Here is a 63,732-nt window from a genome sequence, read left to right as displayed (position 1 = left end):
TTTTTTTTTTTTTTTTTTTTTTTTTTTTTTTTTTTTTTTTTTTTTTTTTTGAGACTGTAGTCTGGCTATGTAGGCTGGCCTTGAACTTCTGGACTCTGCCTCCCAAGTAGCTGGGACTACAAGCCCACATACCATTGCATCCCCACTATTTTTTCTACATTTAATGCTCCCACTTAATTTATTAGAGTGGGGATGAGGGAAGAAGGGAAAGGAAAATTAGTGTGGATCTTACTACCATAAAATATACCCCAGCCCTGAAATTAGATAATATCCAAACTTTAAAAGAATCACTAGACTGCAGAGACACACATATGTACACAAACTATCCCATATATGTAAATGGAGAAATTCCAAAATACTCCACCTTGCCACAATTGTGATTTTACTCGACATTTGTATCTATATGAAAAAGAAAATTAATACTTCCATTCCCTACAGAAGCTCAATCTTTCAACTGTTATATAGGCGCTCCATTTTGTTGCTTTGTTAATCTTAAAAGTAAACGAGTCATGGTCATGCCACCTTAAGAAGTCTGGCTGCCAACAGAAAGGCTGTGCTTACACCGACCTCACTATGATCTAAAGTGTTTTGTTTACAGTCAAGGCACCCGAGATCTGTACAGCAAATAATGAGAAGGCAGGCGTCTGCTGTAGTAGCGACGAAGCGTGAAAAAAATACTATGGAGTCCCTGAAGCAAAAGGGAACGTGGAGATCAGAGCGCCATCCTCCTGTAGGAAGCTGGCAGCTGCAAAAGAATAAACTCAGGGTAGAAGAGAAAAAGTTTCATGCTACATTGCTGTAAAATGGGCTCTGCTTCCCCAAGACCCCTAACCTTCTGTAATGTTTTTCTTGTCATTTTCGCTTCTGGTAGTTTCCTACTAAGAGATGAGAAGTGTCATATAGGCTACCCCAGATTTCTTTGTCTTTCACAAGATCAGGAAAGAGACAGACAAAGATGGAATAAAACTTAAAAGAAACACTAGTGTAGCAAACAAGTGTCCAAATGGGGTGGTTGGGCAAACAGTGTCAGTTCAGCTCCAAGATGCCTCCTCTCATGGAGAAATTATGTAGCCCCAATTGCTTCTACAAAGATACAGATTACCTTGCCCAGTTGTCCCTCCTACCTCAAGTACACAATTTTAATCCTTTCTCAAGGATGTTTATAGTGAGGCAGCTTTAAATAAATTTACCATTCCCCTAAACTGACATATTTTTAGAGTTTGGCAATTTCACAATCATCTGTTTCTGACACTTTTAATTCAATTTAACAAATATTTACTGAGCACCTTCTATTAATAATAAATAAGTGAAATATTATAAAAGGAGGTGATACACATTATGGAGAAGCATTAAGCAGGGAAGAAGGAAAGAGTGTTATGGTGGTCAGGGAAGGCCTCATTGACAAATGGCCTTCAAGAGAAAGTCCTGAGGATGTGAGAAATAGCCAAGCAGATATCTAGGGAATGTCCCAAAAAGGGAACAAGTGCAAAGACTCTGAGGTGGGATCTTTCTTGATGTGTTCACAGGAGGCCTGTGTGATGCACAGGGCAGAGCAAGGAGGGAGTGGTATCACGGACCATAGATCCTCTAGGACCACATAGGCCTCTATAGGGCTTTTATCCTTGACTGAGTAATAAAGATACTGGGACATTTTAAATAGGGGAATGATGTGATCTTACTATACATAAGGTATTTCCCAGAGCATTATTCCTCAGCATGGGGAGAAAAGAGATAAATAAGGCATAATCCCTGCCTGGGGGGAGTATACACCCTAGATGGTGTATACTAAAAGCCATACAGGTTAGAATATAATGCTATGGGATACAAAAGAGAAGAATGAAAAAATCTTCATGGAAGAGGTTATGTGTTAGATCTTGAAGAATAAGAGAAATTTTAAGATTATAAGCATAAGGGGCAGTAATGTGGGAAATGGGATCAGTCGTAGGCCAGTCAGGGCACTCTAAAAAAAAAAAAAAAAAAAGTCTATGAAATCTCTGTTACTTAGTCAGCAGTGGGAACCAATGGAGCTTTTGGTGAAGAGAGTGACATGGTCACTGCCCAAACTTGTCTCCTGAACAGAAGCAAGCCTGAGTCCTGGGCCTGGGTTGGAGTTCTGGGGTTTGGATTTGTGAGATGAAATGATCTGAAGAAAGTTTGGCTGAGGGTGTTCTGAGAAACAATGCCTAGGGGCAGAGCTAAATGAAAAGCTGGGCAGATAGTTCCACTGTGATTTAGCCAGAAAGGAGCTAGGATATGGGCAGAGTACAGGTGGGAGGCAGAAAGGCCAAGAGACAAGGTTTGAAGCAGAGAGTAGGAAGCCATCTGGCATCACCTCCTGACTTTCAAAGGCATAGCTGCAGATGCTTTGGGGTGCTTACACCCTTGACAGTGAGTGGGGAGGTAACTGTTAAGGGGGCTTAAGCTGCCTCAGACAATCAGATCTTTGTATTTGGAAGTGGTCTGAGAGCAAGGTAAAGAATGGGTGTGATGAGCCTGGAGAGGTTACACGTTACACAGGGAGGTAATTTGGGAGACTGCTGCATGCTGAATCAACAGATATAACAGCCTGAAGTAGTGCTGTGGAAGCAGGAATGGAAATCTAGGAGCACATGCAGATTACCTAGGTAGTTGAAGGAAGACTGGACAGGAAGACTGGGAGTGAAAGAGAAATGAAGGATTGATTTCCATTCTCAACTTTGGGTATAATCATGCAATTAGCTAAAGATGTGATACAGAGGCAGAATGTAATACAGACTGTTAGCACTTCATCAAAATCCACCCTCACTTTTTCCCTTAATGTCAGAATTGTACTGGGCTTACAGTTCCCCAGCTACTTGAAATTTCCCAGTTTCCTTTGCTGTAAGTGTGGTCTTATTGCAATGAAGTATAGTCCAATAGAATATAAACAAAAATGAAATGTGTCTTCCAGGCCTAACAAAACCTGCCACATGAGTCCTCTGATTCTGCCACTCTCTTCCCCACCCACCCCTCCACCCATAGGTTAGAAAAGCAAAAACTAGTGCAACATTGGAACATAATAGAATACCATCAACCTGGGTCCCTAACCTGATCCAAGAGAAAAATACATTTTTATTTTGGTGAACCATTATTTTTAGTTTATTTGTTTTAGCATATTCCACTCAATCCTAACTAATACAAAGAGGAAAATTTGGGAGGTAGAGGATAGGGAAGATTAAGAATTTGGTTTGTGCCAGAAGTGGTGGTGTATGCTTGTAATCCCAGTGGCTTGGGAGACTGAGGCAGGAGGATCTCAAGTTCAAAGCCAGTCTCAGCAATTTAGAAAGGTTCTAAGCAACTTAGGAAGATCCTGTCTCAAAATAAAAAATAAAAAGGGCTAGAGATGTGTCTCAGTGGTAAAGCATCCCTGGGTTCCATCCCTAGTATCAATAATAATAATAATAATAATAATAATAATAATAATTTGTAGCTGACATGGTGGCTTCTTGGAAGCAAAGCAAAAGGATTAAAAATTAAGACAAGGTGAGTGTAGTGGCATACCTGTAATCCCAGCAACTCGGAAGATTAAGATAGGAGAATCACAAGTTTGAGACCAACCTCAGAAATTTAGCAAGGCCCTCAGTTACTCAGCAAGACTCTATCTCAAAATTAAAAATAAAGAGGGCTGGGATGTGACTCAGTGGTAAAGCATCCCTGGGTTCAATGCTCAGTACCAAAAAATAAAATTTAAAGTCAGCCTTGGCAATTTAGTAAGACCCTGTCTCAAAATTAAAATTTTAAAAATGTCTGGAATGTAGCTCAGTGGCAGAGCGTAAGGCTCTAGGTTCAACCCTCAGTGACCACTGCCAATACATACAAGAATTTGGCTTATTATAGTTCATATATGCATTGAAATTAATTTCATTACCAGAGAAAAGAATAAAGGGTATGTTCTTAAGAGGACAAGAGAGACAATACTGAGATATTAATCTGACGTAAAATGTGAGAGGATGCCATGGTTAATGGCACTCTCTGAGATCTACCCATATTTACAAATGTGCCAAGTCAGATCCTAAGTAGATTAAAGATTGCATGGGTATGGGACTAAGGATGCATGTGGTATCCTCAATTCTTTATGTCACTTTTAAGGTGGGTACACTCATTGTTAACTCACAGTCCCACATGTCCTACTCTCAGAGTCAGCAGATTGTGACCCTATTTCTTTCCTGAAATTGACCAGATAAGGGGAGAGAGGAGGTGGCTATCTGACCTAAACTTGGCTAACTAAATTATTCCTCCAGGAAATTTGGAATCAGGTCTCAGAAATTTCAATTAGTAAGTTGCAAGTTAGAGACTAATAAGGTAATGTAGACTTGGGATTGGAAGTGCCCTTTTAAGAACATTATCTTCAGCCCATGTGTGATGGAGATGCAGATAAAGTCTGTCTGCAGAGTGTCAGAAGAGAGAAAAGGACATGCAAAGAGGGTCAGAGAAGAGAGATGAGTTTTTAGAAAGGCAGATTAACCTTCAGTAACCAAAGCCTCCTCAATTTCTGAATCTTGCAGCCCATAAGGTCCCACTCCCTGCATTTAAGTTAAAGGAAACAGTCCTTGTACTTAAAGAACAATTTCCCTCTTCTGCTCCAAGCTAGTTTGTTATGGGTTTCTGTTAGTTTAACCCAAGGTATCCCTGATTAACACAATACTTTACATATTTGAAAGTAGCTTCCTCTTGAGTCATCACATTTGATCCTCCTAAGAACCCAGTCCTAAGGCAAAGGCTACTATCTTCTCCTGCAGATAAAACCCTGAGATAGAGGACTGAGTGTTCCAAAGCCACAAAAGAGTAGAGTTGGCCTAAAACTAGGGTTGCTGCTCTTACAATGTCCATTTTGTTTTGTTTTTTGCTATTCTTATTTGGTTTTTTGTTTGTTTGTTTTGTTTTGTTTTGTTTTTAGAAAGGGGTGCTGGGGGTTGAACTCAGGACCTCACACATTTTAGACAAGCACTCTACCAGTGAGTTACATCCCCACCCCCTTTGGAAGCCCATTTTAGAAGATAAAATGACTTGGTGAGTTTGCAAATCATCACTGATTGGCTTAATTTATTTATAATGAACTATTCACAAAAAGAAGGTTCTGGGGGAAATCTGATTCAAAATCCTGGAAAGAGAAAGGTAGCATATTGGGACAGGGGTCTAGATTCAATCCAAGTGCTTTGATGCACACCTATAACCCTAGCTACTTGGGACGCTGATAAAGGAAGATTACGGGTTTAGCCAGCCTCAGCAATTTAGCAAGACCCTGTTTCAAAATTTTAAAAAGGGCTGGGGATGTAGCTTAATGGTAAAGCATCCCCAGGTTCAAAAGAAAGAAATAGAAAAAAATAAAAAACTAGATTCAAGAAAGTTTTAAATCTGGTAAGTTTAGAATTTAAAGAAAAAAATGCATTGGCAATTTTTAGCAAAAGAAAATTTTTCATCTTCAAGGAAAGTATAGTAAACAAATGTAAATTTACCAATATTTCCAGTGTCATAAGAATAGGAAATAAATAACAAAACATGAATTCATGACCATATACATAATTTAATTTCCAAAACTGAAATGTAAGTGGACAACTTCTATGACAAAAATATAGAAATTAGTAACAAATAAATAAGTCTGCCACAAATACACCATTTTTAACTATAATTCTGTTCTTCACATTGAGAAAACATGAAGAATATTGTCCTTAATTCTAATCTCAGTCTTTTGGCCCACTTTTTGCTTCTGATTGCTCTCTCTTTCTCTCTCTCTCTCTCTCTCTCTCTCTCTCTCTCTCATGATTCACATGGATATTTGTTTATTTCTTCATTCATTAAATTTTTAATGAGCTTTTAGCAGTTGCCAGACTCTCTGGGGACACAGCAGAAAACAAAGATAGCCAAAGTTCCTGCTGTCATGGAATGGAGCTTATACTCAAGTGTGAAAGGCACACAATGCACAAATACATAAGCATAATATGTCATATTATTATAAATGCCACAAAAGACAAACACACTATTTAAGGGTATGGAGACACAGTTATGAAGGAAAATGTTATATTAACAGGAAAGGACTTTTCAACAAAGGGACATTTTAGTATAGACCTGAATAAAATGAAAGCATGAACCCTGTAATTTTCTGTGTCTGAGGAAGAGCAGATAGCAAATCCAAAAACTCAAAGGTAACAATGTACCTGGGATGATTGAGGGACAATAAGATAACTAGTAAACCAGAAACAAAGTGACTAGTGGGTGGGAGGTAGATGGAATCAGAGAAGAATTGAGAGCCCAGATGATGTAAACTTTATACCATGGTAAAGATTTTGGGGGCTGGGGTTGTGGCTCAGCAGTAGAGCGCTTGCCTAGTGAATGAGAGGCCCTGGGTTTGATCCTCAGTACCACGTACAATAAATAAATAAATAAAACAAAAGTATTGGGTCCAACTACAGCTAGAAAATAAATATTTTTTAAAAAGATTGGATTTTGTTCCAATGGAAGTAAATTATCTTTGAGCAGAGGTTTGATCTGACTTTGGCCAACTTCATTCACTTCAACTGTTGAGTAAAAAGAACTTCAAAGAGGAAAAGAAGAAGTAAGGAGACCAGTTTATAGACTGCAGTAATCTAGATAAGAAGTCATAGTATAGCAGTAGGTAAAAAGAAGGGTAGAGTTGATACATGTGTTTTTTGAAGATATAGTCAATGGGACTTGCTAAAGATTTGGAAACAGACTGTTCCATGAGAAAGAGAAGAGACCATAATGAGTAGGGCTTTTTATCCTCAGTAACTAAAGAAATGTGTGGCTGTTTGATGAGATGGGGGTTGACAGAGAGATGAAAAAAATTTGCTATGAATATGTTAAATTTGAGATGTCCATGGACATCCAAATGCAGATGCCAAGTAAGGAGTTGATGGAATCCAGGGGTGAGAGGTCTGTGTTGGAGATATGAATTTGAAATTTTTCAACACTTAGGTAGTATGATACTAGAAAGCTATGATACTAGAAAAAAATCACCAAAGGGGTGGGTTTAGACAGAGAAAAAGCTAAGCACTAGGCCTTAGGGGGCACTACAACCTCAGAAGTGATCCACAGACCAAGATTAAGCCTTTCTAGGAGAGAGAGATCTATAGATGGAACAAAGCTATTAGATCAAGTGAAACAAGGACTACAAATTGACCACTGCATTTGGCTACTAGAGTCACTGCTGATCTTGATAAGAGTAGTTTTGGGGCTGGGTGAGGTAGTTCATACCTGTAATCTCAGCAATTTGAGAGACTAAGGCAGGAGGAACACAAGTTCAAGTCTAGTTTCAGCAAATTAGTGGGACTGTCTTAAAATAAAAAATAAAAACGAGCTGGGGGCCAGGGATGTAGCTCAGTGGTACAGAGTACTCTGGTTCCAATCCCCAATACCAGGGGGTGTGGTGGGTGAAGTAGTTTTGATACAGCATGTGCTGTATATACACATGAATAAAATATTTACACATGTACTTAGTCTGAGCACAAAAGAGTTAGGTTTTAATAACAGGAAAACAGGCTTGGAGCAGGCCAGGTATGGGCCAGGGTAAGATACAGATGGGCTTTATATTAAAAATGTGCCACAGGGCTAGGGTTATAGCTCAGTGGTAGAGTGCTTGCCTAGCATGTGTGAGACACTGGGTTCCATTTTCAGTACCATATATAAATAAAAAATTAAAACAAAGGTTAAAAAATATTTTTAAAAAATGTGCAACATATTAACTACCCTCTCTTCTGTTTCCCTGGTTTCACACTTCTTCCTTCTATGTCTTAACTTTCATTTTAAAATTGTCAGGCTGATGAATGATCTTCAGCCTCTTTGCAAGTAACCACTTTGGGAGAATATGCTAAGAAAAATAGCGCAGAATTAACCTGGCTTGTGTGTCTTACATTTCAACCAGCTAATGTTCTGCTTAGCAAATCACTGCAGAACAAAATCTTCTGAACCCACCACAATAGACTATCTTGTTTATCAAACAAACCAGGTAAATCTTTATTATAAATTATTAGAATATTTAAAGGGCAATAAGTTTACTTCTGTTTATTCTTTATTTTAAGTATTTTTTTTAGTTGTAGTTGACACAATACCTTTATTTTATTTATTTATTTTTTTATGTGGTGCTGAGGATTGAACCCAGGGCTTCCTATGTGCTAGGCAAGCACTCTACTGCTGTTATGTATCTATTGATTACCTACAATGTGTCTCCCACTGAGCTACAACCCCAGCCCTTTCTGTTTATTCTTAACAAAAAGTCCTTTCCAGTGTTGCAATGATGGTTCTCCAAATCTCAGTAATCTGATTAGGATCTTCCTGTTTCAGTGGATCAACTGTATCTCCAATGTCAAGTACAATTTTGCCATTTGCAGTTTACTGCTGGGCATGGTGGCGCATACCTGTAATTCTAGTGGCTTGGGAGGCTGAGGCAGGAAGATTGCAAGTTCAAAGCCAGCTTCAGCAACTTAGCAAGGCCCTAAGCAACTTAGCAAGACCTTGTCTCAAAGTGAAATATAAAAAGAGCTTGGGATGTGGCTCAGTGGTTAAGTGCCCCTGGGTTCAATCCCCCCATAAAAAACCAGCTTACTGTCTTTTTCCTGAACTCAGAATTATACTTTTCAGAGTAGTTTTCTTCCTTTACTGACAAAACAGAAACATCCAAAATAGTTAGACCCTCTGTAGCCACATGAGGACAGAACAGGGTCAGTAATAAGACAGAATATTCCCTCCAACCCAACCATATAGTATTCAGAAAGCAGGGAGGTAATTGATCTGCTGCACTGTGCAAACAGCACAGGAAGACTGCACAATGCTAGGATCGGCTCGGATCTAATCTTGCAAATACTCCGAAGCACTACCATATTTATAATCTACTTTTCTAAATGTATATACAAAAGTTTTAATCCCACAAAATGTAACTGAACTCTAAATTTGCAGAGTCTACTTATTAAACATTTTCAGAAAATTTTCATACATTACCCACATAGTAATCTAAATTTAACATTTATTTCACGGTGGAGTGTATTAATGATTATCTGTGCCATTGGTATTATAATACTTATTAAGTGAAGTAGAACAAAGTATAAAAGGTGACTTGTCTATAGTCACAAACAATTTGTCAAAAAGTCAAGATCACTACTAGAACCTGATCCTTTTTCACTAAATCTAGTTCCTTTTCTTCAGAAAGCTCTCCACTTTGATACATGCATTGCTCTCATGACAATATTAACCATGATTTCAGATATAAATCCATAGTCCCTAATGTTTTTAGTATCCTCCAAAGAGGCCAATTCTAATGTTCAACATAAAATAAATGCAAGTTGGTAGCTAGGACCTGGAAGATATGATTCACAAGTGAAGATCCCAGTGAGAACTTCCACTGTATTCTATTAGGAGTTCTAGAACAACAGTCATGGAAACTAGCACATCTGCCTATCCAGAGAAAGTGCCCCAACCCCAGGTTGTGGCATGGGTTCTTGATCAAGAGCTATGGGGCCTACTACAGACTACTTTGCCAAAAGAAGGAAGATGGTTATAAGCTAAGCCAATCTTACATTTTCACTCAAGAATTAGAACTGGGAAGTACAGAAAAACCAGAAGACTGTAGTAAGAAGATAACAGATAGATGCAAAGTAAAGATGTATAGAGATCAGCAGAGTCACCACGTGCTAGGTTGATTAATCATGGACTTCAATGGCAAAGGTGTTTAGATCACTCAACTTTCCAATGACTTTCAATTCCTATTTACATGTGACTCTTTCAAGTTCCCATAGTTTGGCTTTTCATGTTTTGAGGACTTGGTTGGAGAGTTAAGATTCCTGTCACAAATGAACACACATGTACACACACTTCATGGTAATAAGTAAGATTGTTCCTCACAATCAAAACTTACCCAACCATCACCTCACAGACATAGAGCAGGTCCAAATTGTGCAAAGGAAACCCTCCATAGAATCAGATGCAAGTTCAAACTACCCATAACAGTTACTTTCCATATCCAATACAAGTACAAAATTTACCCCAACCAAGCTCACATGAAATATGTGGTGGTTTGATCAAAGGTATATTTCATTCACTTATTATGTATCTATTGTTTACCTACAATGTGTCAGGCAGTATGTCGGGAGCTGGAGTCATATACATAAACAAGCAAGAAAGACAAGACAAAAGGGCTCTCAATTCAGTGGAAAAAGTACAGAAACATCACATATAAAAAGGGAAACAAATTTTAGAAAATTTAGAGAAACTCTATACAGTTATGATTGCTTAAATGGTAGATTCTCTTTTGCATCTAAGTCATTCTAAATACAGCTCTTCTATCTAAGCCCAGCTTGTGAGACCTGATGAGAATACTGTTTAACCAAGTGAAAAGACAAGAACAAAATTAAATCATTCTTCAGTGCCTAGATCACTGGAGTATAGTTGGCATAATTAGATGGCCAGGGATAATAACTACTAAGTTCAATATTATTATTTAATTATGACACAGACTTCTCAGGATTTTAAATGTGGTTATGATATTTTAGACTTAAAAGTTAAACATCCCTTACTGCTTTCCTGTTTTGAGTGATTATCAAAACACAGAAGCAAAGCAAACAGAAGTTTAAAATAGAGGAGGAAAGGGAGAAGGCCCTGAGTAAAGAGAGAAAGGGATCTAGAAAACAAGAGTCTTAAAAACATGAGTCATCACTATTTGGATCCAGATTTATCACAGGTCTATATTTACCACAGTTTTAGTCATAATCACTTAAAATAAAAATTTAAAAATCTACCAGTACTACTCTATCTTGTTTAGTCTAACATTCTAATACTATTCTATACTGAGAGTTCTGTTGTACTTTCTTAAGCACTGGAGATGTGCTTCAAATACCAACTCATGTAGCTAGGAGTGTAGCTCAATAGCAGAGTATGTTCACAAGGCCCTGGATTCAACCCACATCACCAACAATGACAACAAAAACCTTTACACTTTTCACAACATTGAGTTATGTGGTAACTGCTGAAAGTATTACTGAAGGTGTGAAACCATTTTCTCCTGGGTAGTGGTGGTGGCTAGGGACCATTTGAGAAAGACAGCAAAATCCTGGATCAAATTTTAAATTTTGATAAATCTGTTTTTTTAAATCAATTAATTAATTTATTTGTTCTAATTTGTTATACATGACAGCAGAATGCATTTCAATTCATAGTACACATATGGAACACAATTTTTCATTTCTCTGGTTATTCACAAAGCAGAGTCACACCATTTGTGTCTCATACAGGTACTTAGGGTAATGATGTCCATCTCATTCTACCATCTTTCCTACCCCCAAACCCCCTCCCTTTTCCTCCCTCCTCTTTGCCATATCCGAAGTTGTGAATCTGCTTTTAATTGCACCAAATGTCCTTGATTGCATATATGTCCAAGAAAGAAGCACATGCTCCATAATTAAAGATTCTAAAGCAGCACTGTTTGATAGAAATATGAATATACAATTTAGGTTTTCTAGAAGCCATATTTTTTAAGAGAGAGAGAATCTTTAATATTTATTTTTTAGTTTTCGGCGGACACAACATCTTTGTTGGTATGTGGTGCTGAGGATCGAACCCGGGCCGCACGCATGCCAGGCGAGCGCGCTACCACTTGAGCCACACCCCAGCCCTTAGAAGCCATATTTTTTAAAAAGTCAAAGTAGACAGATGAAATGACATTTAAACATTGTTATTAATATAAAAATTAAGATTTTTTCATTTTTTCAAAATAATTTCTTGAAATCTAGTGTTTATTTTATACTTACAGCACATCTTAATTTGGATTAGCACATTTAAGTGTTCAATAACTATATGTAGCTAGTCACCACCATTTTGAACAGCACAGCCATAAAGAATGACTGAGATATTGAGTACAAATGCCAGTGGAAATATAATTGTTCTAATATTTTTTTATGGAAACAATACCTTTATTTTATTTCATTTATTTATTTTTATATGGTGCTGAGGATTGAACCTAGTGCCTCACACATGCCAGATGAGTGTGCTTCCATTGAGCCACAACCCCAGCCCCTGTTCTAGTATTTAAAAAAAAATTTTTTTTTAGTTATACATGGACACAATATCTCTATTTTTGTTTATTTATTTTTATGTGGTGCTGAGGATTGAACCCAATGCCTCACATGTGCCCTGGCAAGCACTCTGCCACTGAGTCATAACCTCAGCCCCTGTTTTAGTATTTTTTAACATAGTAATTTTTATAGTCCTTATGTAAAGTTTTAGTGGTCTATTCTTAACTTTGTTATTTTTGGTGTATCACTTTAAAGAACATAATTGTTTTCCCTGTACATAGTTTCTTAGCTTCCCTTGCAGCTAGGGGTAGTCATATGATACAGGTCCTGGCACTGAGATGTAAAGGGAAGTCCATTAAGTCCTTTGGAAAAGATTTTTTTTTGCCCTGAAAGGAAGACAGATGCCTCAAGTGAAACCCTACCCTACCCCATGCATTTTCCTTTCTGTTTGGAACATTTCATATGGAAACATGATGTTTAGAGGTGTGGCAACTATCTTGGGATGATACAAGTATCTTTAACACATTGAAGATAACGAAAAAGAAAGGTATCCTTCCTTATCAGAAACATATATGGAATGAAGAAGCTGGCCATGCAAACAGGAGACAGAAGAAGGCAAAGGCAGAGTTCTTTAGCAGAAGGGAGAGTATGTCAGCAGCAGAGTTGTCCTCAGTGGGCTTTGCTTCAGTAGGTACAACCAGTGTGCCCTTCTTTCTCCCATTTCCCTCCTTTGCTGAAGATTCTCTTTCCTCTGATATTCTTTCTTTAGGTATGACAAGAGTACAGAATTACCCCCCAATACTTAAGAGAGGGTAGAGCTAAAAGTAACAGCAGAATTTCTTTGATGTCCCATGTTTATTAATACTTATTCTTATACAAGCACTGCAATTTGGTCCTAATCTGTGTGCTTCGATTTTTTTAATGCTTTATCTACCATGAAAAAAGAATGTCCTATTACTCAGTAAGTGAGGTTATGTTGTATTGATTCAACTAAGTTTGGGTAATTAAGAGTGCATATCAGATTCATTGTTGAGCAATTCTCTTATTTGTTTGGGGGTCATAATAATTCAAGAACCCAGATTTATTTACCTAAATATGTAAATACATATGGAGTCATTTTTCACTACTTTACAATGTCAGGGTAATCACAGGGGACCAGCCCAGAATGCTGGCTAAAGAAATGATATGGTTAACATTTTCAGCTACTGATTGTGAAAATTTTGGTAAGCATATTTCTTGAGTTTTACAGTAAATGGGTATCCAATCAACTAGTTAGCTTCTTTTATTCATCAAAGGAGTATTTTTTTCAGTAAAGAAATATGCTTCATTTGACCACTTACCAGTCTTACACTATAATTCGTCATGTAAATAAAATAGGAATCTCAAAGGACTCTCAGTTTTTTATCAATTCTTTATTCAACCCCCATACCTAATTTTCATTAGAACTATTTAATCATGTGCAATAAAAGTATTCAGCTTGTCTTAAGATAGTTGTTTGTCTTGACTAAGTAAGCCCTCTGAGTCAGTCTTAATCATTGAAGGTAAACTAGAAATTCATTAGCCTTAATTGCACTTCTCCTTCATGAAGAAAATGTCAGTTCAATACTGGCTTGAAAAACTGGTTATCATTTTACCTCAACCAAGTCAGCCATTCTAGAAAATGGAGCAGAATTTTAAAGTTACTTTCCATTTGGATACAAATGTTTGTTAAAAGTTAGGTTTTAAAACGAGTAGATTTACTAAATTTTCCTATCATATCAAACATAATAGGAAAATCCAGAGAATAACTTTCTGAGATCATAGCTTCTCTGTGACTGCTCCTGGAAACATGCAGTCTTCTAAATTTGTCCCCATCTACTCACATGTGCATACATTTTCTCTACTTACTTTCATGTTACTGAAAAACTCACTTTCCTTGTAGCAAACGTCTTGTTACAAATTAAAATCTTCAAATTTGTCTTTGAAAACATAACAGAATCTAATAAACTTGCCAAGTTATTAACATCCATGTTTTTATCCAATTCTTAAGATCCAGGTTTAGCTGAAGCTACTAGTTATTTAATATTTTTTTGAGCATATTAAAATTCATCATTAGAAATCCTTTCATAAAGTACTTTCCTGTCTCTTTGTTTTCAAATGGAGCCAGTCACATCTAAAACAGTTTCACCAGATCTCATTTTAAAAGCATCATTGTGTTCTAAGCCCTCCGAAACTGACTTTGAAGGGAACTTCAAACCATTTTTAAAATTAGCTTGTTGGTTTGTGCTTTTTTTGGCTAATGTTTCTAGAGTCACCTCTTTTTGGTTTCAAAATTTGCATGATCGCCTTCTTGATTTTGCTTGAATCCGTCTTAATCATGCAGGAATCATGCTCAAGGTCTGTTTGAACAACTTGGCCTTAGCTTTAGGCTTACTTGCATTTTTACCATTGCAGAGCCCATATTTTAAATAGATAGCTAAATGCTACCCTATGCATTTGGTTTTCTGTTGCTGCTTAATTCTTGGTTATGATTAAAGTGGCTATCATGTTACGTTCATTATAAACATCTTCCACGACAGCTCTGACATGGCACCGATTTCTGGGTGTTCAGTTTCCATGACCATTCTTATTTTCACTACTTTCGAGCTGTTACACTTCAACTGCCCTGTTTTAAGCCTCCGGTCCGCGTTTCCAGATGAAAACATGATTTTCATTACGTATTACACGTCACGGCAGCAAACGAAGGTGCTCCCGGCGGCGGGAAGCGCGACCAAGCTCTTTGCTGGTTGGTAAACACATCGCCGCGCAGGCGCAGTGGTACGTGCTTGGTAGCTAAAGGGATTTTCGGTATAGTGAGAAAAAGCTAAACAAATCCTTGCGTCTTAGGGCGATAAGTTATCCAGTTTTTTTGTATTTTTCACTTTTTTTTTTTTTTTTTAGCTCTTATTTCTAAAAAACTGGTTGTGCGGCTTCCAGAGCGTCACAGAGAGGTTGTGCGCAGAATTCCTCAGCCGCTGAGGAAGTGCCGCTAGCCTCCGGGGTAGTCACAGCAGCCTCAACGGTTCCCTCGCTGACTTTGTTGACCACCGCACTACAGCTCTGGGGATGTGGGAGGCGGGGCAGGGTGGGGCGGGCCTCGAAGCGCCACATAGAACTTCTCCGCGCTCTGGCCTACGCCAAACAACGCGAGATCTGCTGCGGGGAAGCGGACGTTTCTCCCCCACACACCCCGCCCACACAGTCGGTGGCAGTTTGCGCATGCGTTTGGCTTTTAGCGCGCAAACATTTCAAAACTTTCTGCCTGGTAATTGGCAGCCAAACTAGACGCTTGAGAATATCCGTCACGTTGATACCGTGGATTCAAGTACACAACACTACATTGTTCGAAAATTTTAGCTAAAACTCTATTTGGTTGTATGGTGGTCCCTTCTTTCTATTTGTGTGTTGGCCGTGAATTCAGAGGTTTCAGCAAACCCAGTGCCAAAGGAGCGGGAGTGGGACAGAGCCTGTCAAGGTTTTTAAATAAGAGCGAGGAGTTTATGTGTTTGGAAACATAACTCTGGGAGCGCCATAAAGGAATGATTCCGAGGGACGAAAGAATTTTTTCCCCCTGAAGATTGTGATAAAGATGTGTGAACTAAGGTAATGCAGTGGGAAGAACCAGAGAATTTTTGAGGTAAATAAAGAGAGTAAATAGCATACCTGAGAGGTGAGGCTAGAAAGAACTGCTGGCAGTAGAGGAAGTTTTTCTTAAAATGTTTATGCATGTTTATAAATAAAAAAGGCAGAAATGCCACACATTTAGTCCATGAGATATCAAGTAGAAATGGGAATGTCCCTAAGAGAGTGAAGCAAGGGAGACTCTAAAAGCCCTAAATCCTGAGCAAGGACTGAGATTGGGACTGAGTAGAACAGTTGAGATACCAACAGGAGTAGGAATTTAGGAACTGTTGTGAGACTTCTCACTAATCTGGCCTCTTTCTCTCTCAGGATACTTGGAACACCTGTGCAAGCACTGGATTTTGCCCAGCGACATCTTAAAGGTAACACCCAAAGTGCCTTCCTCTTTCTAATGGAGTCCCCTGGCCCTGCTACCTCCCACTAACTCTACCCTTCAGCCAGAATGAAGTGTAGATTTCGTGTAATGAGAGGTGGAATTTAAGTCGAGCACAGTGGCTCATGCTTCTATCGCAGTGGCTTGGAAGGCTGAGGCAGGAGGATCACAAGTTCAAAGCCAGCCTTAGCAAAAGGGAGGGACTGAGCAACTCAGTGAGACTCTGTCTCTAAATAAAATGAAAAAATAGGGTTGGGGATGTGGCTCAGTGAACGTGTCCATGAATTCAACCCTCCCCATCTCCCTGCCCCTCGCCCCCCCCCCCCCAAAAAAAGATGGAATTTAGCTACCAACTTACTCAGATGTGTAGCTGGCACATTACAGAATTATATACGTCTAGCCAATAACTTCCCAGAGGTCCACCTTGCTATTGGGAACAGTTCTATGCAGCTTAGCCTGGAGAGTCATCCTCAGTATCCCAGGGTATTGCTTCCAGGACCACTCAGGAATGCTGAAATCCACATTGCTCAAGTCCCTCACATAATATGACAAAATTATTTGCATATAATCTATGCATGACTTCCTGTAAACTTTAAATCATCTCTAAATTACTTATAATACTAAATCAGCCTGAATGCTATGTAAATAGATGTTATACTGTATTGTTCAAGGAATAATGAATGACAAGACTACTGTCTGTACATTTGCTACTGTCAGCACAGATGCAAATTTTTTTCAAATATTTTCAATCTGTTGGTTCAGTCTGAGGATGTGGAATCCATGGATGCAGAGAGCTGACTTCGTGTGTGTGTATGTGTATACAAACATAAATGTGTATCTCTGCAAATCTATATATTGTGATGGGGTCTCAGTATGTTGCTCAGGCTGGCCCCAAAATCATAGTCTCAAGCAATGCTCCTGCCTGAGACTCCTGAGTAGCTGGGATTACAGATGTGTGCCACCTCACCCAGCATGACTATCTTTTCATTCCTTGTGTACTGTCTGGAGTATAAGGCAAAAGAATGCTTATGGAATTCATAATTTTTCTAGGCCCAACAAAGGAATGGCTGATAGGTAAGCAATATGACTTCATCTGTAAGAACACTAAATATGATAAACTACAGGACTGAAGCTAACTGTGATGGAGAAGAATGTAGGTATGAATATATAAAATGGAAGTATTTAATAAAAAGCCAGATATGGAATCTAAGCCTGGTGGTACATGCCTTTAGTTCTAGCTACTCAGAAGGCTGAAATAGGAGGATCTGTTTATCCCAGGAATTTGAGGCCATTCTGGGCAGCATATTGAGACTCTGTATCAAAAGACTTAAAAAAAAAAGAAAAGAAAAAAGAAGCAGCAGCTGCAGCCAGAGTAGTTTCCTACCAAGCAGTTCTCCTAGAGCACTTCACTTTATTTTGGCAGCTTAGAGTATATCCTGGTAGCTGGGTTAAATATGTGAAATTCATAGGAAAATGCTGCAGAAAGAAAACCCATGGGGCTGAGGATGTGGCTCAAGCGGTAGCGCGCTCGTCTGGCATGCGTGCGGCCCGGGTTCGATCCTCAGCACCACATACAAACAAAGATGTTGTGTCCGCCGAAAAGCTAAAAAATAAATATTAAAAAAATTCTCTCTCTCTCTCTCTCTCTCTCTCCACTCTCTCTTTAAAAAAAAGAAAAAAGAAAAAAGAAAACCCATGGATGTAATAGAATAGTATTTCTGGACTTTATTGATTAGGATTATCCATCTCTGAGGCATGATATCTAAGTATGATGTCTTAGGAAGTGTGTAGACTGGGAGCCAAATGGGGTTTTATTTTTTTAAATTTTATTTTTAGTACTAGGGATTGAACCCAGGGCACCTAACCACTGAGCCACATCCATAGCCCTTTTACTATTATTATTTTAAATTTTCAGCAGGGTCTCGCTAAATTGCTTAGGGCTTCACTAAGTTACTGAGGCTGGCTTCAAACTTACGATCCTCCTGCCTTAACCTTCTGAGCCACTGGGATGATAGGCATGCATCACTGTGCCCAGCCTGGGGTTTGATTTTTGAGTCTGCCAGTCATTCTTTGTGACCTCTCAGAGCCTCAGTTTCCCTGTTTGTAAAATAAGGATAACAGTCCTTATCACATATTATTATTATTATGACATTTAAAATAAGGTACTATTAGAAAGAGAACATGAGTTTCTCACATAGAACTTGGTATATAGTATATGATAAAAAATTAGTTTCTTGGGGCTGGTGTTGTGGCTCAGTGGTAAAGTACTTGCCTCGCACACATGAGGCACTGGGTTCGATCCTCAGCATCACATAAAAATAAATAAACAAAGATATTGTGTCCATCTACAACTAAAAAATATTTTTTTTAAAAAATGAGTTTCTTCTCTCAGCCTCCTGCCACATTTATGCACTTCACCTACCCAATGAATTGTGGATGCTCTATGGATATAGGTCCATCTTTATTTAGAGAGCCTTAAGACAAGTTCTCTACCTTTCTTGCATGTTAGAATAACGAGAGAGCCTGGCTGGGAGCACCCTGGTGGAGCAGTAGAACTAGGGTCCATGGTTAGCATCCAGCTTACCATGGAACGTGTTGGCCTAGGCCACCAGTGCCATAGGTTAGGACTCCATCTGGGGCTCCACTGACCATTCCAAACCCTACAGAGACAAAGAGAACCCTTCCGGCTAGGGCAGCTGCTTGTTGAAAGTCATGGTCCAGCTGCTGCTCTTTCTGATGGCTGTTTTCGAGAAAGGTGCCTGTCTGTTATGGCCCAGGAGCAAGGGCATTGCAGCCTCCACAGATGGGGAAGTGGGCCCTTGACGTGATCTTTGTATGGAAGGCAGTGTTGACTCTGGGGCTGGTCCTTCTCTACTACTGCTCCTCATTGGCATCACCTTCTGCAACAAATGGCTGACAAAGAGCTTTCACTTCCCCCTCTTTATGACAATGATCCCCCTGGCTGTGATCTTCTTTTCTGCCCTGTCCAGGGCACTGGTTCAGTGCTCCAGCCATAGGGCCTGTGTAGTGTTGAGCTGGACCAACTACCTCAGAATAGTGGCCCCTATAGCACTGGCAACAGCACTTGATGCGGGGTCGTCCAACTGGAGCTTCCTCTGTCACCAACTCACTGTGAGTACCGACTACACCCTGCTGCTTCCCTGAAGGCCAAGCTTTTTGTCTGTCCAGCTGCTGTCTGTGCACCTGACCAATGGGCCAGTTACTCCATCACTTTCTGGGACCAGCCCTTGCTCTCAGCTCCTCCCTGGCTCCCAGAAGCTTTCCAAGAAGTCTCAAGCCTCTTCTATACACCATGACCGAGTCCTCCGCTGTGCTATTCATCTTGAACTTCTCTTTGATCTTCAAGATGGAGAAGGGAGCTGAGTGCAGCACTGGTCCTGGTGGTTCTCCTCATTGTTGGGGGGCCTTTTCATGTTCATCTACAAGTCCACCCAGTTTCAACATGGAAAACTTCGCCCTGGTACTGGGGACCTCATTCATCAGTGGAATTCACTGGACCTTCACCCAGATGCTCCTACAGAAGGCTGAGCTGGGCCTACATAACCCCATCAATACCATGTTCCACCAGCAGCCATCATGTTTCTGATGCTTTTTCCCTCTTTTTGCTATATTTGAAGGATATAGGGCTGCTCCTATGGGTACTTGGGAGTCTCTTCCTTGGTAGGATTCTCACCTTCAGTTTGGGTTTCTCTGAGTTCCCCTGGCTTCCAGAACCTCCAGCCTCACTCTTTCCATTGCTGGCATTTTTAAGGAAATCTGCACTTTGCTGCTGACAGCACACCTGCTGGGTGATCAGACTAGCCTCTTGAATTGGCTGGGCTTTGCCCTCTGCCTCTTGGGAATATCCCTTCATGTTGCCCTCAAAGCAATACACTCCAGAGGTGATGGTGGATATAAACCCCTGAAGGGCCTGGACCCCAGCCCTGACCTGGAGCTGCTGCTCTGAAGCAGCCAGCAGGAGGATGAGGACAATGAGGAGGCAGAGCACTTTATGCTCAGAGGCATCAGTGAACAGCCAGGGGAGCAACTTGGATGCAGGCTGCACTGTGATGACCACTTGGCAGCAGCTTGGGGCCCTAGTGGCTCTTTACACCATCTGGGAGAGGTGGCTTGGGAGTCACCTGTGGTGGGGCTAGGTCAGGGGCTTGTGGCTCCTACTCTTCCCTTCTTTTTGGAGCTTAGTCAACTGGATAAGCACCAGGCCAGCCTTGGACCTGGTTGGAGCTAGGCCCACACTGTCTTGGGTTCATGATGGAAAAGGAAATGGGCGGGTCTTTCTCAATTGTTGACCAGGCTCTGAGCCCAAGATTAAGTTTAGAGGCATAGCAGCTTTCTAAGGGGACTGACTTTGGACTGCAGGGCAGTTGGGGTGTGAACAGGTTGGGATCTCATCACCTGGACAGTATCTTTCTCAGTAGATTTGGAAATAAATGGTTTATGGTAAAAAAAAAAAAAAATCACAAGGGAGCGTCAAAATATCCTAATACCAAGATTTCCCCCTAGACCATTCAATCAGAATCTCTGGACATAAGTATGTTTTAAAAAGTTCTCCATTTTGGAACTCAGGCTGAGAACCACCATTGCTTTAAGAGTTTCCTCCGGAGCCAAGCACAGTGGCATACTCTTGTAATTGAGCAACCTTGGAGACTGAGGAGGAAAATTGCAAGTTTGAGGCCAGTCTCAGCAACTTAGCAAGGCCTTAAGCAACTGAGACCCTGTTTCAAAATAAAAAATAAAAAGCTCAGTGGTAAAGTGCCCCAGGGTTCAATCTCCATTATCAAACAAACAAAAACTCAGTTCCCTCCAGAAGGAGAAAAGAAATTAGACCTTTGATTTAGACCTTTGGATCTGAATACTTGTACATTTGAAAACTTTCTAGAGGGACAAAGGCTAACACTTGATATGGATGGATGAGTAGGATACCGTGAGATATATTCTGGAGGGAAGACCCTGTGATAAGACAGGAGTAAGCATGCTGATTTGGGGAAGATTTGTAATGAAGTCATTAATATAGATGCCAGGAATATGCAGGATTTGCTGTAGAGATGGAAGGATTTGAGGCTGGTCCTTTAATCTAGCACTGGCAACACAGATGATGATGTCTTCATTGCTTTTCTACATCTGTTCCATGAGTTGGGAAGGGCCTCAGGCATGATTAAAGTGCATGCAAGTGGGTGTCCTTCTTCAGTGGAAGGGGACTGGTGGGAAAGCTTGTGCAGCAGGGCTTTGATTATGAATCTCTTCCCATAGCCTATCAGAGTTGATGAGACAATGCTGACCAGACAGGTGGTTTTGTTGGTATTGACATACAAGAAAATTAAGATCTAAGCCTGTCTTTGTAACATTTCAGTGACTAGAGAATCATTTAGGAAAGGTGGTATTTCTGGGAGAGGAATTTCAGCTTCTAAGAGACTACTTTCTAGTAGGACAATTTTGATTTCTAGAGATATGAGTAATTCAGATATTGAAACCACCGTAGTACTTCATACCATGACCCAGTGTTATAATGGTCAGGAATATCTTTTGCTATGTTGGTTACTGTCTTTATGTGGGTCCCTTTGCTTGAGAAACAAGCATACAGTTAATGAAAGACACCATATGGGATTGGCAGGCATGCTAGACAGATTGGTCTTTGTCTCAGATTTTTTTTCTCCTCCTCCTCCTTATCCTCCTCCTCTTCTTCCTCCTTCCTATTCCGCCTCTTCCTCTTCTTCTACTTCCTCCTCCCCCCCCCTTCTTCCTTCTTCCTAGAGATAGAAACCAGGAAGTTTCTACCTCTGAGCAATATCCCTAGCCTTTTTACTTATTTTAACACAGGGTCTCACTAAGTTGCCCAAACAGGCCTTGAACTTGCCATCCTCCCACCTCAGACATCAGAGTTGCTGGGTTACAAGTGTGTGCCACTGCATCAGGCTTCAGATGGTTCTTACGAGTTAGAGTGAGCCCATGACAAATGATGCTTCAGGTTCTTGAGAGCTCTTCCAGCTGCTGTAGGCCACCAGTACTTTCATACAGGAAAAAGCTTAGGCCCAACTGGAAGAAAACTGTAGTTAGGTCTTTTTTGCTTTGTGGATATCAAATGCCTGTTGACCTTGTTCAAAAAAAGTTTCATATTATACCAATATGGTGTTCTCGTCCTACATAGAAGGGTATGGACTCCATCTTTCTTCCTCTTTGAGTACTGTTAGACATAAAATTCTATACAATTGATACAGTTCAAGACTTGGATACAGATATAAGACTTGAAAGCAAGCAAACATATACTGGGAAGAGGGGGAAAAAAGCTTAAGCTTTAAGTTGGTTGCCAAATTTTGACTATTCCACAAGACTGGATATTTTTAAGTATTAACATATCTTAACTACAGATGAACAAAAATAGTAATGGGACCACTGAAGTTTTAATTCAGAGATAGAGGAGCAACCAACCCCTACAAGGTGTTTTCTTTTTCTTTCTTTCCTTTTTTTTTTTTTTTTTTTGGGTACCAGGAATTTAACCCAGGGCGCTTTACCACTGAACCACATCCCCAGCCATTTTTACTAAATTGCTGAGGCTGGCCTCAAACTGGCCTCAAACTGCCTCAGTCTCCCAAGTTATGGGATTACAGGCATGCCCCATGTCCAACCCTACAAGGTGTTTTTTTTTTTTTGGACTGGGGATTGAACTCAGGGGCATTCAACCATTGAGCCTCATCCCCAGCCCTGTTTTGTATTTTATTTCCAGACAGGGTCTCACTGAGTTGCTCAGCACCTTGCCGTTGCTGAGGTTGGCTTTGAACGCTCAATCCTCCTGCCTCACTGGGATCACAGGCGTGTGTCACTGCCTGTAATGTTGTTGCACATGCCTGTATTTTCAAAGGACAGTGGAAAATAAAAATTAAGTTTCTTTAGGTTAACTCCAAAAGTCATGCTAGTTCAGTGTGCTAGGAACTATTATTGAGTTGAGTGCCTACTTGGTTTTTTGAATCCTAGAGGTAAAAAGATAGATTGGATGATTTTCCTCTTTACACAATCTGTGAACATAGTGTAATGTGATGTATTCAGTAATAGAAGTAATGTGTGAAAATTAAGAAGAAAGATGTGGCTGAGGTTATAGCTCAGTGGTAGAGTGAATGCTTAGCATGTTCAAGATCCTGGTTCAATCCTCAGCACCAAAAATAAATAAAGAAAGATGTGAGTATACTTTGGAGTGGAGAGGAGTGAATGAGACACAGCCATAGAGGAGATGAAACCCAGCAGACATTGAGAGAGTAGTAGATGTGCCGGGTGTGGTAGCACATGCCTGTAATCCCAGTGACTCGGGAGGACAAGGTAGGAGGATTGCAATTTCGAGGCCAGCCTCAATAACTTAGCAAGACCCTATCTCAATAAAAAGGACTGGGGATGTAGCTCAGTGGTAAAGCACCCTGGTTTAATGCACCCCCTCCCCCTTACACATACACACACATACACACATAAACCAGGGAGGGAGGGGCACTGAGAAGATAATAGAATTCTTCTCTATCTTGGTACCCACAACTGATTGGACATAGCTCTCTATATATGACAAGCTGGGTCAGACAGACCCTGCCTCCTAAGAATTTAGAATCAGAACATGAGTGGCTAGGTTATTTAGATAGGAACATTGACTTTGTAAAGGCACATATATTTCAGATCCAAGGCTGGCCTTCGTGAGCAACTATTTAGGGGCAAGTAATGCAGTGTGGAACAAGCAAAACTAGCTGATCTCCCAAGAGAAGCAAATGAATGCAGCTAATGAAGAGAGAGATGTGGGGGAGGGAATCAGAGACAATAGGCCATGTGACCCCAAAGAGAAAGAAATAGTTATCTTGGCTTTGACAGCTTTCTGGGCCCCTGTTTCTGTTCCATCTAAGGTCTGGCTGCCACTTCTTTAAGTTTCCTGAAATTCCTGAGTCGTGACAAATCCATCTCCACCTAAGTGGCCTTCTTTTTTTCACTGGACAATAGAGTTATGTACCTAATGTGTTCTCCCCTTGATGTTCATGTATAATGAAACCAGATAGCCTTCCACATCAGAGACACACATGCGTATAGCAAGGACACTTATTTAACTCATTACATCTCAGATATCTCACAAAATGAGGTCTCTTATTTTGTCAAGTTTTCTCTGTGTATTAGTCATTTATTACCACATAAAAAAATACCCACCATATAGTATCTTAAAGCAATAGTAAACATTATCTTGTAGTTTCTGTGGATCAGGAATTTGGGAGCAACTCAGCTGGGCTTTCTAATTTAGGGTTTCACAAAGCCATAGTCAAGTTGTTGGCTAGGCTGCAGTCACTTGATGGGCTAGAGGATCTGCTTCCAAGGCAGAGCACTAACATGTTTAGCTAGTTGGTACTGGTTGTGAGAAGCCTCTGTTTTCTACATATGGGTCTCTTCATAAGGCAATAGGATTGTTCTTATAATGGCTGACTTGCTCCAGAATAATTCAAGAGGAAGAGAGTCAACTAGAAACTATCCTTATTCTGATCTTGCCTCAGAATTACATAGAATTAGTTCTGGAACATTCTATTATTAGAAACAAGTAACTAAGTTTGGTCTACATTCAAGGTGAAACACTAGGTTTTATCACCTTTTTTTTTTTTTTTTTTTTTTGGTTCCAGGGATTGGGATTGAACTCAGGGGCACTTAACCACTGAGCCACATCCACAGCCCCTTTCTATATTTTACTTAGAGACAAGGTCTCACTGAATTGCTTAGTGCCTCGCTAATTTGCTAAGGCTGGCTTTGAACTTGAGATACTCCTGCCTCAGCCTCCCAGGCTGCTGGGATTACAGGCATGTGCCACTGTGCCTAGCTAGACTAGATTTTATCACTTGAAAGGAGGCATATCAGAGAATTTATGGACATATTTTAATACCACCACAACCTGTTAGAACCAGAAAACAAAACAAAAAAATCAAACAAACAAATGGGGAGAAAAGGACAAGAGGGCTAAATAAGGATGGAAATGATCAAAATATGTTATATACATATATGAATATGCTACAACAAAATTCATTATTCTGTGTAATTAATATGCACTAAGAAGGAATTCATTAAATACCTTTAGACAATGATAAGTCTCCTATGGATAAAAATGTTTCATCTTTCATAGTGCTTCCCCAGGAGAGTCCGTCATCTTTTCTGAAGTTGACGTCCATTTGTACAGAGGTTGAGGGATAACGTTCACAATCTTTGTCACTGATGAGACAGAAAGGGTACCCCTGGCCTCATTCTCAGCCTACAGTGTGCACTGGTTGGTACCTACAGGTTCCCAGCATGATTGCCCTTATCTTCCTAATCACTGGGGAATCTGCTGGTCTGTGATGCTGAAGATTCAACTGGTGAACTCACATCCAGTCTCTGGTTTCGGGTAAATCTCCTAGGGAGCACAAACCACCTCCTTCTGCAGACTTGTTTCCCACTGGCCACTGGTATGGAGTCACCTAGCTTTAGCTTTTATAGTCTCCTGGCTGTTAATTCAGCATCCATGTTTCAAAGGAACAGGGAAGGCTTGGGATAATTGACTACCCTATCTCTTTTTGATCATGCTGTTGTGGAACTTGCCGTTGGCCCAAATGACCATAAAAAATTCAGGGATGAAGTATGAGGGAATTGGACAGTAGTCCCGAAAGGAAGAGATCCTTTGCCTCAAACACTCCTCTCAGCATGGAGGTAACTCATTGTGGTAGGCAACCTTATTCATGATGTTGGCTTTTAGATGATTCTAGGCTAGCTCTCTTATATATTCTATATTCTCAATTTGACTAATTATTTCCTTGTGGTGTCTTTTAACTTGTCTGTCTACTCCTTGCCTTTAAAAAAAAGATAAGATATTATGTATCAGTATTTGATCAGATTCAGGGTAAACATTTTTAAAAGAGTACTTCATCAGTAATGTTGAATAGATCACATCCTTTCACATCAGGCTTAAGTTTACATTATTCCATTATTAGTGATGTGAAATTTGGTCACTTGTTTAAGATGGTAACCCCCCACCCAACAATCTTTCCATGGAAAACAATACATTTCCCTTTGTACTTTCTAAATAATTTGTAAACAACCTGCTCCCCAATAACTTTTTGATATATAATAATTATACATATTAGTGGGGAAGAGTATTATAATTTAATATATGTATACTATGTGCAATAATCACATCAGGATAATTAGCATTTGCGTCTCCATAAATATTTATCATTTCTTGGGCTGGGGTTGTGGCTCGGAGGTAGAGTACTCGCCTAGCATGTGTGAGGCACTGGGTTCGATCCTCAGCAACACATTAAGTAAAATAAACACATTGTGTCCATCTATAACTAAAAAATAAATATTAAAAAATATTTCTCATTTCTTCAGGCAGTTACTTTTCACTAATGATTTGATTACCCATCATGATCTTTACCTGAATCAGTTATTTTATAGGAGGCTATAAAAATGGTGTTCTGATTATAAAATTGCATTTATTAGCTGACATTCTTCTGTTAAGAAAAAAAAAGAGCTTTTCAAAAAGAAAACCATTTTAATGAATTTCTCAGTGGACAGTTGAATAGAAGTTGGTTTTCAATTTTGTTTAAAGCAACTGGAAATTTCCTTACTTCTAAAAGGATTTGTTACCCAATTATTGGAGCCATTTACTTTCTCAAAACCATCCCCAATATTTCCAGTTGTTCTTTTGTTGGGTCCTCAAGAGGTTTGCAAGTTCAAAGAATGCACCATTGTGGGGCTTGAGGTAACAGTGGTGAGAGGTTTGACATTCTATGGCAAAATGGAAGAAAAACTACTGAGTGGAGACTTAGAGCAGCATGGTGTCCTGACTGCACCAGTTCTCAGGAAAAGCAGTTCCAGAAGGCGTGCTTGTGGACACTGAGGATCTTGAAATTAGTTCCCATAAGACTGTCTGTACTCTTTGGACACCCTTTGGAAAGTTTTGCATGAAGATGTAGCTTTACTATACAAAAAACTGAGGCGGGGATGGGGTTGGAGCTCAGTGGTAGAGTACTCCTCCGGCACACGTGAGGCACTGGGTTAGATCCTCAGCACCACATAAAAATAATAAACACCTTTATTTTTAAAGGTATTGTGTCCATCTACAACTAAAAAAGTACATATTTTTTTTTAAAAAAAAACTGTGAGCAACATCTAGATTTGGTTGATGACAAGCCAAGGGCAGAATAAAGGAATTTAGTCAAGACTAGATTTCAAGTCTATTTTGCTCCTATTTTAAATTTCAGAAGGCAAATATTAATTCCTTTTCCCTCTATTCCTTTTGTAACTTTCAAACAGTGCCACACTATTCAAAGGCAACTAGACTCCCTAGGCCAAGGAGGGAAAAACACACACACATATACACACACACATTCTTTTTTTTTTTTTAGAGATACCTCAATTCTTCAAGTGTCATGGGGTTTTGTGGGTTTGGATAGAAGACAACTATCTACAAATTAAACATTTAAAAATAGAATTAGGGGCTGGGGATGTGGCTCGACTGGTAGCGCGCTCGCCTGGCATGCGTGCGGCCCGGGTTCGATCCTCAGCACCACATACAAACAAAGATGTTGTGTCTGCCGAAAACTAAACAATAAACATTAAAAAATTCTCTCTCTCTCTCTCCCCCTCCCTCTCCTCTCTCTCTTTAAAAAAAAAAAATAGAATTAGTGGGGCTGGGGCTGGGGCTCAGCGGTAGAGCACTCGTCTTGCATGTGTGAGGCCTTGGGTTCCATCCTCAGCACCACAAAAATAAAATAAGGTAAAATATATATATGTGTGTGTATATATATATATATATATACACACACACACACACACACACACACAGAATTAGTACATTATATAACATGTTTTATAGCCATCCTTACAGTATTTTAGATTATGACACCCTGTAAATTATTTTTATTATTCTGTCATTAAACCATTATGGATATACGCAATCATCTTAAAAGAGAGAAATAATTTTTTTTTCTTATTTTCTTTCTTTTTTTTTCTTCTTTGGTCTCAAATAATTTCAAAAGATATTTGAGATTTCTCCTATCAAAAGCCTGTAGTAGTGGATCATATTGCATTAATTTGACCCATTATTTTAGTCTAATTTATTCATGATAAAGAATAGTATAGTACACTGTGCCTCCTCTGTAGTAGGTGAGATGTTTCCAAGTCCTAGCTTTCACCCTAAAACTATGCAGCTTCTTAGCTTTCTTGAGCCTCAGTTTCTTCATTTGTAAAACAGAAATATTTATAATAATTCCTCTCATTGAGTTGATAGGACAATTAGGGACACCATGTATGTAAATACCTGGCACGTGTTAAAATATTAGTTGTTCTTATTGTTATTATTATTTGACCAAGTGAGGAGGTGATATTCAAGTCACCAGCCTGCTGACTTTTAAGATTCTTTTTTAAGGAGTAGGATTTATTCAAGTGAGAAGAAAAGAGGCAGGGCAAGAGGGGACCCAATAGGGGTTGCCCTAAGAATTTCTTAACATTTGTATCTAGCTTTCTTTCTTTTCTTCTTTTTTTTTTTTTTTTTCTGGTGGTACTAGGTAATTGAACCTGGAGTGTTCTACCATCTGAATTAAGCCCCATCCCTTTTTATTCTTTATTTGAAACAAACTTTCACTAAATTGCCCAGGCTGGCCTTGAACTATCAATTCTCCTGCCTTAGGCTCCTGAGTAGCTGGGATTACAGGTATGTGCCACTGTGCCCAGATCATTAAATTTTGCATTCCTGTAATAGTTTTCTGTTTATTCTAAAACAACTCTGTCTTTAATGTATGAACTGTGTATACCTGTATTTACTTTAATACGTGCTAGAATAAGCAGTTTAGTTTTAAGTAGCTGAAAAACTTACTTAATGGTCAGATGTCACATGCAAATATTTAATTATGTCTCTATGCTCTTCTGGAAGGAAATAAGCTCACATGAGTTCTCAAATTATTCCAGACTCCTATTGATGCAATAGCATTTGTGTGGCATCTCCTGTGACTGAGATTACAGCAAATTATCTAGGTTTTGAAGGACTCAATATGGCAAACAATTCTTCATCTCGTAATTGTAATGAACTCTGGTCTCAGTANTTTTTTTTTTTTTTTTTTTTTTTTTGGTGGTACTAGGAATTGAACCTGGAGTGTTCTACCACTGAATTAAGCCCCATCCCTTTTTATTCTTTATTTTGAAACAAACTTTCACTAAATTGCCCAGGCTGGCCTTGAACTATCAATTCTCCTGCCTTAGGCTCCTGAGTAGCTGGGATTACAGGTGTGTGCCACCAGGCCTGGCTGTGCATATAGCTTTCTTGATAAGTGGATTTTCTGAAAGTGGCAAATGTCAGAATTAAGACTTAAATTTCTTTGAGTCTTATATAGAAAAACTAGAATTAACTTGACTCTTCTAAAATAAAAATAAGAAATATCAATATCTTAAACCATGGATGTTGAGTCAAGGTCTTAAAATTACACTCCAGCTCCTCTCTGCCACCTTTCTTTTAACAAAGTTTGCATTTATGCACATTGTATGTTAGCATTTCTCCTCCAAAACATCAATAGTCATAATTGCCTTTATTTGGAATCTCAGAAGCAGTTAGTTATATGCCAACCTTATGAAACAAGTTTTTACCTAGTTTAAATTCCTGATTTGGGGTCATCCAAATGCTGTGCAATTATTGAATTTATATTTATTTAAAATAACTTAACAATTTATATTCAAAACTATTTTTCATTTTCTCCTAAAATTGTAAAGCATTTGCAAACTGTTTCAAGTATCAATAATTAGGAGGTTTGATTCTAATGTATTTGTCAATTAAGACTGTTTGGACTCAGATGAATGGCTCCCCAAAAGTCAGAAGTCCCAACCTAAAGAGAAGTACCTCTCTTGTGTTCTTCCCACCACTCTATGATGACACTCCACAATCATTCTACAAGGCTGGCATTTTCATTCAGTTGCACCTAGATGGAAGCAACAGGAGGATGGGAGGAGTTAACATTTCAGTGTTCATACTGATTCCCAGAATCCTTTCAATATTTAGGGTCAGCAACAATTCAGTAAGGAAAGGTCCCATTAGGTAAATTTGGTTCTGAAAATACTAATTGAACGCCCTCTCAGCAATTCAGTCTTTTCCTTGTTCCTTTCTTTAGTCATCAGGGTCCCATGGTGACTGGTTTTGAAAGAAATCATCCCCTTCAGCAGTTACCTAGCACCATGGCAACCAGGACGTCAGCAAAGCAGGATAGACCCACACAAAACAGCTCAAGCCAGGCTTGCATCCTGCCTCTATTCAGCCTTGCCTGAGGCCTAGGGATGGGGCTAAAGATATCTGGGCTTTTACACCCAAGAATTCCTCTGTTGTTATGGGTTTTCCCATAAGCATAGAGATATGGACATATAGTAAAACGGTTATGAAAATCCACCTTCTATCCTCCTCCAAAATGAAAAAGAAAACAAAAACAGTATATCTAAAGGGTAGGGTTTAAAGAAATAAAAATTATGTTTATAAGGTAAGTTTATAAGTAAGTTGACAGTAGAGGAAGTCAGAATCCCAAATATATGGTATAATTTATATTTACATAGAAGACCTCAGGGAAATATTTTGAAATATTTTTATTTACCTGAGAAAGAAATGGACAAATGACTTTAACAAGTGCTGAATGGGTTGTAATGCTGTCCGTGGTGCTGAACACTCGATTGTCCCAGCTGTGCTAAGGGGGCTCCATAGGGGAGTTAAGGAACACCTTGCCATGTCAGGACACTGATGATGATAGAGAAAAAGAAAGATTGGCGAGAAAGCATCATTTCCCTCCCAGACCAAGCAGCTCTGCATGCTCAAGATGAAATTGTCGGATGAAAAAAAAAAAAAAGAAAGTAGAGAAAGCTGGAGGTTTGGGTAGTTGAATCTTCCCCTTTTCATATGGAGATTTTTGGTAGGAGCCAATCAGGTCAGAGATTTCCGCAGCTGAAAGGAAAAGTGGGGGAAGGGAAGGAGAAGATGGCCACATTCTCCCCTTGAGCCACATGATCCATTTCCCATGTGACACATTCCAGAGCCTTGGAAAGGAGAAGGGAGGGGCGCCCAGAGAGTGGGGCTGGGGGCGGGAAGATGGTTTAACAGTCTACCCAGCACAGCGTCATCTTGTCTCCCTACCAGGAAGCAGGCTGTGAGCCAAGGGGAAGGCAGAGGACAGATATGAGCGTGTCCCCAAGATTTCCTGGTGGTTTATGGCATTCTCCAAACTCCTATGCAAGGTCTGTGCCTGACCAAGAAGACCCAAGGAGACCTTCTCAGAAATCAAGTCCGGATGAAGGTATGTAATAGAGATCGCTCGGTTATCACAGCTAAAATTTTGCTCAGAGGACATAATATTTTCTCTTCTTTTGCAGGGAATTTGGAGATTTTGTCCTGGCTTAGATGCTCCTTAGGAGCTTTAGATTTGTTACGGGTCTAGAAAAGATGCTTAGCTAGTTCTGTAAAATGAATAATCCTCCAGAGTAAGTGCCTGGATGGAAATTGTGTATAGTAATTTATAATAAAACGAAGCACTCATTGATGAAAATAATTTTTTTTCTCTTGAATCCTGGAAAGAAACCAACTAGATTTCATTGTCACTACAATAAAATCCTGTCTCATCCCCTTTTCAGCTGCTTATTCTCTGCCCATGTTCCCAGAGGTTATTGGCAGTAGCTTAGGGAGCCTGAGTGGGCAGTCGTGCTGTTCCTTTGTGCTGTGCCATCATCTGCTTTCTGATGTTCTTGATACAGGAGCACTTGTGATTGTTCCCAGCTCTGGATGAGGACAGAATTCTATACCTTATAGAATTACTATCAAGAAAGCCCTGAGGAAGTTCTCAAATGAATCTACCACAGTTGTAGGCTAAAATTATCTGCCGTGAACGCAAATCTTGGTATCTGATTATTTCTACCCAGCATAGAGAGCTGAAGTAGGAAATTTAATTTTTATTTTGTTTATTTAAAAATACTTATAAACTTCTTGCTATGGGCAAAGTACCATTCTAAACACCATAATCAATCATTTAATTTTTACAGCACACATTTTAGAGATGAAGAAACTGAGGCACAGAATAGTTAGGGAATTTTTGCAAGATCACACAGCTAAGTAAATAGTAAAACTAGAATTTGGGTCCAAGAAACTTGACCGCCAAACCTATACTCTTAACCACTGAGCTATGTTGCTTGCCTGTTTGTATTATCTCAAATGATGTCAGTAGTCTATTTGGCTACAAATTTTGTTCAGCTGATGCTACTAGAAGATTAAATCATTTTGCCTGGCTAAAACAGATCCCCAGTGAAATTCATATTTCATCTTGAATTATCCCAGTAGTCACATTCTGTGCCCCCAAATAACCCAGTAAGTAATTGCCTGTTCTTTCCCTTGTGTTGTATAGATATCTGGTAGTAAAACACTATGTTACTATGGTGACCAAGTGATGTCTAAAGAGGGGGGAAAAAAAAGAAATCTGAAATTACATCAAGGTTGATTTTTAAAAAATTGAACCTAGAAGCAGTCTTTCATTCTCAGAACACAGTAACAAGCCCAGCCTAAGAATATTATCTTTAAAACACTTACCTAGTTCTTAAAACAGATTTAAACTTCCAAAATTATGCACATAAGCTATGATGTCAAACTCACTGGATTTATTGCTTTAAAATAATTGCATACTTTGAGGGGATGGAGCTCTCTTTGGAAATTAATTTAGATTTTTAAGGATAAAAAGAAGAAATTTGTTAATTTCTTAATGTTGGAGATTTCTGACATTAAAAAAATTTTTTCTCCCTTTGGTCTTTGTAAATTTCCTTCTCGCCCTTGGTAATAACAGATGACTAATCTCATTCCTATAAGCTATGGGAAAATTACAAAAGTTGCTACATCTAAGATTCAAAGAGGATGAAAAGGCACAGGAATCTTAAATTTGTGAAATTCTTCAATGAGTGAGGTGTTTCTCTTCAGGTTTGTGTCCCCTATGATATTGACTTTTTTTTTTAGGTAACACTTTCATGCTATGGTAGCGCAGCCTGAAGTATGATAAGCTTCAGTATAACTTGTGAAAGAAGAATGTTCTACTACAGCCAGTTTGGTGATCACGTCTATTCTATTTGCATATGTTTATAGGAAGGACAGTGAACGGGCAAATGTATAGTTAAGAACTTGGCAACAGTCTCAATTATGCTTGAAGTTTATATATGTTAGCTAGGTTGGCCCTGGAGCAGCAAACTAGAGGTCAAGATGTGTCCATAAATTTTGTCCTGGGGATCCTTATCTTCCTGAAATTTTTATTTGTACTTTTGCACTTAGAATGATGTTCTTAAATTTTTATTATATTTAGATGGAGGCACCCTCCCAAAGTCCCATTTTCCTCTGATGTGTGTTGCCTGGCACAATTTCCCAACATTGAAACAGTTCACCTTGGGTTGAGTGTGAATGTCTTGAGAGGTCCTGCCCCATATCATCCTCTCTTAATGCAGTCTGGCTTCCAGTCCCCAGATTTCTGCCCAGAGAAATGGCAGAACTCAGGAATTCTCTCTAGGATCCTACATGTCAGCATGGATTAGGACCATACTACCTTTCCCAAACTATGGCAGATAGGACCTGAATGGAAGGTATTGTCTCAGGACATTCTAAAAGCTTGCTTAGGATTTGAATTCAAGCTAACTAGGATTAAAATAGTCACCCTTCTGATAACATACCAAAAATAGCCTTTGTTCTGTTATTTTTCCCATTTAATTAAATCCTTAAGGAGAGGGGTGTATGTGACTTTAGGCAGGTTAGTGAATCTCTCTGACCTTCAGTTTCCTCATTGGAAATCAAAAATCAGGGCTAACAATGCACATCAGAGAGGGTTACTATAAGGATTAAACATGACAGACATCAAGTGCCCCAAGGGGTGTGGATGTATGACCACTCATCCTCTTCACCTCCAGTGTTGCCTACTGAATGTGCTGCACATAATAAGAAGCAACAGCCCTGATGGGAGCACAGACCAGCTGGGCAAGAGCCACGTGCCCACTGAACACATGTAGGACCTCTCAAGTGAACAGGGCTAGTGCACACCAGGGCTTCCTGCTCAACCCTTTTGAATCTAAATGGGGGCAACCTATTCAGCCAGCTGGCCAGAAGATAGAAGAGAGAGAGAGAAAAAAAAAATAGTGGAGAGACTTCTCCTTGAGGAGGCCTTTGCCAAGTGTGCTTTGGTTTGGAGGCCAGGTGTGTAAGAGGAGATAAGGGGGGTGGTGAGCCGGGGTGAAGGATGTGAGAAAGTGATGGCTAGGTTCTGCCTTTCAGAGATAGTAACTTGCTGGCTGATACACCCTGCCAAATGAGTCAGGCCCTGCCAGTGGAACAATCAAATCCCTTCCTAATGTGTAAATGTCAGGAGAGGAGGGAGTAGAGAAAAGGACCAGAAAGGGTGGGTGTAGTTTCTCTTCTGTGAGCCATGGCAAAAAAATGGAATGAAATGGGAGTTGTCCTCTCACAGAGGATAGTTTAAAAGGGGAGTTGCAGTGATGAATCTTTCCCCCTATTTGTAGGGTAATTTTCCCTTGAAAAGAACATCTCCTGGAGCCTTTCAGTCAACAAACTCTCCCCAGCACCTGATGTCTATCATGTTTCCTGCTCATAGGTTCTGTCTATGTATTATTGGCTCTGATTTCTGATGAGGAAGCTGAAGCTCAGAGAGGTTAACTAACCTGCCTAAAATCACACAGCTAGTAGAACCATAATCTAAATTTAGTTCTTTTAGTCTGTGTTCTACCTACTAGGTCACAAATAAAATTATTTCTTCTGCTTTTTTTTTTTTTTTTTAAAGGACACATGTTTTACGAGCACAATGGCGCATGCCTGTAATCCCAGCAGCTTGGGAGGCTGACTAAGGAGGATCAAGTATTCAAAGCCAGCCTCAGCAAAAGCAAGGTGCTAAGCAACTCAGTGAGACCCTGTCTTTATTTTTATTATTATTATTTTTAATTTTTGTTATAGTTGTAGATGGATAGAATGCCTTCATTTTATTTGTTAATTTTTATGTGGTGCTGAGGATCAAACCCAGTGCTTCACACATGCTAGGCAAGCGCTTTGCCACTGAGCTACAGTCCCAGCTCAAGACCCTGTCTTTAAATAAAATACAAAATAGGGCTAGAGATGTGGCTTAGTGGCCAAGTGCCCCTGAGTTCAATCCCTGGTACCAAAAAAAAAAAAAAAAAATTTAGGGCTGGGTATATAGTTCAGTGTTAGAGTGTTTACCAAGCATGTATGAGGCCCTGGATTTGAGCCCCAGCACTGAAAAAAAAAAAAAAATTAAAAAAAGAGCCGGGAAAGGTGATGCATACCTCTAATCCTAGGGGCTCCGGAGGCTAAAGCAGGAAGATTGCAAATTCAAAGTCAACCTCAGCAAGCAATTTAGAAAGGGCTGGGGCTGGGGGCTGGGGCTGGGGCTCAGCAGTTGCACACTTGCCTGGCATGTGTGAGGCACTGGGTTTGATTCTCAGCAATACATATAAATAAATAAAGTAAAGGTCTATCAACAACTAAAAAAAAAATTTTTTAAAGGGAGGGGGTGCTGGAAATGTAGTTCAGTGGCAAAGCACCCTGTGTTCAAATTCCCAGTACCAAAAAAACAAAACTGAGAAAGAGTACATTTTTTTCATATCAAATACAAATATAGTACTCAAAACTTTGGAAAATATAGAGCAGTATAAAAGTATAATGAAAATAAAAATTTGTTATCACTTTGTCACCTAGGAACAACTACTACTAAAATTTTAGCGTATTTCTTCTCAGCGTTTTTCAATGCATATAATGATAACAAAACCAAACATTTGGTGTATACCTGTTTTAGACGTTTTTCTTAGCTCCTTTATTGCTAATTTATTTTATTCTTACAGAAAATCAATAAGGTGAATACTGTAATTTTATTGGTGAAGACACTCAGTAAGCGCAAAGACGTTAAGTAACTTGCCAAACGCTACCCAGATTATAAGTAGCTTGAAGCCAAGACAGGCTGGCTCTAAATCAGTGTCTCATCTTCAGCACTGTTGGCATTATGGGCAAGGTAATTCTTATTATTGGGAGTCTGTCTTGTTCATTGTAGAACATTTAGCAGCTTCCCTGGCTTCTACCTAACAGATGTCAGCAACTTGCCCCTTCCAACCAAAAATGTCTCCAGATGTTGCTAAATGTCCCCTGGGAGGCAGTTAGTTATTCCAGTTAAGAACCACTAGTGTAGATCCCATGTTCTCAGGTACTATACAACAGTTTCATAATTAAAATGCACATAAATTTATTTTCTTCTGCATCAAACTAAATCTTCCAGTTTGGGTGCAGGCTATGAGACCTTGTTGGAATGTCAGTGGCTTTATAGATCATAGGTGGGAGATCAGTTACCTCTAGGATAAGCTCATTAGTAGACTCCTGCATCAGAAGCTGGTCTGGATTATTCCATAGTTTTCCAGTGGGGAGAATAGCTAAGTTTCTACTTTTATTACCTTTCCCTTGTTCTCTGTGCTAAGCACCTTAGCTTTCAAGAATTCAAATTTCAGGGACATAGTTATATTATACCATCCAAAGTGTCAAAATGCATTGCTTACCATCCAAAAGTGTCAAAATGCATTGCTATGTCCAGTAGATATCTATTGCAAATAATTGCTTGATAATAACTAAAGTACTAAAGATTATTAATGATGTCTTCCTTTTTTTCTCCCTAGTACTAAAGATCAAACCACAGCTTTGTGCATGCTAGACAAGCCCCCTTCAGCCCTTTTTAAATTTTGTTTTGAGACAGGGTCTTGATAACTTATCCAGGCTGGCCTCAAACTTGCAATCCTCCTCTCTCAGTCTCCCTAATAGCTAGGATTACAGGTATGTACCACCATGCCCAGCTAATGATTTATTTTTTCTTAAATCAATTAGAATACATTTAAGAATATCTACATAACAATTTTATTTTATTTTTAATTTAATTTTATTTTTTACACAAATTGAGTACAACTTTTCATTTCTCTGCTTGTACATGATATAGAGTTGCACCATTTGTGCATTCATATCCATAGAGGGTAATAATATCTGTCTCATTCCACCATCTCCCACCACCCCAACAATTTTACTTTTCACATGATTTCTTTTTTTTTTTTTTTTTTAGAGAGATTTTTTTTTTTTTTAATATTTATTTTTTAGTTATCGGCGGACACAACATCTTTGTTTGTATGTGGTGTTGAGGATCGAACCTGGGCCACATGCATGCCAGGCGAGCGCGCTACCGCTTGAGCCACATCCCCAGCCCTCACATGATTTCTTAAGTGGAAAATTAAAGGGTCAGAGTTATAGGTCAAGCTCTTGGAGTTGCATGTAATTCTGGATATATCTGTGAGTGTGTATCCCTCTTCTGAACACACTTGTCATGTGAATTTCTGAAAAAGAAAGGTTAGCAATTGCTGATTTGGGTGAACCATTAATGATATGCAAAAACAATTGAAATAAGCACTGAAAGATGATAATAGTAACATATTAACTTATACAATGTATAAAAGTAGGCAGCATAAAATATATATTTTCCATGTGACATATATGCAAATACATGGTCAACCATATTTTCAGGGACATCTGATTGCATATGGTTGCATCATTTGTCCATGGAAAATACTTAATACAAAATTAAATCTTGAATTTCAGTTTCATGAACTTGAAGACAGTTTTCTGGAAAACCCTGATTCAGGACAGTGGTGCAGATAAAAATTTACACAGAGTGCTGATGTTAATATGATGTGAAGCAAGTGCTTAGTAGCTTTCTGTTCAGTGCTTATACTTGTTTCTTAATGAATCCTTTACCTTCTTTGTAAAATACCATTGCCTTTTCATGTCCTCGGTTTGTATATCCTTGCATTCAACCAACTGCAGATTGAAAGTACTTCCCCCAAACTAGGCCTGGTGGTACATGCTTGTAATACCAGCTCCTGCAAAGGATCATAAGTTCAAGGACAGCCTGAGCAACTTAGTGAGACCTTGCCTCAAAATAAAAAATGGGGGCTAGGAATGTGCTCAGTGGTAGAGTGCCCCAGAGTTAAATCCCCACTACTGCAAAAAAAGAAAAAAAAAACAAGGAAAATAGTCCCCTTCCTACCAAAATTGTGTCTGTATGAATATATGCAGACTTTTAATTGTCATTATTCCCTAAATTATACATTATAACAACTATTTACATAGCATTTACATTGTATCAGGTATGTAAGTAATCTAGAGATGGTTTAAAGTACGAGAAGATGTGCGGAGGTTATGTGTAAATACTACATCATTTTGTATAATGGACTTGAGCTTCCATACATTTTGGTGTCTGAGTGGATCCTGGAACCAATTCTTTCCCCTTAATGTTGAGGGACAAGTGCAGCTGTAAATCATCTACCAGATAGCTCTTTGTTTTGAGTGTAATGAGACTGGTCTTTGCTTCGCTATCTCCTTCAATTTAAGTTGTACTAGTTGAGATGTTGATATTAAAATCAGAGTTTGGAAATGAAACCAAACATTACCTCCAAAGAATCTGGTTGCCTCTCTTAACTGAATGAGCATGCAACAGCTGTTCAAAAAAATGTTATGATGAATTAAATTATTTTTTGGTGAGGTGTAAATTCCTTGTCCAAATTTTCTCCTTTGGAATTTAAAAGACTCCATGCTGGGACGAGAGGCATGGAATATTGATAGAGGACAGACAGGTGTTGCAGTAAATGTTTCCTCTTCTGAGAGGTTTGGTATTAGATGGAATGAAAGCAAACATGGATCTTCTAGGACCAGACCACGTCTTACAGGAATATTCAGTAGAGATTGTTGACACATCTAGGATAATTATTGAGGAAGGTTGGGCTGGACTCTAGGTAGGAGTCATCTTTCCCTTTGAGATCCATGCTATCAATCTTGGGTATTGAAAGAGCCCAGCTTCCCATCTCCTGTCATCAAATTGTACTCACATAATGAGCTCTCTGCTGGATGCTTGTGGTAGGTTATAAAGTAAAGAGTGTATGTTGCTTATTCCAGGTAGCATTGAGCCTAGAGCTGAAATGACCTTAGAAATTATCTAGGCCAACTCAATTCATATTTTAGACATGGCAGTGAAGATTTAGAGAGATTGATTTACTTAATGGTCCTTATGCTGATATGAAAGTCGGAGTAGAATGTCCTGACTTGTGTAGTGCTTGTGGTCAGAATTAGAACCCAGGGTTCTTAGCCTCCAATCCAACATGCAAGGTGAAGTAGAAAACATTATCTATACTCTTTAAGGTTTTCAGGTTTCTAATACCATTCCAGATGCTGGTGGGGTAATTGAAAGTAATAGAATAGCTGGAATGAATTTTAATTTTTACACTCAATTATATATTAAGAAATGCTACATTGAATTAGGTTCTATTGCTGTTATAACAAATGAATACAAATCTGGTGGTTTAGAATGATACCCCTTTATTATTTCTCAGTTCCATAGGTCCAGAGTCTGGGTGGGCTTGGTTGGTTGCTCTGCTTAGAATCTCAAAGGACTAAAATCAAGATGATAGAAGAATTGTGATCCTTTTTAGACATTCTAGGAATGACTTCCCTTTCAAGCTCATTCAGGTTGTTGTCGGAATCTAATGACATGTGGGCCCTATCCGACACCCCCCGACTCTTCACCCCCCACCCTATGGATGTCAGTTGGAAGCCACCCACAGTTCCTAGAGACTCCCCCTTGTCTTTGATGAGGACTCCTGAATCTCAGAGTCAGCATTATGTCAATTCCTTCTCCTGCTTGGAATCTCTTTCTGACTTCTGCTTGTACTACATCTCTCTGTTACTAGTCAGAAACTAAATTCTCAGCATTTAAGGGCTCATGTGATTAATTATAATTTAGGATAATCTCATTTTAAGGTCCATAACCTTAATTATATATACAGAGTCCCTTTAGCTATTTAACATAGCAAATACACATACATGTTCCAGAGATTGGAGCATGGACACCTTTAAGGGGGCCATTTCAACCTACTATACACATGATTTCCTTTAAAATTAATGACAAGGTTCCATTCTACCAGACTAATAGGAAAGTTCAGTGATGAACTTTACTAGGATTCCTTTCTCTTCCTAGGTCCTGGGCTGCTTACACAGGACAAAATATATGGAGTGATCCATTGGATACCCTCTGATTATGATAGAGAAGTGATTGTGGTCTGAGCTAATGTGGGACCTTGAAGGCTCTGGATCTGTTGCTTCGAGATTGCCTTTGTGGGCAGGTAGACTGTTCCCAGCCAAGAAACTCCATGTCTTGGATCAACCTTCAGAGCTGTACTCCTCCGTTATCTTCTGCACTGGCCTGGTGCACAGTGAGGAGGTGAAGCATGGGTCCCAGGCCTCTCCTTAAAAAACAACAACCACTACCTTTAGCAAGATATGATTTACATACCATAAGATTCACTTATTTTATTATTTTTTCTTAATATTTATTTAGTTGTAGATGAACACACAGTATCTTTATTTATTTTTATGAGGTGCTGAGGATGGAACCAGTGCCTTACACATGCGAGGCAAACACTTTACCAATGAGCTACAGCCCCAGCCCCAGATTCACTTATTTTAAATGTTATAGGTCAATGATTTTTGCTAATCATGCAGAGTTATATAACTATCACCACAACTCAATTTCAGAACATTTCCATTATTTCCAAAAGATCCCTTGTGCCCATTCAGGTCTACCTTTCCCATGAGTCCCAGGAGCACAGTCACATTGCTCATTCAGAAGTACACATTTCCTTTCCCCTCCTCCAAGAAAACTCTCAGAGAATTTAGCTTCCAGAAAATAAAAGCCAAGGAAGCTGATTGTCTCAAATCCAGTGATAAAACTCTCCTATAAGGAAAGGCAGGGCTTAGAATCCAGGTTTATTCTCAGAGTGGGATGGGAGTTGAAGCCCAGCAAGGAACACAGCACACCTCAATATCTCAGTGATTTATCCATCCTCTAGGATGACAGAATCCTCACAGTGCACCTAGTAGGTAACCTCTGACTTCACTGAGCAGTGATCTACGAGTGAGAAAGTCAGACTTCCCTGCTTTTCTTGCTTCTTTCCTCTTCTAAGAAAAAACTAAGATATTCTTCTCTTTCACATACATGATCTAAAGGGGACATAGTGTGGCATGGGATGGGAGGTTCAGGGAACCACTTGTCCAGGGTCAGCCATGCACCAGGGCTTTGCATCCATTGTTCCTTCTGCCTAGAATGCTATGACTGACTTGTCACCTATTCAGAGAACCTGCCTTTGACCTCCATATCTAAAATAAAACCTTGTTTTAGAGGCAAGTAACAGAAAACTCTTAAGCCTTAGTGACATGTGCTGGTTATTTAATAAAAAAATCTGGAGGTACCACAATGTCAGTCCACTGTGTGATATTTCTGGGACTCTCAGGAACTGAACTCATAAGATACCACCCAGAGCCCTTACAACTTCATGCAAAGGTTTATAAAGCATGAGTGGAGCAGCCAGTCCCAGGAAAACACTCCCCACATGCCTCTTTCCTTTCACAAAGAAAAAACATTTTCCCAAGACCCTCTCAAGACCCTTCCAAGAGACTTTCTCTAGTTTCTGGCTGATGTTGATGTGACCATACCTAGCTGCAAAAGATGGTGGAGAAGATTTTGTCTTGTCTTGTCAGTCTCAACAGTGAGAGACAGTCAAGGCAGAACTTGGAAATGGCCACTAGGCAACCAGACAACCATGTGCTATTTCCTTTCTCATCAGTTCTTGGTTTTTCATTCTGCTTTATTTTTATCCATAGCACTAACCAGTTCTGAGTTAGTAATTTTTAAATTTAAATTTATTTTTAAGTATACATAAAAACAGAATTTTTGCATATTAATGGAGTACTTTGATATTTTAATACACGTATACATTTGTGTAATGTTTCAATCAGGTTGCACATAATCTGTCTCCTCAGACATTTATCATTTCTCTTTGATGAAAACATTCAAATTTCTTTCTTCTAGCTTTTCAAAATATGTGGTATGTTTTCGTTATCTATAGTCACCCTATCAGAATTTCTTACTCCTATCTAACTGTAACTTAGTACCTACTGATCAACCTCTGGTCCCTACTCATCTCAGCCTCTGGTAACTTCTGTGAGATAAATTTTTTGGGGGGGTATCAGGGATTGAACTCAGAGGTCTTTATCCATGAGCCACATCCCCAAACCTTTTTTATGTTTTATTTAGAGACAGGTTTCACTGCGTTGCTTAGGGACTCACTAAGTTGCTGAGGCTGGCTTTGAACTCTTGATCCTCCTGCCTCAGCTTCCTGAGCCACTGGGATTACAGGTGTATGCCAACACACCTGGCTGAGATAAACTTTTTGAGTGATGTTTTAGTCAACTTTTCAGCTGCTGACTAAAGGACCCGCCAAAACAATTGTAGAGCAGGAAAGGTTTATTTAGGGGCTCAGACATCCTAGTCCATAGAAGGCTGATTCCATTACCTGGGGCTCAAGGTGAGGCTGATCGTCATGGTGGAAAAGTGTGGTGGAGGGAAGCAGCTCACATGATGATCAGAAAGCAGAGAGAGAGAGAGAGAGAGCGAGAGAGCCCTTCACTTGCCAGATACAAATATATACCCCAAAGCCATGCCCTCAATGTTCTACCTTCTCCAGCCATACCCTACCTGCCTTCAGGTGATTAATTGATTGATAGAGTTAAATTTTATTTTTTATTTTTTGGTACCAGGGATTGAACCTAGTGGCACTTAACTACTGAGCCACATCCGCAGCCCTTTTTATTTTTTTATTTTGAGACAGGGTCTGGCTAAGTTGCTTAGGCCTCATTAAATCGCTGAGGCTGGTTTTGAACTTGGATCCTCTTGCCTCAGCCTCCCAAGTTGCTGCTGCTCTGTTTCTCCTCCTCCTCCTGCCCCTCCTATTCCTCTACCTCCTTATTCTCCTTCTTTTCTTTCTTCCTCTCCTTCTTCTTCTCCTCCTTCTCCTCCTCCTCCTCCTCCTCCTTCCCCGCCCTCTTCCTTCTTCATGATTCAGTCTTACTTAGCAAGGTGTATGTGTCAAGGAATTACCCATTTCTTCTAGGTTATAAAATTTGTTGGCATATAGTTGCTCAGAATAAGCTGTAACGAACCTTTGCATTTCTATACTGTCAGTTGTATTGTCTCCCTTTTCATCCTTGATTTTATTTATATATGTCTTCTCTTACTTTTGCTTAGTCTAGCTAAGGGTTTGTTGATTTTGTTTCTAAAGATCCAGCTTTTTGTTTTGCTGAACTTTTGTAAATTTTTTATTTTATTGTTATTATTATTTTAGTCTCTATTTACTTTTGCTCTGATCTTTATTGTTCCTTTTCTTCTACTAATTTGGGGTCTGGTTTGTTTTTGTTTTTCTCTTTTCTTAAGATGCAGTGATCGGGTTTTTGTTTTTCTTTTTTCCAATATTGGGGATTGAATCCAGGGCCTTAAGCATACTAGGTAAGCACTATATCACTGAGTTACATCCCAGGGCAAGTTTTTATTTTATTATATTTTTATTTGTACATGACAGTGGAATGTATTTTGACATATCAGACATACTTGGAGTATAACTTCCCATTTTTGTGGTTGTACATGATGTGGTTACACTGGTCATATATCCATATAAGAACATAGGAAAGTTATGTTTGGTTCATTCTACTGTCTTTCCTATTCTTATCCCCCTCCCTTCCCTTTATTCCCCTTTGTTTAATTCAATAACTTTTCTCTCTCTCTCTCTCTCTCTCTCTCTCTCTCTTACACACACACACACACACACACACACAGCTTATTGTGAGTTAGCTTCCGCATATCAGAGAATTTTTGCATTCTTCCTTGGCCCATTATTTTTTCAAGAACAAGATAATTTCCATGGAGGAAGAAAGGAAAGAAATAAATACAAATTAAAAGACAAACAAAAAATCCTCTGTACTTGCACTCTATCCTTCCCCACACTTTGAATTTTCGATGGCCCACTTTATATCTTATTATATTGTCTATCTCATAACATTACTGTAGTTATTCTAATCATTTTGGGTTTTTTCCTTCATTATTAAAATGTACATGGTTACATACCATATTTACAATATGAGAACATTCTGAATTTGTCTATATAGTTATTCATATTAGTAAGTTTTGTATCATCCAGAATTTTCTTCTTAGTCATTAATATCTCTTTCAGTTCAAAGAACTTCCTTTAGCATTTCTTGTTAAAACGGTCTGGTGGAGTTACAGTCTCTCCATTTTGTTTGTCTAGGAAAGTCCTTATCTCTCTTCATTTCTAAAGGATATCTTTAGATATGGTATTTTTTTGGGGGTACCTTGGTTGGCAGGATTTTTTCCTTCAATCTGTGAAATAATTTTGCCACTCTATCTTGCCCTACAAAGCAGGTGAATTGGGAAATCCTTAAGTGTTGCTTATTTCTTTTCTCTTGCTGCCTTGAGAATCTTTTCTTTGCCTTTAACCTTTAAGAGCTTGGTTATAATATGTCTTGGGGTAGACATGGTACAGTTGAATCTGACTGGTGATCTTTGACTTCCCTGTACTAAGATATTTGTATTCTTCTTTAGATTTGAGGATTTTTTCTGTTAGATCTCTTTGAACTAGCTTTCTATCCCTTTGACATTCTCCTGTCACACATGAACCCCAATAACCTGAATATTTGCTCTTAATGCTGTCCCAAATTTCCATAAGCTTTCTCCATTCCTCTCATTTTTTTCCCTTCAGCTTTGTATTTTCAAATAGCCTGTCTTCAAGGTCACTAATCTTATATTTGATCTGTCCTGCTATTGTTTTAAATTTCTCTTAGTATATTTTTCAACTCAAGGATTCCTGTTTAGTTTTTTAAAAAATTGCTTCTATCTCTCTGTGAAGTTTGTCTATAAGTGTATTGACTCTGGACTAGGTTTGTGGCTTAGTGATAGAACACTTGCCTAACACATGTGAGGCACTGGGTTCGATCCTCAGCACCACATAAAAATAAGTAAATAAAATAAAGATATTGTGTTCATCTATAATTAAGAAAATTAAAAATAGAAAAGTACTGAATCATTTCTCTGTATTCTCTTGAAGCTCTTTGAGGTGCCTTAAAATAGCAGTTTTATTTTATTTTTTATTATTATTTCTGGTATGGGGAATTGAACCTAGGAATGCTTTACCACTGGGGTACCTCCAAGCCCTTTTTTACTTTTTATTTTGAGACAGGGTCTTGCTATTGCTTTGGGTTTTGCTCAATTGCTGAGACTGGTCTTGAACTTGACATCTTCTTGCCTCAGCCTCTCAAATCGCTGAGATTATAGTCATGCACTACCACTGACCCAGCCAAAACAGCAATTTTCAATTCCCCATTTAAGAGATTGTCTATCCTGGTTACCATTTGTTCAGTTCCTAGCCTTATTTTGATCATTAGGTGAGGTCATGGTTCCCAGAAAGAATTTTCCCCCCTGAAAGTTCTTGATGCTTATTAGTGTGTAATATTGTCCACACCGGACATAGTAGGTATTTATTTAAATCTTTATAATCTGGCTTTGTGTTTAGCCTGTCTTTCGGAAATTTGTGCAAAATGCTATATTCTCTAAGCCTGCAGTGGCTTCCTCTGTTTCAGCACCAGATGGTGCTCTACATCCAGGTTTATCACAGCCCAGTGTTGGTGTGTTGCCACTGTTTTAGCACTAGAGGGCAATCCAAGGTGAGGTTTGCCCCAAATCTGCAATTGGTATTATTCAACATAAATTGGGGGAAAGGTAGTCAGTCCATCCCTATAAGCCTCTCTCTGGGGCTAGGATAGGCCCAAACGCCTCATCACGGTCACCAGCCTATGGTCTTGCACCAAGGAATTCTGCCCAGTTCTGGACAGAATCAATGTGGATGGACCAGCCCCAGGCTCCTGTGACCACCAATGCCACAGTGCTATCAGACCCTGAGTCCACAACCTGCTGAGACCAGCCTATCACTAGACAGGTTAGTGTATTTGTCCCTGTGTATTTCAGGGAAAAAATGGGCCTCAGAGATCACTATTGATAAAATGTAAAAATGTTTGCTCTTTAAGAAGCATTACATAAAGGGACCTTGACTTCAAAAGAATGGTGCTGTAATTATGACAGGTTGGAGGAATAGGATTTTCCTAGCTACGTGAAATCATGCCATGGATGCTGACCTTGTTTATTTCTGATATTTTAAGATCTTGTGAAAGACAAAGAAGTAAAGGTGGTAGAAAGAGTACTAGTTCCTTAAATCTAGATATCCAGAATTTCTTACCCAGGAATGTCCATTGGTTGTTGTGCCTATCTTGGAAATTAGAAGAGGCTCATTTGAAAATCCTTCTCTGTTCAAAAAATCATGTTCTCCTTGAAAGTGTAACCATTATCCAAACAAGGAAATGTACCCAGACTCATTTAGGGAAACTGCTTGATCTTAATTGGGAAACTGAATGCCAGGTGTGGTGGCATACACCTGCAATTCCAGCAGCTTGGAGCTGAGAAAAGAGGATCATAAGTTTGAAGCCAGCCTCGGCAACTTGGCGAGGCTGTAAGCAACCTAGCAAGACTCTGTCTGTCTAAAAAATAAAAAGGGCTGAGGATGTGGCTCAGTGGTTAAGCACCCTTAATACATTTAACTTGGCATTCTGTATTTTATCTGGCACATGCATCTGGGTAGCACATGGTAAGAACATGTCTTTGCCTCACGGGTCTTCTGTTTCCCTGCTATAGTTAAGCTGGTGGAGTTCAATCCCTGGTATGAGGGAAAAAAAAAACTCAATTGGGAAGCTGATTAAAAAACACAAAGCCAGAAATATTATGGAGGAATACTTACAGTTATATTACATAAAAGGAGGAAAGAGAAAAGAGCATCCAAGAAAATTCCAGGTATATAAGCCTGTGACACTAGGAGTATCAGGTGGTGGAGGGAAGCTCTGTTTTCAAAGCACTGAGGTATTCTTTTGCAATTATTCAAAATTATATAGTGAAAAGAATTTAAGCTGAATAAATTCTATATACTTTTGAAAAAGATATTCAATCCAGATATATTACAAACTTTAGCATATAATGCAAAGAAAGTTTGATCTAGCTAATATGTCACTATAACATCAACTCTACCTTTGACAAAGTTAGCATTTATATATTTGGGCCTCAGTGAATTTTTTCTGCTTAAAAATATTGTAATTAATTATTAAGTACTCAGATCTCTTCACAAAAGACAGTTACCCTTAATAAATCTAAATTATGTGATTTAGCATTGTCACAAAGTGTTAATTTTTAACACTTTGAAGCACTTTCTATGTGCTATCACAGAGCGAGGTGATTCAAAGCCTATACAAGCATAATACTTATTATTTTCCTCATACCAGGCAGATTTATATATTATAACTTGCTTAACTCTTGAGCATATTCTCTCATTTAGTTCACATAGTAATCAAATGAAGCAGGAACCAATTATCCTCATCTTATAGCTAAGAAAACTGAAGTTCAAGAGGGGTAAGTGACTTTCCCACAGTCACATAGTGAGTAAGTGACACAGTATAATTTGTACTTCAGCCATCTTGATTTTGAAGTCTGCATACACAGCCACTTTGCAATATGCCTGTTGTTCAGCAGAAGATTATGTTCTGGGTGTATAAATAAAAATACAGGATAGCTATTAAATATTCTACGGGACATGCGTAGCTAGAAAATGCTATGAAGTTCACATTTAACTTGGCATTCTGTATTTTATCTGGCACATGCATCTGGGTAGCACATGGTAAGAACATGTCTTGGCCTCAGGGGTCTCCTGTTTCCCTGCTATAGTTAAGCTGGTGGATACTTGGTCTTTAAGTAGTTCTATAAAACATTTAGCTCAGTATCCCACACCAAAGCTTAGCTCTTGACCAGAAAGTAAGACAGCATCAGGAAGCTTCTGAAGAGCCTGTGTGGCCTCCCAAGCCATGTTAATTTCATGGGTGCATATAAGTTCAGAACTGCAGGATTGGTTGCCCTATAAACCCTGATCCCCTGGAAGTGGTGTGTTGATAGATGTTTAATAACTGGCTCTACAAAGAGAAGACCCCTGCTTTGTGGTGTTTTGTCTATTTCCCTGCTCTGAACATTCCTATCATAGCTGATTCATGATACCAACATGATGTCATTGAACCTGAGTTGGAAAGAAGTGTGTACAGGAAAGAAGTGTTTGTGAATCTTCACAATTTCAGGAGGGTAAAAATCAGTTGTTAGGGTTTTTGAGTCTTTAAAACAAATAAACAAAACCCTAACCAGGCTCAGGGGAACCCCATGTAAACCAAAGGCAGCCTACTACTGCTACAGGCATGTTTCTCTTTTTATGTGCAGGCAAGCCAAGCCTAGGTAACAAGGAAAGGTTTAATAAAAAATATCTACCACCATATAATTTTTAAACAAAACAATTAAGTTATAAAAAGACAGTTTCCTATGTAGGTAGCATCATTGATCAAACCTTTTCCTCATTTCAATTCAAACTAAAGTCTGGAGCTCTGCTTTCATTCTGTGTTTAAAAGACAAATTAATCATCAGTCATGTTGCATTTCCAACGCTCTCACACCCTTTATTCTGAAGAAAGGCTGTATCTCCAGACCAGCGTGTCTGTTGCACTCTTGATGCTAAGCCTCTATGCTGTACGTGGTGGGAGTGACTTTTTTTTTAAGTGTTTGCTGTGTCACATATTTCTGAGCTGGCATATTGAACAGATGTATCTGTGGGTAGGAAGAGGCTGTGGGGAATAGCTTCATATTCCTATGTTTGGATGAAGAGTCCAGAAGGACCTACCCCTGTATGGCCCATTTAACCTTCTGAATTCGGATCAAGCCCTTTGTGGTCTCAGTGGATATGAAGCCCTGATGACAGTGAAGGACAAGGCAGTCTTTCCAACATATGACCTGAGAGGAAGAACTTCAGGCTTTTAAACTTGTAAAACAGAGTAATAATATTACCTACATTGAAGCATTATGCATAAGAAATGCCTGATCATAGTAATATTAACTCTGGGTGATACCAACACTATACCTACCGTCATCACTGTAATTAATCTTTCTGTTCTGCTCTATAGTAAATAGCATTATGTATCTGCTTAGGTCTAGTAAATACTTCCCATTCTATAGAAAATGTTTCTTTTTTAGCCAATCCCTACAAAACAAATGCCGAATGTCTTCTCTGATATAAGGGGGGTGACTCAAAATAGAGTAGGGAGGAAGAGCATGAGAAGAAGATTACCACTAGAGAAGAGAGGTGGGAGGGAATGGCAGGGAGAAGGGGAATTGCACGGAAGATGGAAGGAGACCCTCATCAGTATACAAAATACATGTATGATGATGTGAGGGGGAAGAAAAAAAAAGAGAGAAATGTGTCACATTAGATTGGGTAGAGAGAGGTGATGGGAGGGGAGGGGAGGGGGTATAGGAAGGGCAGCAGAATAAAATAGACACTAGTATTGATGTATGTATATACGTGGCCGTATAACCAATGTGATTCTGCAACATGTACACTAGGAAAAATGAGAATTCATACCCCATTTGATTCAAATGTATGATATGTCAAGATCATTGTATTGTCATGTGCAACTAATAAAAAAGAAAATGCTTCTTTTTTAAAACTGTAAAAATTTTAACATAAAAATTTTATGTATGGGGCTGGGGTTGTGGCTCAGTGGTGGAGTACTTGCCTAGCAAGTGCGAGGTGCTTAGTTCAATCCTCAGCACCACATAAAAATAAATAAATAAAATAAAGGTATTGTGTCCAACTACACCTAATTTTTTTTTTAAATTCTATGTATGTATGTATATATTACTAGATTGGGAATGGACCCCAGGGGTGCTCCACCACTGACCTACATCCCCAACCCTTATTTTATTTTGAGACAGGGTCTTGCTAAGTTGCCCAGACTGGCCTCAAACTTCTTATCCTCCTTCCTCAACCCCTCCAGTAGCTGGAATCATAGGCATGTGCCACCATGCCTGAATGATATTAAATTTTTAAGCAAATCTCAGAGATAAGAATGGTCTTCCAAAATGGTGAGAATGTTTGTGAATCTTCACAACTTCAGGAGGATAAAAATCAGTTGTTAGGGTTTTTGAGTCTTTAAAACAAACAAACAAAACCCTAACCAGCAATTGGTACACAAAGTCAGGAATAGCCCTTAGCAGAGCACAGTTTGTCATCTGTGCCTCTCTTTTCCTTTTTCCTCCCCTCCCTCTTATATTAGCTTCCACTCATCCATTCATTCTGCCAGCTAGCCATAAAAAGTATGAATTTCAAAAAGTTAAAATTGTGACTTTTTAACAAATACAGAATGAACATATATCAAAGATTTATTAACTTACTACTGAAAGAATCAATGAAATGATAAAGCTGGTTCCAAGAACCTTTTAAGAGATATTTATAGTCATTTTTTAAAAAACATTGTTAGTATAAAAACAGTGTCAGCTAAGTAGACATAAGTTGGTTAATGTCCTACAAGGCAATAAGTTCATTAACTTTGGAGTCATTTTTTATGCAAAAATCTACAAGTTGACATGTAATTTTCATAGTGTCTATGTGCTGGTCGAATAGTAAATAGCAAAACAAGCACAAGCTCATTTTTTCCAGAGAATTAATAATCCTGAGGAAGGCCCATTTAAGAATGTCTCATAGAGCTGAGGGTGTGGCTCAGTGGTAGAGTGCTTGTGCAGCATATGGAAGTCCTAGGTTTGCCAGGGAACTGTGTGGGGTGTGCGTCCCAGCACAACAATACCTTTGCCACCTTTTCAAGTATTGGATAATTTTTGTTAACATATGTGCCCATTCATATGTTTAGTGAATCTTTATTAGTATCTAAATATCCCAGGGATATAGAGATAAGACATAATCCCTGAGAGACTTGTAACCTAATGGAGGAGACAAACGTACAAAATAAAAATTATAATATCAAGTGATGAGGCCTAGTAACATCTCAGGCTCCCCAAGTTACCTGATTGCAGAGGCCTACCTAGCCCCTAGTTCTGTACCCATCACCATTTTCTCCACCCATATATTAAATACATCTCTTAGAGTATGGATAGATAGTAATATAATTTAATAAGTGATTGCACTTTTAGATAATATATAGAGATTTAAAAAGGCCTTCAGTCCTCTACCTAATGGAGTATGATATATTGGCAGTCTCAAAACTGGCTGTGATTCTTCATCTCTTTCCTGCTCTGACTTAAGTCAGAGCAGGAAAGAGATGAAGAATTCTTGTCACTCCTGAAATGACCATATATGGGTGGCTCTGTGATATAATTGCTAAAGAGCCCTTGTATTTCAGAAACACTCCCTGGAAGAATGTTTGTTTCCAAATTGATGGAGCAGAGGAGGCTTTTCTGAAATTTTACTTTGGAGCCTTAGAATTTAATATAGCAGACAAGTTTCCCTGGGAGTGGGGAACTCCCAGAACCTGTCTGAGGATACCTGTCTACCTTTCTTCTCCTTTAGATGAGGCTTTGGCTTCATGTAGCTGCTGACCTGGGTTACTTAGATCACATCTGCCCTGCTCTTATCAGGAGTCATATTTTCCCATATCACTGTGGTCACCAATGTTTCAGCTTCCTGAGAATGCACAATGATTTTCTATCCGGTTTTTAATTATCCTAGCAGAGCCACAGAGAATAAGGAGTCATTTATTTTAGTTCTCTGTCCTTAAGAATCCAATTTACTAAATATTTAAAAGCAATTACTAATGTAAAGAACTTCAGTAGAAGCTGTAGAGAATAGAGGAAGAATAACACCTCCTCCCCCATGAGCCAATAGTTCAGTGGGGCAGACAGAAACATGGAAATAATTGTAAATCAGTGATTCTCTTTGTTTGTTTTGTGGTACTGAGGATTGAACCCAGTGGTGCTCTATCACTGAGCTACACCCCCAGCCCTTTTAATTTTTTTTATCTTGAGACAGGGTCTTGCTAAATTGCTAAGTCTGACCTTGAACTTGAGACCCTCCTTCCTCAGCCTCCCAAATAGCTGGGATTACAGGCATGGGCCACTGTGCCCAGCCCCTAAAGCAAAGATTCTAAACTGTGGCTGCACATTAGGATCACCTGGGGAACTTTGGAACATCCTGTAGTCCAGGTTGCATATGATACCAGTTAAATTAGAACCCTGGAGGATGGAATCCAAGCATCAGTATTTTTTAAGGCTCCCTGGTAAATATCAGTTTATTGCTAAGCTAGAGTGAAACGAACTTGTAAAATGTTGCAGTAAGGCTCAAATCTCAGCTCCTTTGTGAAACCTTTCCTTTCCTACCCCAAAATTGAGTCTATTTTTCTGTTTCTTAGCTCCTTTTAAATATTTCTGTTTTTAGCAGTTAATTATAATTATTTTCAAATTGTTATAATATGACAGACATTATTTTATTTTAAAATATTTTTTAGTTGTTGATAGACTTTATTTTATGTATTTATATGTGGTGCTGAGAATAGAACCCAGTGCCTCATACATGTCAGGCAGGTGTGCTACAACTGAGCCACACCCCAGCCCCCACAGACTGATTATTTTATAATGCCTTCCTAATCTTTGTTTCTCTAGTACCAAGCAGTTTCTTAGTTTATTGAATAAATAAACAGAGCTGCAGCAATTTAGGTAGAGTCAGAGTTCACTGATTTAAAATATGTATGTTCTTTCATGAAGCAATAACAACACCATGACATCAAAGTAACGTCATTGGTAGGTAGCACACTGTTAGTACATGAACTGCATCATCTTCTGGAAAAGGAAGCTGTTTACAGATGTCATTAAATTAAGAGCTGTGCTGACTGTTTCATGTGTTACCATAATGTTTTTCTAATAGAAGGTCTGCAGTCAGTAAGGGCTCTTCCATAGCCAGACAGTCTGTTTTCACAGACTCCTATTTGCCTTTTCCACAGCCAGAGTCTGTGTTTCCTTCTGCCCAAGCTTTCCTCTCTTGCAGCTTCATTGTGTGTATGACATCTAGGAACTTGTCACATGGTTGGCCAGACTTCCAACACTTCTTCAGCTAGTGGTAACAAACTTACCATGAGCCAGATTTGAGCTCCCCAACCCTCTGTGAACCCTCAGTGGGTGAAGGAGACAATGACATGTGCAGGGATGGGGTGTGACATGAGTTCTACCACATCTGATTAAGGGTCAGAATGGTGAGTCCAGAGAGAGCCTGAGCTCTTTCTAAAATGAAAAAGAAATGGAGGGGGAGCAGAAATTCTTCAGGTAGTAATTATGTTTTCCTGCTAGTGCAGAAGCCCCGCTCATTGACAGATGACAACCAATCTGTCATAAAACTGTTAGTTTTAGTAGTCAGTCTATATTGACACCATTTTAACAGGAGCCCTCATTCTTCTTTTCTTATCCAGAACTAAGAGAAAAAAAGTGAATATGGTTTTTGCTCACAGAATGGATCACAGCAAGCCACCTTTGGTTATTCCTACACCTCTGGTGTCCCTCCAGAACCACAGCTGCACTGAAACAGCCACGCCTCTGCCAAGCCATGACCTGATGGATTTATATGAGGAGCCCAACTGGATGAGCAACAGAACAGACCTTCAATATGGACTGAAACCGGGGGAAGTGGCCACAGCCAGCATTTTCTTTGGGGCTCTGTGGTTGTTTTCTATCTTTGGCAACTCCCTGGTTTGTTTGGTTATCCATAGGAGCAGGAGGACTCAGTCTACCACCAACTACTTTGTGGTCTCCATGGCCTGTGCTGACCTTCTCATAAGCGTGGCCAGCACTCCATTTGTCCTGCTCCAGTTCACCACCGGAAGGTGGACATTGGGTACCGCAATGTGCAAGATGGTGCGATACTTTCAATATCTCACTCCAGGTGTCCAGATCTACGTTCTCCTCTCCATCTGCATTGACCGGTTCTACACCATTGTCTACCCACTGAGCTTCAAGGTGTCCAGAGAAAAAGCCAAGAAAATGATTGCAGCATCATGGATCTTTGATGCAGCCTTTGTGACCCCCGTGTTCTTTTTCTATGGCTCCAACTGGGACAGTCACTGTAACTATTTCCTCCCTTCCTCTTGGGAAGGAACTGCTTACACTGTCATCCACTTCTTGGTGGGCTTTGTGATTCCATCTGTCCTCATAATCTTATTTTACCAGAAGGTCATAAAGTATATTTGGAGGATAGGCACTGATGGCCGAACAGTGAGGAGGACAATGAACATTGTCCCAAGGACAAAAGTGAAAACAGTCAAGATGTTCCTCATTTTAAATCTGTTGTTCTTGTTTTCTTGGCTGCCTTTTCATGTAGTTCAGCTGTGGCACCCCCATGAACATGATTATAAGAAAAGTTCCCTTGTTTTCACAGCTGTCACATGGATATCCTTTAGTTCTTCAGCCTCTAAACCTACTCTGTATTCAATTTATAATGCCAACTTTAGGAGAGGAATGAAAGAGACTTTTTGCATGTCCTCAATGAAATGTTACCGAAGCAATGCCTATACTATCACAACAAGTTCAAGGATGGCCAAAAAGAACTATGTTGGCATTTCAGAAATCCCTCCCATAGCCAAAACTGTAACCAAAGACTCAATCTATGATTCATTTGACAGAGAAGCCAAGGAAAAGAAGCTTGCTTGGCCCATTAACTCAAATCCACCAAATACTTTTGTCTGATTTCTCAGAATTCTTTCAATTATTGTTATGTGTCAGAGATTAAAAAGCTTTAACTATAAAAACAAAATTTTTACATTTTTTTCACTCAGCTGAGTTATTTTGTAAAATGTACCCATTTATTGGTAATACTTGTGGTTTTTATTCTAGTTGCTTTTTTAAAAAATTATTTATTTATTGTAATTAGGTATATAAGATGGCAGAATGCATTTTGATTCATTGTACACAATTGCAGCACAACTTTTCATTTCTGATTGTACATGATGTAATGTCGCACCTTATATGCAGTCATACACGTACCTAGGGTAATAATGTCCATCTCATTCCACCATCTTTCCTGCCCCCATACCTCCTCCTCCCTCCTCTTTACCCAATCAAAGTTCCTCCATTTTTCCATGCCTGCCCTTCCTTATGGATCAGCACCCACTTATCAGAAAGAACATTTGGCCTTTGGATTTTTGGGATTGGCTTACTTCACTTAGCATGATATTTTCTAACCCTATCCATTTACCTGCCAATGCCATAATTTTATTCTCTTTTAATGTTGAGTAATATTCCATTGTGTATATATACCAGTTTCTTTATCCATTTGTCTACTGAAGGTTGGTTCCACAATTTAGCTATTGTGAATTATACTACTATAAACACTGATGTGGCTGCATTACTATAGTATGCTGATTTTAAGTCCTTTGGATATAGCCTGAGGAATGGGATAGCTGGGTCAAATGGTGGTTCCATTCTAAGTTTTCTAAGGAATCTCCATACTGTTTTCCAAAGTGGTTGCACCAATTTGCAGTCCCACCAGCAATGTATGAGTGTACCTTTCCCCCCACATCCTTGCCAACACTTATTGTTGTTTCTATTTCTTTCTATTTCTATTCTGTTGTGAGATGAAATCTTAAGAGTAGTTTTGATTTGCATTTCTCTAATAACTAAAGATGTTAAACAACATTTTTTCATATATTTGTTGATCAATTGTATATCTTCTTCTGAGAAGTATCTGTCTAGTTGCTTTATGTTTTAGGAAAAGTACTCAACTTCAAATGATAGTCAGCTGTTCTTTTACTATATTAGGTGTATAAAAAATTCTTACCTATTTTTTATTATTATTAGGTCCAAAAAAGCATAAATCATACACACTCTTTGGTTAATGATTCCACTTCATCCTGTTTGTTCATTTTTTTCTTCTTCCTACTGAATATTTATAACTATTGGCTTATATTCTATGAAACCCTCCATGACATTCATTTGAGCTACTTGCATTTCTTCTACTGTGCAGCATTTAGAAAGAGTTAACACTGTATGTATTTTCACATTACCTTCTTCCAAGTAATCACTGGCTAAATCCCCTACAAAAAAGTGCTCCATATATTGGAACTTGCTGGGAGGTGTACTGCAGCGAGGTGATTAGGATTCTCAGGGGAAGAATGCTTATAGGGTTGCCTAAATTTCTGTCTCCTTTACATCCTTCCTTAATCCAAGTAGCTGATGAAAGCCTTGAAAACTTAAAGTCAATGTGATTCTTTCCTCATACCTTTGTTGAATTTAGACTGTTTCTAGGACATTTACCTCCCTTTTTTAATTTATTTTTTATTTTTTTATTGGTTATTCAAAACATTACAAAGCTCATGATATATCATCTTTCATACATTTGACTCAATTGGGTTATGAACTCCCATTTTTACCCCAAATACAAATTGCAGAATCACATCGGTTACACACTCACATTTTTACATAATGGCATATTAGTGACTGTTGTATTCTGCTACCTTTCCTTTCCCCTACTATCCCCCCTCCCCTCCCCTCCCATCNTTGTAATTTTGTGGATTGGTTTCTGTGTCCTCTATTCTGTACCATTGGTCTACCTGCCTGTTTTGGTACCAGTACCACGCTGTTTTTGTTACTGTTGCTTTGTAGTATAGTTTGAACTCTGGTATCGCTATACCTTCAGATTCACACTTCCTGCTTAGAATTGCTTTTGCTATTCTGGGTCTTTTACCTCCCTTTTTTAAGTTATACGCAAGCAAATGAGCAGGTTCCCTGTTAGGCATGCCGGGGGAAACCTTCAACTGCCTGGCCCTAGTACTGTCTACCAGGACATCCAGGTAGGATCCACCCTTTCCCTTTCTCCCAGAAACTCAGACACGAGGCCATTACCAGCCACAGCTTCCCTCCCTTCATCTCTCTCCAGCTGACCACAATATATCTAGCCAAACTCACACTATTCTTTGCCTGTGATAACTTAGGATTTTTTCCTCTGGTTCCCAGGTCTCCATTATTTCAAATCTAGAACTATCATATTCAGAACTTTTTTTAAAAAATTAAACAATAAAGGGCTTACAGTCAAGACTAGTATACACCTTCATACTCTACAGGAGCTGCAAATAATAACTCCAGTTGTTCAGCAATTTTACAGGTGTTGTCTCAATTTATCCTCAATAATTCTGTGACATGTTTATCATCATTATCATCTGTTTTATAGCTGTGAAAACTGCACTTGAAATTATGTGACTTCCACAAATTGGAATGTGACAGGGCTGGCAGTCAGACTCCGATTCTCTGACTGCAAGTCTGTGGCTCTTTCCTTGACATTTCAGATGTCTTCTTAGAAAATAAAAATGGCCACCCCAAGTCTACTGTTGATGGCTCTCCTGACCACTATGCTGAAATTGTAAGGTCTAAAAAATCTGGCTATTCTTAAAAGTATAGACAGAATTTAATGAGCTGGCCCTCACTTTTCCCTTGCCTGTGGTTTGGTTCTTGAACTTGGCCTGCTTAGTGTCAAGACAGAGAGGGAAGCTGTCCATTCCCACTTCATAGACACCAGGAAATAACACAAAACTAGGTTTGGTATTTTGGGCAAAGAATAACAACAAAACATTGGATCTATAAAACATCTATAGAGTTGAAAATTTTAAGTTGAGATGCTTCCTTCAACCAACAAATTCAAAATATAGTATATGTATTTTTTTTCTTTCTCCCTTTTCCTCCACTTCAAATTCTTTGTTGGCAAATGGTACTCTAAATAACAAAACGAACCAGATATATTTATCTCATTTGGACTTGTTAAAAGTAGAAAAGACCCCTGCAATAGATTTTGGTTTTTGTCTTTTTTAATGGAATGTTATTTTTTAAAGTTATATTATAAAAAGTGTAATTTGTTTCAATTTTATTTTTACTAATCTTTAGGTCTGGGTTTAAACTAAAGAGTTATATTAGATGATTTTGTTTGTGTGTGGAGGTGGTAATGGGAATGGAACCCAGGAGTGTTCTACCACTTAGTTACACCCCCGGATTTTTAATTTTTTTTTTTTTTTTTTTTGAGACAGAGTTTCTCTAAGTTGCTGAGGCCCACTTTGAACTTGCAATCCTCCACATCAGCTTCCTGAGTCACTGGGATTACAAATGTGCACCACATGACTGGGCTATTCTAAGTGATTTTGAAACTCCATTCTGTCTTCAGTGTTCTGTGAGATAACCAATAGGTAGAAATTCAGTGAGACAGCCTGATACTGCTGTTGTAGAGTTGTTTTTTCAAATCCCCCCCAAATGACAAAAGTGTTAATAAAGTCATAAGCAAGCCTCAAAGTATTATGAAATTCAGCTATGTTCTCTAAGGATGTAATAAAGTGTATTTTTTTGTTTAGTTTACTATTCAGGATTTCTGGCATTTTACTTGATCCTGAGGTTGAAGGAAACTGGATATAATGCACTGACTGACAATTTGCTTAAGTTTCAGTGACAAAAGAACAACATTCACCACACCTCACATTTATTTGAAAAGAATTAGAATTAAGCCACAAAGATACAGTCAATTGGAGAGAATAAGAAAATGACCCCAGTCTTACCACGTACACAATGAGGTGCACTGTGCATCCAGTCACATAGGCCCCAAATAGGCATCCATGGTGGGTGACCATAGAAAGCAGGATGCAGAGCAGAATAGTGCTCCCACCTGGCTCTGGGATCCCATAACCATTAGGGAGGCAGAAAGAATGAGGTGGAATTCTAATACTGCTTTCTTCTAATCCTCAGTGAAAGCATTAATCCCACCAACCTGCTATCCTACACAGATAAGCTTCCCTGTGAGTCTTCCATCACAAGTTTTGGGCCAGACTTCTTGCTTAGGAAGGGCAAATTTACCAGGTCTATTTCCATCGAGCACATGGGGAGCTGAGTCATTTGCTAGATAAATTTAGCAATTAATCCCCTCCTTGTGGGAACAGTCCCTCCTTGCTGCCATTTGCTCAAACTCACTTTGAAGTCACATAACCAAAATTTGTTGGATATCCTTGACCAGGATGAACTTTGAGGTTATGCTGCTCCCTAAGAACCATATGTAAGAGAAACAAAGAAATAAAGACTTTTAGAGCAGAAGAGACACTGAAAGACCTAAACCAAACTCATTGTCATTCGGAAGAGGATCTCAAGACCAATGTCTTTGACCATCCAATTTATCATGCTTTCAACTTTGCCATTTTGTTTACTGTGGCATGATTCATTTATTGCAGAAAAATATTCTTCATTGTATGTAGAATATATATAAAAATACACAATTCTGCACTGTTCACTTAATCTGCTAATTCATCTGGAAAAGAGAGTTTAGAGAACAGTGGAAACAAACCGATTTCCTCTAGCAGTTTTGCTAAATGACCGCTTGATGGCACTGTGGCTAGTCGGCAGAGCCCAGCAGCTCTTCTTGATGCCTGTCACATTAGCGAATTCAGAGACGTCCTTGTCTCATAGCAACAAGACAGTGAAAATTGCTGAGCACCCAGGAGCAGCTGTAGACTAACTAATCAATCAATGTGTTCAAAACACAAAGCTTCTAAACATTGGAGAAAATTCCCAAACAATTAATACCCTTTACAGACATGAAATCACTAGTCAAAATATTGTGTTAAACTCATTTTGCAAATGTGATCATTTTTGAAAAGCCCAATCCGACCACCAAACTGGCAGTAGTACCACCCACACTTAGCAGGGCCTCTCTCTCCTGCTTTTATCATTTGATTCAAAGAATTAATGGACTTTTTTCATAGCAGTGTAATCTAGAGTTTTCCTACAAGTAAATATTCATGCTGCTAGTAAGTAGGAAGTTGAATTTATTTTAGAATGAATTCATTTTGGGCCTACTTATTCAGACCCTTTTAAATATTTTCACTCCCCAGTCCCTACAGTCCAGACCATTCTGAACTTTTTTTTTTTTTTTTTTTGGTACTGGGGATTGAACCCAGAGAGGCACTTTATCACTGAGTCACATCCCTAGCCATTTAATTTTTTCTTTTTTTAAATTTTGAGACAGGGTCTCACTAAGTTGCTCAGGACTTCCCTAAGTTGCTAAGGCTGGCTTTTAACTTGTAATGCTCCTGCCTCAGCCTCCCAAAAGGCTGGAATTACAGCATGTGCCACAGTGCCTGGCTCCCATTCTGGACTTGTGGTCAACTGCACACTTTAAGAATTCTGTATATTCTCTCGAAAGAAGCTGCTTTAAAATTATACTCTTACCAACTTTCTATCAACTCTAATTGAGTTACACATTACCATTACTTAATTTGGATTCATTTATAATTTGAAGAATGTGATTTTAGTTCTGAGGAAGAATGACCAGCGATTGCTGGGCTCTGTCATGATTAGTGTATCAGTATCTGGTTTCAGGATAATGAGGCAGGTCTGGAGGTTTGAAAACATAATTTGGTTTTCAGCAGGCAGACAGTCGATAAGGTAGATCTAGCCCTTTGCCCAAAACAGTTAGATATAAGACATTAAAACTCCTTTATGGAAATTTTGGGATTTAGCTATCAATAAGGGTTACCTATTGGCACTGTTTTAACTTAGTCATTGCCAACCCTATGAATTTTTGCATCTTTTGAGTTAGCACTGCAATGACATATGCTAACTCTCATAGGAACAGGTTTTTAACACCAGCCTCACATTGTAGCCTTGCTTTCTTTCTTTAGCTGCTTTTTTAGTTTGGCCAAGATTCTGAAGATTTGAGGTGGAAGGAAAAAATGAGGGTAGGAGCTTGTGTGGAAGGGAGATAGGTAGGTCTACTTCTAGAGCTTTTCCCCTTGAAATATTTCTTAAATAAGGAATGGTTTAAAAAGTCAGGGTGCACAGAATACATAAGAATTAAGACTTTAATCAGCACTCTTATGTTGGGATTTCCACATACACAAGAGAGTACAAATGGGGAAAACTTAATTGACTCATAATTCTACTATGCAATCTAGTGGAATATGAAAAAGCAGTGAAATATGACAAGTTTTCTCTTGATCATAATTAACTGCAGGCTGTTGTTGAAGCAAAAATATGGGACAATTGTATATTTTCAGTTAAACCAAGTGAATTATGCTATATCTAGAAGCCTAAGTAAAATCCAGTGATATCAAAGTCAAGGTGCTAAAAAAGGCTATCTGTATCTGGAGTGGAAAAGGGAAGAAAGAATGAAAAAGTCAAATGCTTAAACTCTTGAACACAAAATTTAAAGAACTTTTATTTTGATTAAAAAAATTACAACTAGCATAATAGTCTTTTTGTTTTGGCAACTGGAATTGAACTCAGGGGCACTCAACTACTGAGCCACATCCCCAGCACTATTTTGTATTTTATTTAGGTACAGGGTCTCATGGAGTTGCTTCAGGATCCTCCTGTCTCAGCCTCCTGAGCTGCTGGGATTAGAGGCGTGCACCACCATACCCAGCTTGTTTTTTGTTTTTGTTTTTGTTTTTTAAACTATATGAGCCTATTGTTTGGGTACAAAGGGGAAAATACTACTTATACTGAAGTAAATTGTTGGTTTTGTGCTTTGAAGAAACACTCAACTAAACAAGCCCACACGTTAAAACTTGATTGAATTTGACAAGGTAGAGCTCTGTAATAGCACCTGTTTCAGTTGTTTTTGTTGTTGGTCTATAAAAGCTGTTGCAGGTGAAAGGGAAATCCTGACCCTGGTAACTGAGGTTGCCAGGCAGAATGGGTAGAATTCATTACCAGGCCTGAGATACTAACAAGGAGCTTAATGGAATCATCCCAAACTGCCCTCACATGTCCAGAGCTGATCCACTATGCCAGGGCTGGATGCACTTCTCTCAGTTGTCTTGATAGGTGACTCAAGTATTGACCATAAGACCACTGTATTTATTTAAAAAGGAGTATATTCATTTCCAATGACCAGAATGCTTAGATGACTTATTCAAGGCATCCTCTTAACAGTTTAGGAACAACTGGGAGCCTAGAAGGATAACTTGAAGGTTGTTTGTGAATATGGAATCTGAAAGAAAGGAAATTAAGTCAGTATTGCTTTTGTTTTTTGGGGGGAGGTTTTGGGGTGGGTTTTTTTTTTTCCAGTCCTGGGGACTGAACCCAGAGGTGCTTTACCACTGAGCTACATCCCCAGTCCTTTTTAATTTTTACTTTCAGATAGGGTCTCACTTAATGCTTAGAGCTTGCTAAATTGCTGAGGCTGGCTTCTAACTTACTATCCTCCTGTTTCGGTCTCCAGAGTTGCTGGGGATTACATCACCGTGCCCTGCTGGAAGGTGTTTTAACTAATTTATTCTTTAAATTTTTTTTGTAGTTTATTTATTTTTTTAATATTTTTTAGATATAGATGGACACAATACTTTTATTTTGTTTATTCATTTTTTTATGTGGTGCTGAGGATCGAACTCAGTGCCTCATGCCTGGTAGGCGAGTACTCTACCCTCAAGCCACAACCCCAGTCCAGAATGCATTTGTTTATTTTCATGTGTTGCTAAGGATCAAACCCAGTGCCTCATACATGCCAGGCAAGTGCTCTGCCACTGAGCTACAGCCCCAGCCCCTAATTTATTCTTAATTAAACATGAAGGATATATTTAAGGAAAAATGAAACAGCTGTATGTTATTGTTGGATAACAAATCATCCCAAAATTTAGCAGCTTAAAACAGCACACACTCATAGTTTCTGTGGGTCAGCAATCTGGACACAGGCATAGCTGCATTGGATACTTCATAAGGCTGCAATCAGGGTACCAGTCAGGGTACAGGACTCACCTGAAGACTCAGTTGAGGTTGGATCTGCTTGCAGGCCTGTTTTATTGTTAGAACTCAGTTCATCTGGGGCTGTTGGACTGGTGGCCTCTGATCCTGACTGGAGGTTGCCTTCGGGTCCTAGCATAGAGGTCTGTCCAAAATGGCAATTTGCTTTTTAAGGCCATTGAAGAGAGTCTGCTAGCAAGGCAGAAGTTACTATCTTATGTCATGGAAGTGACATCCCATCACAGGTACTGTGTTCTGGATCAGAAGCAAGTTATAGGTCCTGCCTATACTGAAGAAAAGGGAATTATACAAGGGCATGAGTACCAGGAGGCATGGAATGTGGGGGCCGTTTTAGAAGCTGACATGTAAAAATAATCTTTTTTCCTAAAGTTGTTTCCCAGCATCCCTCTCTAGAGGTAAAGGTTGTTTTTAAAAAACACATCTTGGGCTGGGGTTGTGACTCAGTGGTGGAGTGCTCACCTAGCACATGCAAGGCCCTGGGTTCCATCCTTAGTACCACATAAAAATAAACAAACAAAATAAAGGTATGTGTACAACTAAAAAATAAATATTAAAAAAAAACCCCACATCTTGTGAGTTGGGGATATACCTAGCAGAAGAGTGCATGCCTGGCTTGTGTGAAGCCCTAAGTTCAATCCCCAGCACTGAAAAAAAAATCATAGATTTATAAATTCAAAAAGTCAATAAAATCAAGAATCTGGATATGTATATATGTGTGGGTATATGTGTGTGTGTGTGTATATATATATATATCTCCCCATTAAAATACAACTAAGAACATATTAAACTATTTAGGACTTTGCTTTTTTTTACTTGTTATTTCAATACCACTTCTTATAGCCAGGCACAGTGGCACATGCCTTTCATTCCAGCTACACAGAGAGGCTGAGGCAGGAGGATCATAAGTTCAAGGCCAGCTGGGGCAACTTAGCGAGACCCTGTCTCAAAATAAAAAATAAAAAGGGCTTGGAATGTAGCTCAGTGGTATA

The 63,732-nt window shown here is 39.0% G+C and overlaps 1 protein-coding gene and 1 pseudogene across 3 annotated transcripts; both read left to right on the top strand.

Annotated features, from left to right (window-relative positions):
- The first annotated feature begins 15,333 nt into the window (after nucleotides 1-15,333).
- Gpr19 (G protein-coupled receptor 19) lies at nucleotides 15,334-55,227 on the top strand. 3 transcript variants are annotated; one of them, XM_048787206.1, is made up of 4 exons: nucleotides 15,334-15,656; nucleotides 16,005-16,057; nucleotides 31,229-31,385; nucleotides 53,434-55,227. In XM_048787206.1, exon 4 carries the CDS (start codon nucleotides 53,456-53,458, stop codon nucleotides 54,701-54,703), a length of 1,248 nt encoding a protein of 415 aa, XP_048643163.1. In that variant the 5' UTR covers nucleotides 15,334-15,656; nucleotides 16,005-16,057; nucleotides 31,229-31,385; nucleotides 53,434-53,455; the 3' UTR covers nucleotides 54,704-55,227. The 3 variants fall into 3 exon arrangements, with proteins under 3 accessions (XP_048643163.1, XP_015353777.1, XP_015353778.1); XM_015498291.2 differs by lacking the exon at nucleotides 15,334-15,656 and having other exon boundaries at nucleotides 15,911-16,057; XM_015498292.2 differs by lacking the exons at nucleotides 15,334-15,656; nucleotides 16,005-16,057 and having other exon boundaries at nucleotides 31,170-31,385.
- Nucleotides 18,801-20,317, top strand: LOC107152756 (annotated as a pseudogene).
- Nucleotides 55,228-63,732: the final 8,505 nt, after the last annotated feature.

Source organism: Marmota marmota, unplaced genomic scaffold, assembly GCF_001458135.2.
Source record: "Marmota marmota marmota unplaced genomic scaffold, marMar, whole genome shotgun sequence".
NCBI classification, from domain to species: Eukaryota; Metazoa; Chordata; class Mammalia; order Rodentia; family Sciuridae; genus Marmota; species Marmota marmota.
This window is presented reverse-complemented; position numbering and strand designations above follow the sequence as displayed.

Bases quoted from the DNA above. Each gene is read 5' to 3' on its own strand.
- Gpr19 (XM_048787206.1), top strand. From the start codon at position 53,456: ATGGTTTTTGCTCACAGAATGGATCACAGCAAGCCACCTTTGGTTATT.